General features: G+C 38.4%; 1 protein-coding gene and 1 pseudogene across 1 annotated transcript; both read left to right on the forward strand.

Moving 5' to 3' along the window:
- Positions 1–508: 508 nt before the first annotated feature.
- SLC5A7 (solute carrier family 5 member 7) lies at positions 509–23,734 on the forward strand. The gene is made up of 8 exons (XM_028091259.2): positions 509–778; positions 5,849–5,962; positions 6,721–6,876; positions 11,607–11,755; positions 14,553–14,696; positions 18,343–18,496; positions 21,840–22,057; positions 23,108–23,734. Exons 1-8 carry the CDS (start codon positions 601–603, stop codon positions 23,732–23,734), a joined length of 1,740 nt encoding a protein of 579 aa, XP_027947060.1. The 5' UTR covers positions 509–600.
- A 37,221-nt stretch (positions 23,735–60,955) lies between these two features.
- On the forward strand, positions 60,956–62,444 carry LOC114199392 (WD40 repeat-containing protein SMU1 pseudogene; annotated as a pseudogene).
- Positions 62,445–72,089: the final 9,645 nt, after the last annotated feature.

The raw sequence follows: 72,089 nt of genomic DNA on the forward strand, positions 1-72,089 counted from the left end.
CCACAGGCACTTGTTGAAAATTGGAATTGATGTGTTTTTGAAACTGATTTTCCTAAAGTATTTTTCCCCCAGATATTTGCATGTCACATTTCTTCTGGAACCATTCCCTGAAATTGTTTGAAAGGAGAGATAGAGGAATGAATGAATGAATGTAAGACTGTTAGAATTCTCAGAGTACCCTTTAGTCACTGAATAATGTAAGTTAGTTCCAAAAGCCAAGTACATAATCTTTGTAAATGATTTCTTGACCAAGTTACAAGGTTAATTTTAAATTGTAAGAATTTATTAAACACAAAAAATGACGGTGGTTACATTTGTTAAGCAGCATTTTCTATTTTTTTTCTTTTTCTTGAAAGCTCAAAACAATATTAAACTGTTAAATAGTAATTAGAATAAAATAGTGGGCATGTGTTCACAACTGGTAGTGTCATGTAATTTCAATGTGCTTTGTCTGTAAGCGACACAGGATCTCTCATGAGCCAGCTGGTTTATTCCCAGCTGCCTATGCATGCTTGGCTGGTTTATAATGTATTACTGTATTTTCTTCAGAAATCTTAATGAAGTAGCTAGCTGTGGAAGAATCTGGACCCCTAAATAAAAATGGCTTTCCAAGTGGAAGGACTGATAGCTATCATCGTGTTCTACCTTCTAATATTGCTGGTTGGAATATGGGCTGCCTGGAGAACCAAAAACAGTGGCAGCTCAGAAGAACGCAGCGAGGCCATCATAGTTGGTGGCCGAGACATTGGTCTGCTGGTGGGTGGATTTACCATGACAGGTAGGTTCTGATAACTCCGCTCTGTGCTGCCCACCCCTCCTTAGCTTCTCAGAGTGACAAAGCATACCTTAGTCTTTGTCCTTTGGGGATCCCTTATATTCACTGCTTATATATTCTAAAAATAATTTTACATTTATCTAAAACAAAAATAAAATGGTTTCAACTCAGTAGTACTTAAACAAAATGATTTTATAATAAATCGCTGGACAGAATATCAATGAAATGAATCTGGGCTATCTGGACAGTTCAGTGGGTGGGAACAGAGTAAAAACAAAGAGGTGGAGAAAAGTGTCTTAGTCTTACAAGTTATGTGATCAAGTCAGTGTCTCATGTTCACTAACACAGGCACAAAGTTGTGACTTTGGGTTGTCTTAAATGATGATGGTTTTCAACTAAATAAATCAGTTAGGGGCAACACAATTCCAAATTGATAGATGCCCTGTCTTGAAACCTAATTCTCCCATTTAATAAACTAATTAACTAATTCCCTCAGGGGAAGACAATCACATATTAGGAATCCACAGCACTGGAAACAAAACAAAACAAAACAAAACAATGATTTCCATGAACCTTGATATAAAAGGGGAAAAGCTAGGGCGTGTCCTAACAGGAATGCCTCAGCCAGCATCTGCAGCCCTCTCCCTCTCAAACCACCTTTGGACTCTGACGGTCTGATGCCCTGAGATGGCTCTGTTTAAGTGGTGACTTGTTTCTCTTTTATATTCTTCTTGGTTGTGGAAAATGTTTCTGAAAAACAACAATTTAAAATTATATCTTTAATATTCACTAACAACACACATTTCACTTCTGATTCTTACTAGGTTTTTAAACATTAGCAATATAATCCACACTAACTGGAACTCTGAGGGCCCACTGGAAAATATCCCATCAGAAATCATATCCAAATGATGCCCTATTTCATTCCTGACGTGCTATTCAAACAATTCATCTGTAAATGGAATAGTTTACCAAAGCAATCTGTGAAGACTACATCCCTGCTGGCCATCTGAAACCTACCATGTTCTAGAATAGTTTAGGGACTACAGGTTTTATTTTTCAGATATGCATATTTTATGTTCTTTAACTCTTTGTCAACTGTATATGGTTTCATATGATCTTCATGAAGCTCTTTATGTTTGTGCACCGTGAAAGGGCTCTGGGGTTAAGTAAGGACACAGAGTTATGTGGTTAACAAGGACAAGAATCAGCACCAAACCCATGTCTTCTGGCGGCAATGCCCTGAAGCCCCTGCAGGGTGCACTGCATGCAGACCTCCAGCTGAATTCACTTCCTTTCTTTATAAAGGCACTTCCTTTGTAAAGAGGTCCTTTCTTTTTTACCCTCTGTTGCTCAGTTTTTCCATAAACACATATATAGAGCAAATTGTATCATGCAAAATATTTTCTGTGATAGCTAATATACACAGTTAGATAAGTACAAAAACAGTAAGAATCATCCATAAGCCTACCACCTGCATGTATGTTTACTGAAATGTTGGTATACATTTTCAGATGTGGTTTCTCTTGTTATCCACCTATTGATGAACACCATACACAACTTTACATCTTCATTTTAATTGTTTATTATACCACAAACATTTCTTCTCTACCCTAAAGATCCAGATGCGATACTGGCATCTGAAGTGAATTAAAACATTGTGATTATATTCCCTTCAGGTTTTTCCTGTACAAAGAAAATGAGAAGAAAAACAAAAAACAGTGAAAGTTGATCTCCCTTAAGAAACTGTTGAAAAGAATAAATGAGCTGCTCTATATCAAAGTCTTTGTTCATTGTAAATATTGTTCATTATAATGTTCTATTACTCTAATGTTATATCTATTGTGTTCATAAAGATAATATTTCAGAATTTATTCTTTTATCATCTAGAATGATTTTTTCAATGTAATAGTCTATTAAAGTATATAGAAAAATTTGAATCATGATATTTCATATGAAGTGTCATGGTCTAGCTCATTTTTTAAAGATTTTTTTCAGTCTTTCAGAACTGAAAAGAATCTTGGTCAATATAATAATTCATTTAAAATCTGAACCATATTATCTAAACCTTGTCAGATTCATTAATTATATACATTTGACAAAGAATAAAGATTAAAAAATAAAAATGCATATAGTTTGAAAGAATTCTTGTTCTCACTGGTGAATCTGACATGAAATATACAGACATGAAGAGCAAATTCTGGCCTAAAAGGGATGAGACTGGTAAAAATAGGAGGACTTTAACATGATAAGTAACCAAGTCTTCACTTCTATATTATAATGTTGATATTCAGTCACCAAGTTTGTTTTGGACAAGGGAGAGGAGACCTGCACAGTGAAAAATGATCATTAATAAGCTTTGTGCTCATAAGACCATTTACTTTATGCAATGAAAACATTGCTTGCATGTTGTTCCAGTTGCCTAGCAGGAAAATCAGGTCTGCTTCTGCACCTGTGAGAATCATTTCTTCAAGTCCTAGTTAGACATCCAGTGGAGGGAGGAAACCCTATTTATTTTTTTATTTTTATTTTTATTTTTATTTATTTTTATTTTTTAAATTAACATATAATGTATTATTGGTTTCAGAGGTACAGGTCTGTGATTCATCAGTCTTCTATAATGCCCAGTTCTCATTACATCACATGCCCTCCTTAATGTCCATCACCCAGGTACCCCATCCCTCCAACCCTCTCCCCTCCAGCAACCCTCAGTTTGTTTCCTATGATTAAGAGTCTCTTATGGTTTGTCTCCCTCTCTAGTTTCATCTTGTTTTATTTTTTTCCTCTCTTCCCCTATGATCCTCTGTTTTGTTTCTTAAATTCCACATATGAATGAAATCATATGATACTTGTCTTTCTCTGATTGACTTATTTCGCTTAGCAGAATACCCTCTAGTTTCATCCACATCATTGCAAATGACAAGATTTCAATTTTTGATGGCTGTGTAATATTCCATTGTGTGTGTGTTTGTGTGTGTGTACCCTATCTTTTTATATTCATCTGTCGATGGACATCTGGGCTCTTTCCATAGTTTGGCTCTTGTGGACATTACTGCTATAAACATTGGGGTCCTTTGGATCACTACATTTGTATCTTTGGGGTAAATACCCAGTAGTGCAATTGCTGGGTCGTAGGGTAGCTCTATTTTCAACTTTTGGGGAACCTCATACTGTTTTCCATAGTGGCTGCACCAGCTTGCATTCCCACCAACAGGGTAAGAGGGTTCCCCTTTTTCTGCATCCTCGCCAACATCTATCATTTCCCAACCTGTTAATTTTAGCCATTCTGGCTGGTGTGAGGTGGTATCCCCATTGTAGTTTTAATTTGTATTTCCCTGATGCTGAGTGATGTTGAGTATTTTTTCATGTGTCTGTTGGCCATGTGGATGTCTTCTTTGGGGAATGTCTGTTCATGTCTTCTGCCCAGGGAAACCCTGTTTAAATTTTCTGGAAGGCTTAGAATGAGAGAAACAAGTAATAGCATTTGTTTTTTTGTTAACACCCATGTAAAAGCTCCCAAGCAGATTAGAGTGGCTGCTAAGTGTGTATTTGTCCACTTTAGGATTTTGTATATAAACTTTCCATTTAAATGTGTCTAAAATTCCTTTGCGGGGAAGTCTTTTCATGTTAACCTTTAAATAATAGTACTAACCCCACAACATTCTCTTCTTTGCTTTGTATTTGGATCAAAAGCCAGATAAATTTTGGCATGAATACAATAGGTGTCTACCTGTCTTTGATAGTTCCATGTACATATTTTTTATTTTACTTACATTCTGTGAGATTTCAAATAACTTTTCAGAGTCAAATTTCATTCCCAGCTGGATGATATAGCCTAGAATTCAGACTCATATCTGGTAAGCCAGGCTTTGTTCCTCATAATTTTATACAAATTCTACAAGAGATTTTAACATTTTGGCAATACTCTTGAAAGGATATAAACTATAAAGATTTAAGTGTTCCATTAACTTTAGCTTTTCAGGAATAATCAAATATGATATTGTCTTCTCACAGAAAATGGTAGAGTTTATAGATCCTTCTTGGCCCAGCCTTGTTTAACCAACATGTCTTTTCTTTTGTTCCTTGACCTCCTCCTTCAACTATTATGTTACAGATATTCTATTAAATAATACCTGAAGAAGATAATATTTCTTATTTTTCTCCATGAAATATCAAATATCTTACTAAAAGACCCAGATTAAAACAAAGAATACAAGTGGGTATGCAGTCAACATTTCAAATTTAAATTATTTCTTATGCCTAAGTGCATGTTGGGACTTGGGAAGAAGGAGGGAAAAGATAACTTATACTCACTTTAGGAAGTCTTGGAGCAAAAGTGTCATCTCTCCTTTAACATTTTAAGAAAGTAAGTAAGATGTTTAAGGTGTTTAAGAAGTGACCCTATTAATAAAAATAAAATTAAAAAAAAGCACATGCATCCACAACTGCACATGTGCATACTCCCCCTGCCACTCCCCTGCACCAGGAATATAATTGTGATCAATGTGAGAACATAAATACAGTTAAAACAGAAGGCCCTTAAAATAAAGAAACTTGACCTCATGTTATGGAGGCTGGAGCGTAAGTTATACTATTATTGAGAATAGAAATAGTCATACAATATTTTGTATATAATGTCAGACTTTGGGATATAACAATATTGTTTGAAAATATTGATGACTAAATAGACTCAGAAAAGACCCAGGGCAACACTGTCCAGAGAAATATGATGTGAACCATAAAGGGAATGTTAAATTTTCTACAAACCACTTTAAAGAACATTAAAAATTAAGGGAATAAATATAAATAATAGAATGTATTTAACTCAATACATTGAAAATGTTTTCATTTCACCAGGTAATTAATACAAAAAAAAATACTGAGACAGCTTACATTTACTTTTGCATACTCGGTCTTTGAAATCCAATGTGTATTTTACACTCAGAACATTTCAAACCAGAGTAGCCAAATTTCAAGTGCTCAATAGTCACAGGAGGCTAATGGCCACTGTGTTAAACTGAGCAGTATGCTAAGTATGGCCGTGTCTTTCCCTCACTGTTCATTCTATTTCAGCCACCTGGGTCGGAGGAGGTTACATCAATGGGACAGCTGAAGCAGTGTATGTACCAGACTATGGTCTAGCTTGGGCTCAGGCACCAATTGGATATTCTCTGAGTCTGATTTTAGGTAAGTGAAAGTTTAAACCTTAGTGACCCACTCAGTAAAGCATAAAGAACAGAAGTACAAACAACAAGTGCAATAACAAGTCAAACTGTGAATAACTATTGTAAAAAAAAAAAAAAAATGTTACCAGAAATCTCTCAAGTAGATGTTACCAGAAATCGGTAACACTAATGCTTAAGATTATTTGATCCCTTGATTATGGAGTATGATTTTTAAAAAATCCCTTGATCTATGGCAAGAGAATTATGAATTTCTTAACATATGTTTTTTTTTCTTTCAAAAATAGTATAGAGGTATCATTAACAATGAATCAACTTGAATTGTACCTGAATTTCTTTTTGTAAATCAAACTAAGAAAAGGTCAAGAATATTATATAACAGAGTTCCTTTTTTTTTTTTGCACTTAAAATACATTTATTGGATCTTGTGCTTAATCAGTATCTGAATGCTATGCTGGGTGATACAAAGTCATTTTAGTGAGTGCCACACTGGTCCATGTTTTTCAATCCACATGCCTTAGATACACCATTCAATGGCCCTTTGGCTGCATACAATGACAAATGTATTAAGAAGTTCATGTTTGGTTGCTAAATATGTCTTGGTTCTGTACTCACAGTATATTTCAGACTAGTTCTTCCACACATATCAGTGTCCTAAAAAAATTATTTCCCTTGAGAAATTATAGCATAGTAAAAAGTTGGCAAAACTATTATCTTATGAATTTTTTATTTTCTCATAAACACTTGTTTAATTTATTTTAGGTGGTTTGTTCTTTGCAAAGCCTATGCGTTCCAAGGGATATGTGACCATGTTAGACCCATTTCAGCAGATCTATGGAAAACGCATGGGTGGGCTCCTATTTATTCCTGCACTAATGGGAGAAATGTTTTGGGCTGCAGCCATTTTCTCTGCCTTAGGTAAGGACCTCTGCCTCTCTCTGGTTAACGGAACATCACATACCCAACTTTACTCCCTTAAGCCACAGGCCAGGCCGCCTGCAGCCTCCCTCACCTGGATGAATGCAACCATCTCCCCGCTTGTTGTTCAGCACTCCTCCTCTAGTCTACACATAGTACAGACTCATCCTTCTAAAATGCAAATCTGATCATGTCCCTTTACTGTTCCTTTCCAAACTTTTAAGTGCATAAAGCTTTTTATGACTTAAGCTCTGATTCCTCTCATCATCGCCCCTCCTCCTTCCTTTTTCCAGAACTCTAGACCTCACCTCCTCTCTTGCCTCCAACACTGTACAAGTCCAGATGCCCTCTACTTTGGACTCATTCCCCCCTGCCCTTTTGCACATCTGCCTAGCTAACCAGGAAATGTCCTTCAGTCTTCTCTTAGATGTCACTTACTCAGACCAGTAATCCTGACCTTTCTGGATGCCTTTCCTGTGGGCTTCCTTAGTCACCTGGAATTTTGTTTTCACTGGACTTGTCACTTTGTATGATATGTGCCTGTTTATCATGCCCAAATCCAACCTCACAAAAGGGATTATAAATTTCTTGAAGGCAGGACTTGTGCCTTGTAATCTTATCACGAATGAATGAATGAGTGAATGAGTGAATCCTCTCTACTTTCTTCAAAAGAAAAACAATATTACTTCTTTTCTCAATGTAATCCTAAAGTACTGGGTTCTACACATGTTTAAGGATCTAGAAAATGAACTGAGACTCCAGTAAATGCTAAGGACCACCTATCCTGGGCTCAATGATTCTCAGCCCACTTAATAAGGTTTAGAAAACGAGAGATTTCAGTGGGATGGTGGGAGATTTTCAGTCAGGTTTGATAACCTGCCTTTTGGTCAGGGGAAAATATAAACTATTTCACTGAGCGTTGAGTTCCTTCTTGAAGATCAACAGAGTTGGAAGTTCCACAACCTTCCTCAGTGAACTATGTCTGTTTGACATCAAGGTATCTATGTGTGTTTCTCTCCATCTGTTCTTAAAAATGAAGATAAAGGGCTTCAGTCTACAGCTAGACCCCAAGTAGTCAAAGCAAAAGTAAAATAAGATGAATGTCCTTCTGTGGTATTTATTCCAGACCACAAACTTGTCTTTTGGCTTCAGTATTATTATCATATCTAACCTCTGTAATATCAGATATTAGTTTATGTTACCTTTCACTCCTTTCCTTTTCAAACTCCCATATAATCTTTCCTTCTTGATCTCCATCTGTAAACTGAATGGATGATTTGATAGAGAGTTTGATAACTATAAAATGCTGTATAACTCAGTTGAAAATGTTGCACTTTTTTGGTGCAATATAATAATACTCCACAATTACCATTGCACTTATATCCTAATGAAATTATGTGTAAAAATACACCTCCCTTCCCACCTCGCTCTCATTAGCCAAGAAGCAAGCAATGGGTAGTTTATTTGTCATTGGTTTCAACACTAGAAAATGTTGATTTTAAGAACAAGCTGCCTGCTGAGATATTAAAAAAGGAGTGGGCTGAATAGCTAACAAAGTGTTCACTCTCATGGAATAAAGATCAATTTATATAACAGAGCCCTAAAGGGAGGATTGAATTAATAAACTAATATTTCTTTTTTTAAAAAAGATTTATTTATGTTAGAGACAGAGAGAGCATGAGCATGGGGAGGGGCAGAGGAAGAGAGAGAAAGAAGCAGACTCCCTGCTGAGTGCGGAGCCTGAAGTGGGACTCGAACTCAGGATCCTGAGATCATGATCTGAGCTGAAATCAAGACTCCGACGCTCAAACAACTGAGCCACACAGGTGTTCCAACTAATATTTCTAAAGTATTTTGGAAATATAAGCTTGAACTACACTCTGAACTTTGTTGCAATTAGTTGCTTTTGTATATGTGTGTGTCTATGTCTGTGTGTGTGACAATATATATGTAAAATATATGACAATATTTATGTAAAATATGTTGAGATATATATATATATATATATATCCCTCTCTACATAGATGCACACACATATCAAACAACGTGTATAGAATCATTGCTGCTATTGCTTGAAATATATGCTCTGGTAAACAGAATGTGTATTTTTAAATTAACACATATTTTCTTCAAAGATAATAGTTGGACATAATTCAAAATTAGAGTTTATTAGAAATGACTTGGAATGCTTAAGAATAGACAAATATAAGATCTATTACTACCTTCCTGTGAATGTGCTTAGTTCACCACTGAAACTGGGGAGAATTTTAAACTCTCTTCTTGGCATAAACAGACAACATCCTTCACATGCATTTTTTTAAGAAATACATATTTAGGGGTTCCTGGGTGGCTCAGTCAGTTAAGCATCCACCTCTTGATTTCAGCTCAGTTCATGGTCTCAGTGACATGGGATCAAGTCCTGCATCAGGCTCCACACTCAGCTCAGGGTCTGCTTAGGATTTCTCTCTTCCTGTCCTTCTGCCCCTCTCCCAACTCTAAATAAATAAATAAACTCCCATTCACTATAAATAAATAAATAAATAAATAAAATCTTAAAAAATGTATGTTTACACTTCTCACAACTCAAACTCAGTGAATTTTTATAACTTTATTTATAGTATATTTATTTTTATGGTTGCATGAATAAAGTAATATTTCATAGCAGATCTGGACGTATAACTTATTTTACTCACTACAAATGATGGAATTATTTAGAAAATATTTTAGGGGCACCTGGGTGGCTCAGTTGTTAAGCATCTGCCTTTGGCTCAGGTCATGATCCCAGGGTCCTGGGATCAAGCCCCACATCGGGCTCCCTGTTCCATGGGAAGCCCGCTTCTCCCTCTCCCACTCCCCCTGCTTGTATTCTCTTTCTCACTGTGTCTCTGTCTGTCAAATAAATAAATAAAATCTTTAAAAAAAAAGAAAATATTTTAGAGAAAAAATTGATCCTAATCTTAATAGTGATGGAAAAGTGGGTAACTTCTTTAAAACCACTGAGTTGCAACCAAGTGGTAGTATTTACCAGTATCCAAATCTTTAGAATCCTAGTTCAGTGATCTTTCTTCTATACAGTCTCCCTCCCTACCTTTTGGAGGTATAGAATTAATAAAATTTTAACTAATGGGTAGAAAATTAAACAGAAGTCCAAAGAGGCAGTACTTTTCATAATTCATGAGATATGACTTAGAAATGTTGTTATTAAAGAAGAAAACTAGGCCAAAAGAAGAATGGCAAAGAATTGTAACTAAAGTTTCAACATGAAGTAAATAATTGCAGGGAAAAAAAGCTTGTTAAATATCTATACAACAATAACTCAGTCAGTTATCCAAAGTCACTTATAAATAATTGAAATAATTGACCGCCTTCCCTTGCCTTCATCTTCCAATTCCATACCAGAATTTTCATCTTATTAGTTGGCTTTACTCAAGAAAATAATTTTGTTACCAAATCCAAAGCACTAAGAAAAAAAATCCTGAAAAAAATTTTATATTTTTATCTTAGATCTAAATATTTTATGCTGCTCTTTCAGAAAATGGATTTTCATCTGTGGTAGGTTGCATACACAGTTAGCATGCAACTGAGGAGCGGTGGCAGAACATAAGATTGCAATTAATGATATAAAAAAATCACAGATTTGTTCCATGTATGTTAAGATTCCTATAATTGCTGTGTTTAACAATATAAAATATATTACTTTTGAGAACAATGGGGAAAGGGTTTGTAAAGCAGCAAGTGAATTCTGAACTGGAAATCCAAGAACCATAATGGTCCAATTGTCCATTCCCTAACATTCTCATTGGAAATATAGACACCAACAAACAAAACAAACGAAGTCATAACATAAGAAAAACATAAATTTTATTTCTAAGGCAGGTTTAAAACTCTGATAAAGAAAATTACTTAAAAAGATGGTGTTGAAATCTAGGGCCCTTCAACACATTGGTGTCTTAGCAGTGGGACTGGAATAAAATTTACCAATTTTACTATTTTCTTCAACAAAATTATCTTAAACCTTGGTACTTTATACCATCTGTCATCTAAAAAAAGTTAACAAGGAGGCACCTGGGTGGCTCAGTTGGTTAAGTGTCTGACTCTTGGTTTCGGCTCAGGTCCTGATCTCATGAGTCATGAGATGGAAACTCAAGTTGCGCTCTGCACTCAGTGGGAGTCTGCTTGGATATTCTCTCCTTCTGCCCCTTCCCCTGCTTGCTCTCTATTTCTCTCTCTCAAAAATAAATAAATCAATCTTTAAAAGAATAAAAATAAATTTAAAAAGCTAGCAGAGGTCAAAGTTAATGCAAAATGGAAAATGGGTGATTGTGCTTATCTCAAGGATTTGAGTAAATATAATGCATATAGCTAGTAAAAATTATTGCAAGTTCTTATAGTAGTATTAAATTTAGTATATTTCATGGAATTCTGAAGTCATGTCATGAATTTTGGGCGTTGCACATAAACAAGTTACCAAAGCATCAATTTCATAAAGAAAGAATATTTTTAAACATATGTGTATTTATATGCATAAGTATATATATGTATATACATATGCAAATTATAGAGATTTTAAGATTTTAATATGAAAACTTACATTAACTGTTATCATCCAATATATTTCGCATGACACAGGGAAATACCTGCTGTCACTGATCATTCAATATATCCTTGCACAGAAAATGGAATCCATTTGAGTACCTTGACAACAGCATTCTCTTGTCCGCTTTCTTCAGGAGCCACCATCAGCGTGATCATTAACGTCAACGTGCAAGCTTCGGTCATCGTCTCTGCACTGATCGCCACTCTGTACACGCTGGTGGGTGGTCTCTATTCTGTGGCCTACACCGATGTAGTTCAGCTTTTCTGCATCTTCATAGGCCTGGTAAGTGGAGCCATTCACAGACTTTCTTTGTTCTTTTACTTTCCTCTCCTTCTTTCTAAAATGTAATGTGGTATTTTATATGAACTCAGCAAAAATTAATAGAAATGTTATTTTCCATCATGAGTAATACATAGTAAGTCATGTACCATTTGAAATTTTAGATTTCTCAGTGAATTAATTGGACAAAAAAATGTAATCATTTTGTTAGATTTTGACAGAAAATATGCCCTCAGTTTAATTCTTAGAAAGGTCTAGGGCTTCCTTTCCTTCATGCCTATGTTTGATGGAAACTTACGTGTGCTCTTCCTTGAGTTTGAAGGCAACACACTTTACTCAGAGTTAAAATGTAACTGAGCAGGGAGTCTGAGGTGGGGCTCGATTCAAGGACCCAAGGATTATGACTTGAGCCAAAGACAGATGCTTAACCTACTGAGCCACCCAGGTACCCGCTGCACTGGTCTCTTAACCTTCCCCTGTAATTATTTTAAGTGATCCATAAGACTTCTCATAAGACAGAAATTATCACATTTGAAAAACTGCAGGTTTCAATATCAATCATCACTATTCGGGGCCTAAAAACAAAGAAAAGGTTTAATTATATAAGATACTAGAGATATTTATTATATATTGCTTATAAATCCTAAACTAAATTAGGTAATATATGTGTGTTTTATTCAGTAAAAGGTACTGTATAATTATGAGACATATTATTTGTATTACATTAAAAGTGCTTTTGTGTATTATGAACACATTTTAGTCAACATTGAGCCTTTGCAAACTCAACATCTTAAAATGTGAAGACTGTATTATTATACATATAATAATATCCAACACCTAAGACATATCCAAGAAAATGGTGTGAGTACTCCGTGCTGGGCACTGTAGTGGGTTCATACACATGTATGTTATCTCAGCTGTGTAGCCTATAGGACCAGTGCCCTTGGAGAAGGGCCACAGAGAGAAGCAGCTAAGGCTGCACATCATGACTCCCTTCCCATGGATAATTAAAGCACCCTGAGCCTCCTCTTTTTTCCTTCTTTTTCTCAGAATGAAACGCTCTTCACTCTATTTTAATGCTTACACTAGACATTTAGGAATGAAAAATGAAGTCGAAGCTCATACTCATTTTTGTTTTGTTTTTTATTTTCTAGTATCTGTAATAATGGGAGGAGCATTTTAAAAGAACTGACTACAACTAAAATTACAGTTTAGCCATAAATTTACATATGCTAGCAATGATCACAACATTTCCTCTTTTTCCCTTAGCATCTATGTGCATTTCATGGAATCTCATTCACTAGTATCCTAGTTGAATTCGAGTCATTTTAATTTGCTTAATTACTCCTACTTTCTTATTTTTAAATTGTCAAAAGCAAGTGGGCAGTGCTGAAATTCAGAATTCTGCTTAGTATCACCATAAACTTCCAGAAATAAATCTCTGTTCAGAACTTGGAGGCAAGTTTGGTTTGGCAATGACAGATCTCTTAGCTGATGCACTTGGTATACCAAGAAAGACAATGCTAAGGGATGAAGTTATTTATTGATGATATATGTAATTTCTCATTGCTTTTCATGAGATCAGAACTTAAAATACACAGGAGCATAAATCAAGCATGCAAGTATAAAGATGATAGGACAAATATATGTGGGGATAGATGTTAGAGTGGTTTTCTACTAAAAATGTAACTAAACTAATGAGGAATCGAGTTGTCTTGGTTACTAGTTAAGAGCCTATTGACTTGACTGAGTAAAAGGCCAAGCTTGGTTTGTTTTCCAAGCTTCAAATGGCTATACATGCATACATAATTAATGAATCAATTCACACCTTAAATGATCTCCTCTCAAATTCTCCAATTCTGTTGATTTTATCACCATCCTTGGAGCTCCACAATTGTAAATTTGAGGTTCATCTGTTTATTTTCTTTCTCTAACCTCTTCCTACTGTTAATCTAAGGGCTGCTCAGTCTCCCTTCAGAACCCTTTTCGGTACCAATGTCTTTCCATTTCTAGTATCATGGCTCTATTTAAGGCCTTTATCTGGGTCATATCAGTGCACCTACTGCTTTTCCTAATTCCTCCTTCTCCTAAGCTCACTGTTCACATCTATAATATTAAAATGCAGAAGAAATCTACTAAAATCTTTTTACAACTCAGAAGAAATGCCTCTAGCTTCCAGTTGCCCACAAAACAAAATATAAACCCCTTAGCTTGCAATTCAAATTTCTTGCCATATATTTATGTTTATCTCTCCGATTTCCCTAAGCCACTCCCATGCCAGCACACCTTGTCATGCAAAAGATCTGTGTGCACACCCTGTATGTTTTTCTCCTGTTTGCCTTGTTCCACCTAGAAGGCCTCCCTATTCTCTTCCTTCTTTTATTAGCACTGGGCTTGCCCTTGAAGTTTTGTCTCACCCACCAAGTTCTCAGTCAGATCTTTCCTCGTCAGTTTAATAAATGGACATCTTTCTCTAATTCAAGGAAAACATTAAAAGTTTATATATCGATATAATGTTCTCAAATTCAATGTTTTCTTCCCAAAGTATGGCTGACTGCCCCTATAATTGATATGACATGGTATAATTAAGCACAGGCATGGATAATGTGTTCTTCTAACTTTTGTAAATCAGTATTTCATGGTGTCCCACAGAGAACGTGATTCCAGGTTCTTCTCTGTCTGAACAAGAAGAACAACCAACTATGTGGTCTATGAGAAAGTAAACACATGGTTAAAACTTGTGTATATGAGACAGGCAAAAGCCATAGCTTAACTCTGTCATGTCCCTCTCTGGTTGCAGTGGATCAGTGTCCCTTTCGCCCTGTCGCATTCTGCAGTTACTGACATTGGGTACACTGCTCTGCATGCCAGATACCAAAAGCCTTGGCTGGGGACCATTGAATCATTTGAAGTCTATACTTGGCTTGATAGTTTTCTGCTGTTGGTAAGTAATGCCCTTACCTGGGGAAGGCAATCTCATTTTTCCTAAAATCAAGTGCATTTTTCAGATTTAAGGTTTATATGTAAATATCACCTACTGGCTCATGTCTATTTCTGCACTGACTACTTCCTGTTGGAAGGATGGAGCCACTTACTATGGTAGCTGACTAGTGTCAAAGTGGAGAGAGAGTGAAGCCTTAAAGGGAGAATGTCTACAGGGTGATGTATGGTGTATCCACATTTCTATTGTGCTGTAAGTAAGGAATACCATGTCCTACCCCCAGGGACTTCCCCAGTCTGAGGCCAAGCCATCTAAAAGTTTTAATTTGTATTTTGGATTAAGGCATTAAAACCAGGTTCTTCTGAAATAAGTAACCCATTCAGTTTCTAATTACTGAGTAAGTAAATTATTGCCAAAAGCCCTTTAGTGCAGACAGAAGTTGGGAAAGGAGGTGTCATTCAGGAAAGATGCCAAGAAAAAAGAGCTGGGAAGACAGAGACAGCTTAGGAACTTGCAGACATCGGGGTGAAGGTGTCGGTAGTGAGACGTGGGGCACAGAAGAAATAAAGGTTTTCTTTTGGAAAACCAAAAGAACCTGCCAGATTTTGTGATTTTGCTAACTGGAGGGGTTACTTACAAAAGTAAAACACTGTATTTAATTTCAAAATAAGAAATAGATTAACGTTTATATAAAAATTAAGGGGAAATTATTTTTGTTTCCTTTTTTGAGGGTTCACAATATTTTATGATTTCACTTTGTATTTGTGGCACTTTGCTAAATTTCAGCACTAAAAGTAGATGTGTCTGTCCCAGTAGAGAAATTCCTGGTAAGAAGGCAGGAAAACATGCAAACAAGTTGTTTCCAGGGGTGGGGGGGAGGGCTTCTTTCCCAAGGATTGTTAAGAAATGTATTGGCTGACATTTTTCTAGAATGGCTTATAATTATGAATTGAATGGAGAAAGGGGTTAAATATTATAAGTATGTGAAATTATATCTGCATGGCAGTTACGTTTATGATTATAAGGAGGAGATTATGGCACTCAGAGAAGATAGGCAGTCTTTTGATAATCACACCATTGTGTGAATGAGGGATTGAAATAAAGCATCAAGACCCTAAAATCATTTCTCCTACACTACACTTTAGTCCTCAGATTTATTAATCTTCAAGATAAGGCATTATATCCAATGACTGCTAAAGTTTCTTCCATCCCCCCAAAATTATATGACTAAGTCATATTCATTCTTCAAAATGTAGCATAAGTGGTAGTGAAATGATAGATGTTGAATGAACGAATGAGTGAAATGTAGAAGTATGCCTCGAAATGTTTCACCAGGGGTCTCTGATCTTCCAACTGTCTCTCTCAACTTCTACTTGTCATAAGTGACTTGTGGAGTCCTGCTCTGGATACCTTCCACCTTCCACGGATCTCCCAGCCCCACCCTGAACCTGCTCGCTGACAGCATTCCTCAGCTGGCCTATTGTGGTGGCCCTTCACAGTCTCCATGTGGCAGCCCACCCGCATCTCACTTGTCCAAACCCTTCTTCCACCTTGCCATCAGGCCTTCTGTTTGTCCGCGGAGGTCAGATTTTACCTTACTTACAAAGCTCTGATGACTTAAATGTCCAGAGAGATTGGCATGTAAATTACGGTGTATCAATTCATACAGGCATTGAATATTAATGAATATTCATTAACATAGAAAATGTTAATGATATTCTGACAGTCCTGACTTATAATGGTTTGACTTAACAGGTTTTCAACTTTGCAGTGGGGAGAAGGCAATAGCAGTCAGTAGAAACCCTAGTTTGAATTTTGGTCTTTTCCCAGGTTAGCAATAGATGGTATGATCCTCTCTCATTGTGCTGGGCAGCGGCAGCAAGCCACAGCTCTTAGTCAGCCATGAGGGTGAACAACGGATACACTGACAAACATTCTGTACCCATACACCATGCTGCTTCTCATTTTCAGTATAGTGTTCAATAAATTATATAAGATATTCAACACTTCATTATAAAGTAGGCTTTATGTCAGATGATTTGCCCAACTATAGGCTAATGTCAGTGTTCTGACCATGTTTAAAGTAAGCTAGATTGAGCTATGATGTTCACTAGGTTAGGTGTATTAAATGCATTTTTGATTTTGACTTCAGATATTTTCAACTCATGATGGGTTTATTGGTATGTAACCTCATCGTAAGTCAAGGAAGATCTGTATTGATTAACAGGTTGCAAACCAAAGGAAAAGTTTTGGAAGAATACAGACTTGACACATGGATTATGAATTTTAGAATTTCTTCTTTTACTTTTTTTTTACTTTTGAACATGTATAGCTTTTATACAGAAGAGATTATCCTGGAATCAATATGTAAAAAGCACGCTGATTAACACAGAGGTGAGAGTGATAAACAAGACATCCCAGAATTTAGAGCTCAGTGAGAGACAGGAAATTAAAGAAATAACTTCAGTACATTGTAATATGGAAGATTCATTCACCAGTTCACTCATTCATATGATAAATATTTATTGAACACCGACTGTATGCAAGTCAGAGAACCATGGCAGTAATCATGGGTGGAAGGTATTCCCCAGACTCCTCTTTAGCCACTCCCACACACCCTAACCTTTAATTAAGCCAAAGACACAGTGGTCTCAGAGCTGTTTCATTGCTCTTTTTTCTTTCTTCCTTTTTCACACTGAATTCTCTGCCAGGGGCTCTCTTCTCTCTCCATCTCTATATAGTGACACCCTCTCAATGCTTTGGAACTGACTCCATGCAATTCTGTAGGTTTTCCTGATTACCATGCAGTTATCCTTTGTCCCACTTTCCCTCCTCCCTCTGTTACTCCTGAATAATTAATTTTCTCATTTTTCTTCCCATACATACCTCCTTATAGCAGGCTACAAATTACATTATAGTTCGCTGTCTCCAAAATGCTTATGAATGCATATCCTCAATAAGAATTTTAAGCACACTCCCAATGTAGATATATGTAGTCATGAATTACTTATACATAGTGTACTAATACATTACATAATCATTTAATAAAAAGAATGTAACATATAAGTATGAGGTAAAAAAGAGTATAAATAGAAATTCTAATGTTTTATTTGATGCTATTGTCTATATTGTCTTGAGCACTCTGCACACTCCACTTTGGAAAACAGTGTGTTGCACTGACTCTCCGATATGAACAGGTTGCTCCAGAGCAAGAAACCATTCCCCTCACTACCATCCTATTACCTGGTTCAGAAATATTTATTGGGTTTTATTGATTCAAATTAAAATTCCTCCTTTCAGAATCTTAATTTTTTGAGACAATTTTGTGATGGTTAAAACCTCCAGATGAAAACAGATTGAAGGCTTCTGGATAGTTGTAATGCAGTTTGAAGTAGGTAAATTAAAAAATAGAAAATGTTGGGCTACGTAATGATGAAGAAAAAAAACTTGAGAAAATTCTGCACAGTTGAAGACGTGACAATGACATGATTGCAGTTGAGATGTTTGTCATGTAGGACTCTTTATGGTACATCAGAACTATCCATATGACTATTGTGAATGTGACTGTAAAAAAAAAATCTTATTTAAAAATACCGAATAGATGTTGTTTGCCTCCAATTCATTCTGAGTCCCTGTTGTTCCCATGCAGATGCTGGGTGGAATCCCATGGCAAGCCTACTTCCAGCGGGTCCTCTCTTCATCCTCAGCCACCTATGCTCAAGTGTTGTCTTTCTTGGCAGCTTTTGGGTGCCTGGTGATGGCTCTACCAGCCATACTCATTGGGGCCATTGGAGCATCAACAGGTATATCTCTTGCCGCTTCACTGAGGCTTCACTGAAGTGACTAATTACCACCCACTGCCCTCCCTCCCCCACTTGCCCTCTTACCCCACTTAGTTAATTGTTTCTCATCGTATTCATATAGACTTTTATTATAGCATTCAAACAATTGTATTATAGCCCAGTGCCTCCAAACAGTTTTTGACTGCTCTCACCACTAATAAAATATATGTGAGCATACCCCCCATGGTGATATACTTAAGAATTGTGTATATGTAATCCTGTCAGCAGTGATTCTCAGTCAAGGTGCACATTGACATCATCTGGGGAGGAGAAGAGATGCTTTAAAAAAAACCTATTTCTATCCTACCCTACAGGGATTTTATTTTAATGATCTAAGATGGATCCAGAGACCAGTGTTTTTTAAAGCCCCTTGGTTGGTCAAAGTTGGCCTGAGTTGAAAGCGACTGGCTTAGAAATTTAACTGACACCTAAGGACCACTTTGAACTGGAGATTCCTGCTTTACATTTTTAATAGTTTGTTAATTAAAAATTTTCTTTCTTGGAGAAATAAATCAATAAGTGTGCAGGTAAAGGTAAACTTAAGGTACTGAGACTTAGAGAATAACTTACTCAAAATTGGTAAAAAGAGCGTAATGAGATGCTTGTCTCCTAGTTAGCCTCTATCTAAGACATTTTTAAAATCTCACCCTTAATTTAATTGAAATTGTTAATTTTCCTGAAATTTACATATCTATGCTATATAGCTTCCAAGAGCATTCATGAAAATACATCACACTAACCCAAATTCAAAGAATTCCTATAGGTAGAAATCATTAAAACAGACTAAAGAAGTTTACCTTTCACTCCACTGTGTTTTGTAAAGATGGTACAGGTGATACACCCATAGCTATTTTGATTTTCAATTAGTAGAGCTACTTTTTGGATTATGTAACTTTTACAAGAGCAGCCATGGTTCATATTCATATTCACATTCTCCATTCCAGTTGTTCATCCATAGCATAAACAAGCACTTAAAAAGATGACTGACAAAGGTGATTGTGTGCCTTTGAATAAAAGATAGCATTTCTGTCACAATCAAAAAACAGATCTGGCTGTGTACTCATGCTTGTGCATGTGTGTGGGTGTTCATGTGTGTGTGTTTGTGTGTGTGTGTGTGTGTGTGCGCGTGTGTGTTGTAGGACAGCAGACTGAAAAAGCCAATGTAAATTCTATTTTTTTCTCGGATTAGGTACACATTCTTGGTTGTTATTTCTGGTACCATAACATCTCAATGAATGCTATAAAATTGGCTTCAACAAAGCATATCTTTGAACAACTGTAGCGGAAAATGGGGGAAGAAAAAAGTGATAGGATCCAAGGGAAACCATTCCTATTTGGTCCTGGAATTATGCCATAGAAGTTGAGCAAATAAAAAAGGAGCTATACTAATGTACATTTAAAGATTCCATTGTATTCTTCAGTACATGATAGTATAACTAAACAGTAAAGAACTATATATTCAAAGATAAACTTATTTTTTCATTTGTTTTCACCATGATTTTCTCCATCTTGCATGGTGCACAAGGTATTTTTGTACCTTTTACAATAAAGCCTTATTAGACATTTTCTAAATAATAAGAAAAAAACAGATTAGTACAATGCAGAATTTCATCTGTAAAAAAATCAATTCAAAGATATAATTTCTTCTATTAATTCTAGAGTTCAGCAGACCAACTCATCATAAAATCTAAATAATCTTATAGCCTATTTTACTAGTGGCTTATCTCAGATTCTGTTGAAGAAGAATAATATTAATGTTGGTGAGTCTTAGACCACTAATGGACAGGTTTGTATAAATCAAAACATACAGATTTTTGGTTGCATTTAAAACATTAATGGAAAATTTTGGAAAATAATGCTGACAGTGTTTAATTGATCATGCAATTCCTTCAATTATGATAAAAAGACAAACTTTCTGAAATAAAAAAATACAGTGTCTTATTTTCTTCATAGTATCAATATCAGATATAATTTCTAAGTTTCAAATTTTAAAACTTCAAAGCACATTTGCCTATTTTTTTCAAAAAACCATTTATATATTTGAAGAAACTGCATGTTGCTTACTTGGCTTTGTGGTTTTAAAAAACATTTTCAGACACTTACATATATTACTTATTGTATGAAAATGTGTGGTTGTATAATTTATGAATGTAGTTTTTCTATCAGCTTCACAGTGTTATTTTGTGAGATAAAAAAATTGATAATACTCTGTAATGAAATTTTACTCCAAAGGTTAATCTATTGCACTAACTATAATTTGGTGAATTCCCAGATTTGTCTGAATATTATCATCATTCAGACTTATGCAATCAGAATCTTTCAGTATACTCTGCATTGTAAAGGCATGCCTGAGAGATCCCAGTGTTCATTAAGGTCTGCGAACCACTGAATTAATCCAATGATGATTCTTCTTTTTATTTCTTGCTTTAACAAAATCAAGCACTTGCCATTCTCTGCCCATTTCTTCCTTATCTTCACAACTGTCAAACTGGTTCATTGCTTTTAACAGCCTGGCCCACACACTTAGCCAGAGATGTGCTGCAGACAGTTGCCTGTGGATCTTTGGTGCCCGTGCCCTCCTGCTTCCTTGAGACTCTTTTTATCTTTTATGTTTTGAGTCCTTTTAACAACGTCCAAAATCCTCCTGAAGTGCAGGCTCATACCTGAACTTTCTATTCGATAAAGCAAGGACTTTCCTTTACGTATCATGCCTCCTGTTTCCAGGAGGTAGAATCCAATCCAAGAAGGAATTTAGTTGGGAAAAATAATGTTTGGAGCTCCAAAACCAAGTTTATATACAAGAAGAGGATGGGTGAGAATTTCTCCACTATTGTCTATACATTAATGCATGTATGACTGAGGACTGAGGACTGAAACAGTGTCCTCTCACATCTCCAACTGGTTGAAGACATACTCTTTTCTATGATTCTGTACAATTTGATGTCATAATTACAGAATAGAAATAGGTAATAGATAGGTAGGTAAGTAGATAGATGATTGATGATTGATAGGCAGATAGATGATAGAAGATAGATAGATAGATAATAGGTCTTATGAATAAGGCTAAGTGTAACCAAAACCCATTAGAAGCCAGAATTGTATATAAGACAATGGACTTCCCACCTACTCAGACCAACATACCTAGTTAGATTTCTAGACCGAATTATAGACTTCTCCCTTAATTAGACTTATTCATACATTCTGAATTTATTTCAAAAGCTCCTAGTAAATAGGATGAGCCCCAGATGGATAAAGAACATATGGTTCTTTGGTTGTGTTTATATGTGTCTTTTCTATTCAACAGACTGGAACCAGACTTCATATGGGCCTCTAGGTCCCAAGGACAAAAACGAAGCAGACATGATCTTACCCATTGTTCTGAAGTACCTCTGTCCTGTGTACATTTCTTTCTTTGGTCTTGGTGCAGTTTCTGCTGCTGTTATGTCATCAGCAGATTCTTCGATCTTGTCAGCAAGTTCCATGTTTGCCCGGAACATCTACCAGCTTTCATTCAGACAAAATGTAAGAGTGGTTTTTCCAAACGTAATGTTGTTGTTGTTGTTGTCGTCATTGTATTTACTGTGTCTGTAGTATTACATCTTTATTAATATCCTATATTAAAATTGGACTCTAGTTTGATTAAGCACACAGGGTTAAATAATGCTGAATTTTGTTTAAGCAGTACATAAACATTTTTAATGCATGTTATCATTTATGTTGGTATGGAAGGGACCAAATCAACACTAGCATTTTTCGAGAGGTACAGTCATATTGCTATAATTTACATTTCTTGTCTTTCTAATGAAAGAGTCATGAAACCTAAAACATCGAAAAACTTTGAGTTTAATCAAATATGGTAAGAAACTTGAAGCAGAGCATAGTGAGTAAGTTATTTCCTGGGCATTTGTGTAGCATCTGTCCCACTCTTCACTTGAACTCCCAAGTCTATATTGGTAAGAAAATTGCTTTTCAGTGTGATTGACCTTATTGAATCAAGTAGGTGCAGAACGGCACCTGTGTCGTTGTGTCATTGAGGAGCCAATAGCCCCTATTCACCTTCTTCCTTCACTAAGGTTTTGTCTTTCTCTAGTTTTTCTAGGTCATAGTGAACAAAGTGGTCCCACTTGTTTTTAAGGTGGATAGACTTAAAGATGGTAAGACTCCCAGGAGAAAGCAAGCAAGGGTGGACCATATCTCCTCACAGCCACATAGGAATTATTCCTTAATTGTCCTTAATTCCTTATGTAAATTATGTGAAATCCTTTCTTGCATTATTTTTCCCCTATGAAAGCATGTTAGTTCATCTCACCTCTCCTGTGCACGTTCAGGGAAAGGTGTAGCTGCCTGTGCTTCTGCACGTGGCACACAGAAACCTCCCCCAAAGGCCCACCAGGGTGGCCACCTAGATGGCTTGCTCCCTACGATGTGGTTTAGGCGATTTTGGCCACATTGAACTATATGAACCAGGGGAATTTTTTACACCAGCTTTAAAGCACAGAGATACATCTCATTCTTCACCTAAATGATCCAGTGCACTATGTGAAAAGCTGTTACTGTGGCAATTTCTTGCAGGCATCAGACAAGGAAATCATCTGGGTCATGCGAATCACTGTATTTGTGTTTGGAGCTTCTGCTACAGCCATGGCCTTACTAACGAAGACCGTGTATGGGCTCTGGTACCTCAGCTCAGACCTCGTTTACATCATCATCTTCCCCCAGCTGCTTTGTGTGCTCTTCGTCAAGGGAACCAACACATATGGGGCTGTGACAGGTTATGTGTCTGGCCTTTTCCTGAGAATAACCGGCGGGGAGCCATATCTGTACCTACAGCCCTTGATCTTTTACCCTGGTTATTACTCTGATAAGAATGGCATATATAATCAGAGATTCCCATTTAAAACCCTTGCCATGGTTACCTCATTCTTATCCAACATTTGCATCTCCTATCTAGCCAAATACCTATTTGAAAGTGGAACCTTGCCGCCCAAATTAGATGTGTTTGATGCTGTTGTCGCAAGGCACAGTGAAGAAAACATGGATAAGACAATTCTGGTCAAAAATGAAAACATTAAGTTGGATGAACTTGCACCTGTGAAGCCCCGACAGAGCATAACTCTCAGCACCACTTTCACCAATAAGGAGGCCTTCGTTGACATTGACTCTAGCCCAGAAGGCTCTGGGATTGAAGATAACTCATAATGACCCCATCCAAATAAAATATTGCTTTCACAAACAGAGCACTACAGCAGGCTAGTCTGGGTTGCAGCATATAAAAAATATACTTTAAAAACAAACAGCATTCAGGAAGACAAAAATCCATATAAAAGTGCAATTGCAAAAATGCAAGCCAAGCTAGAAGGAAGCATCTGTGAAAGCAACAGCTTGCTTTCTCATCGATATTTCTCATCCTCATTTGATCCTGACTCTAGTTAGTTTTGTTAAGTATTCAAAATTGAGTTAAGACCTGCTCAAAGAACAGAGGGCCAAACAGAGTATTTATTCTGAAAAAAAGAAGTAGATACAAAACGAAAGAGCCAAGGAAATTAGGTGGACTTGATCCAGACCTTGTCTGCTAATGCACTAGTGGGTCTAGTTTACTGTCACAGTGAAGTCACGAGAGGAACTTGCCATCACTCCAATGAATGGTGCAACAAACTAACCACTGATTGTCCTGATGTGATGATTAATCCCTTCTTTCATGTTCTTAACTAGAACATTTGCTGAATATGCAATTCGTTTCTCTTTTTGTAGTGGCACGTATTATTCTGAGCACAGACAAAGCAAACACACACAAAATATCATGTTGTGTCATTTCTTTAGGTACAAGGTAATAGGAAAGTAGAATCCATCTTTGTAGAGGAGCACTGGTTCCTTTGAGTGTGTCTAATAGCTACCATATGCATTGAGACTCATACCTGGACGATGGAAGTCTTGATTATTAGGCAACCTTAAAGCAATAAATCAAGAAGGCCATTAAGCAGAAAGTGACAGGAAGAAGAGTGGGTTTTCACTTTCATCTGAAGTTTATATAGTTTTGCTTCATGATAAAAGAAGTAATGTCTTGGCTTCCTATCTAAATTGGTATTGGAAGTGAAATTGAGCCATATATAAGGTGAGGTAGCAGCGTAGCACCAATTAAGGTTAATGAGAGATGAACAGCACCTCTTGATAAAACTAGAAAAACAAAACCCTCTCAGTTTTGAACATTCATTCATTCATGAGAATGATTTAGTGTCAAGAGAGTGATTCTGTGGCACTTTTTGCAAAAGCCAGTCTTAGGTACTAGACAAATCACCACTATAGAGAATTTTAAAATGCAGAAGAAATCAGAAAATAAAAATAAGTCCTAAAGGGAAAAAGCCATCAATTTTAGCATTTGGTGTCCACATAACTTTCATGAGGTTGGTCATTAAATATTATTTTACTCCTTTTCTGGAGTTAAAAAATACATATGTGTATATAAATATGCAATGGTTTGTATCCATTTTAGAATTTTAAATGCTTTCCCAGTAGTCACATTATAGAAATAACCATAGCTGTGTCTACAAAAACAGAGTGAATTGATGAGCTAAAAAATTATCTGAGCATTTGATCCAATAAGGAAAAGCAGCATGATTTATTTAAACTAAAGCACATTGTCCAAAAACATTTGTTTTGCAATTCATAGACAAAATGAAGTTAATTCAGTGTTCAACATTAAGTATAAAAGTTGTGTTCAGGAAGCTAGAATTCCTCTTTTTAAAAATTTTTAATTATCTAAAAGCATCAAATAATGCATCTGTTTATTATTAAACATGAATTAAATTCACAGGGTAATTTCTTAAATATTAATTAAATAATTTTACATGTTGTGATGTCCCATATTTTAATGCTTTATCAAAACTTGATGGAGAATATGATGTTGCATTCAAAATCTTTATAGAACATCATCTATACTTAAATGAAAAGAGAATTCTTTTCACTCAACTATTTGCTCAGAATCTTCTTTATGCCTAGTACCCAGTGGAGTACTTGGAAGGAGCACATTTTTGGAACCAGTGCTGTGGGAATCCCAAGATTCTCAGACATGGATGGAGAGAAGAACCCAGGGCAGGAAGCTCACGAAGGACAAAGTACAATGATGGAAACATTTGGCATGGAAAAGTGAATTGTTGGGGACCGCAGTTCCTGGTACATCTGCTCCTTCGGATGTTCCATGCTCTCCAGCACACTACCTGAATAATTGTTTTTATGCACCCCATCACCCTGAATTTTTGTTTCAACCTATTTAGGCACCAGCGTCCATAGACGATATCGCCCATATTGTAATAGAATATAACAGAGATTTAGTCTCTTTGAAGATGTTATAGTTTACTATTTTACTGGACAACAGTTGTCCAAATATGTTCAGATATGTGCAATAACCATATTTAAATCCAGTGAAATAGAATAAATATTAACAGTGAAAATTTCTTCCATTCCATTCATTTTGTAATAATAGAAAGATAAAAGGGGGGGAGGGTTTACTTTGTCCAAAATATTAAAAACTATGTATTAGGATAAAACACATATTTTATTTTCATACTTCTACAATAATTGTAACATGATAACATGGTTTCTTGGGTAATTTTAATGTGTTTTTTCCCCCACACATATTTTCCAAAACATTAAGCTTGTAGCTGGACTGAAAAGTCAACAAGCTTTCAAACACTCAGTGTAAAATTCAACTTTGTTGCTACTGTTAAAAGTAATGAATTTTATGTGAATGTCAAATGAATGTAAGCTTGAAATAAGTGAATCTAATGTAATGGCTATTAGCTTATTTATTTGGAAATAATGAATAGGCATTGTATTTTAAACATAAAGTGTGACATTTTCTTTTTAGTCTTTGAGAAAATTTACTCCAGCATAATGTATAATTTATTGTAAGTTTGCTACTGAACAGACAGATACATATAATGGTTCTAAACATCTATTTTTATCTGTCAAAATATTATATAAACTATGCTTAAAATAAGTAGATTTGCAACTGTACATGTAAATGTTTTCAATGTAATGGTATTGTATTAAATTGTGCTGGTGCAATTCAGGAGATCATTGTCTAGGTTTGGCTTTTTGGGGCCCTCCCTTAAAACAAATATAAGTGGTACTTGGAGACAACTATGCAATGGAATTGAAATAAACCATCTCACTGCTGGAACATATAAAAACATAAAATGGAAATGTTGCACCTTGCATAAATCTTAGGGCAATATATGATATCATATCTCAAAAAATATGAATTATTGTTCCTGGAAAAGAAGTTCTGCCACTGCACACAGGCCTTTCTTTGAGTCAAACAAATCAGTAGACAGAATATCTATTCCATTCATATCAAGATAGCTGCATCTTAAAAACCAAATAGGTGTCTGATAATTATTGATCTAGGACACACCAATCACTAAGTGAAGAACTGTCTGCATGATGCTCTAAGTATATACTTCACATCTCTTACTAACTCTCTTGAAAAGTGTAATTATATATATATCCTCAGAAGAACTTTGGCCTCTTACACTTTAATCATAAGCATTTGTGCCTTTGGATATATAGAGAGGAGGGGCCTAGAATGAGCTTAAGGATAAATGAAGGAAAGAATAAGTAGTTACAGGAAGAAATATACCAGTTTGTCTGCCATTATGGACACATTTCTGAAGAGCCTGTATTTTGCTTTATCAGAAATCTATACTACAGGGGAAATTATTAGGAACTAGAAAAGACAATGTGTATTGGAGCCTATGTATGCTTTCTTCATTTTAACCCTAGTATTAAGAGAGTTTAATTTGATCATTAGCATTCTCCTCTCAGGCACATATTCTGAGAGAGGTCCAAAGAGTTACAAGATCATGATAAATGATTACTTCTTTATATTTTTTATTTTAATTTTTTTATTGTTATGTTAATCACCATATATTACATCATTAGTTTTTGATGCAGTGTTCCATGATTCATTGTTTGTTCATAACACCCAGTGCTCCATGCAGAACGTGCCCTCCTCAATACCCATCACCAGGCTAACCCCTCTAGAACCCTCAGTTTGTTTTTCAGAGCCCATCATCTCTCATGGTTCATCTCCCCCTCTGACTTACTCCCCTTCATTCTTCCTCTCCTGGTATCTTCTTCTTTATCTTTTTTCTTAAAATATGTTGCATTCTTTGTTTCAGAAGTACACATCTGTGATTCAACAGTCTTGCACAATTCACAGCGTTCACCGTAGCACATACCCTCCCCAATGTCTATCATCCAGCCACCCCATCCCTCCCACCCCCAACCACTCCAGTAACCCTCAGTTTGTTTCCTGAGATTAAGAATTCCTCATATCAGTGAGGTCATATCATACATGTCTTTCTCTGATTGACTTATTTCACTAAGCATAACACCCTCCAGTTCCACCCACGTCGTTGCAAATGGCAAGATCTCATTCCTTTTGATGGCTGCATAATATTCCATTGTGTATATATACCACTTCTTCTTTATCCATTCATCTGTCGATGGACATCTTGGCTCTTTCCACAGTTTGGCTATTGTGGACATTGCTGCTATAAACATTGGGGTGCACATACCCCTTCGGGTCCCTACATTTGTATCTTTGGGGTAAATACCCAGTAGTGCAATTGCTGGATCGAATGGTAGCTCTAATTTCAACTGTTTGAGGAACCTCCATACTGTTTTCCAGAGGGGTTGCACCAGCTTGCATTCCCACCAACAGTGTAGGAGGGTTCCCCTTTCTCCACATCCCCGCCAACATCTGTCGTTCCCTGACTTGTTAATTTTAGCCATTCTGACTGGTGTGAGGTGGTATCTCATTGAGGTTTTGATTTGGATTTCCCTGATGCCGAGCGATGTTGAGCACTTTTTCATGTGCCTGTTGGCCATTTGGATGTCTTCTTTGGAAAAATGTCTGTTCATGTCTTCTGCCCATTTCTTGATTGGATTATTTGTTCTTTGGGTGTTGACTTTGATAAGTTCTTTCTAGATTTTGGATACTAGCCCTTTATCTGATATGTCATTTGCAAATATTTTCTCCCATTCTGTCGGTTGTCTTTTGGTTTTGTGGACTGTTTCTTTTACTGTGCAAAAGCTTTTTATCTTGATGAAATCCCAATAGTTCATTTTTGCCCTGGCTTCCATGCCTTTGGCGATGTTTCTAGGAAGAAGTTGCTGTGGCTGAGGTCGAAGGGTTGCTACCTGTGTTCTCCTTTAGGATTTTGATGGACTCCTGTCTCACGTTTAGGTCTTTCAACCATTTGGAGTCTCTTTTTGTGTGTGGTGTAAGGAAATGGTCCAGTTTCATTCTTCTGCATGTAGCTGTCCAATTTTCCAAACACCATTTGTTGAAGAGACTGTCTTTTTTCCATTGGATATTCTTTCTTGCTTTGTCAAAGATGAGTTGACCATAGAGTTGAGGGTCCATTTCTGGGCTCTCGATTCTGTTCCATTGATCTATGTGTCTGTTTTTGTGCCAGTACCATACTGTCTTGATGATGACAGCTTTGTAATAGAGCTGGAAGTCCGGAATTGTGATGCCGCCAGCTTTGCTTTTCCTTTTCAATATTCCTCTGGCTATTCGGGGTCTCTTCTGGTTCCATACAAATTTTAGGATGATTTGTTCCATTTCTTTGAAAAAAGTGGATGGTATTTTGATGGGGATTGCATTGAATGTGTAGATTGCTCTAGGTAGCATTGACATCTTCACAATGTTGGTTCTCCCAATCCATGAGCATGGAATGTTTTTCCATTTCTTTGTGTCTTCTTCAATTTCTTTCATGAATATTTTCTAGTTTTCTGAGTACAGATCCTTTGCCTCTTTGGTTAAATTTATTCCTAGATATGTAAGGGTTTTGGGTGCAATTGTAAATGGGATCAACTCCTTGATTTGTCTCTCTTCTGTCTTGTTGGTGATGTATAGGAATGCCACTGATTTCTGTGCATTGATTTTATAGCCTGCTACTTGACTGAATTCCTGTATGAGTTCTAGCAGTTTTGGGGTGGAGTCTTTTGGGTTTTCCACATACAGTATCATATCATCTGCAAAGACTGAGAGTTTGACTTCCTCTTTTCCGATTTGGATGCCTTTGATTTCTTTTTGTTGTCTGATTGCTGTGGCTAGGACTTCTAATACTATGTTGAATAGCAGTGGTGAGAGTGGACATCCCTGCCGCGTTCCTGACCTTAGGGGAAAAGCTCTCAGCCTTTCCCCACTGAGAATGATATTCGCTATAGGTTTTTCATAGATGGCTTTTATGATATTGAGATATGTACCCTCTAACCCTATACTCTGAAGAGTTTTGATCAAGAAAAGATGCTGTGCTTTCTCAAATGCTTTTTCTGCATCTATTGAGAGGATCATATGATTCTTGTTCTTTCTTTCGTTAATGTATTGTATCACGTTGATTGATTTGCGGATGTTGAACCAGGCTTGCAGCCCAGGGATAAATCCCACTTGGTCATGGTGAATAATCCTTTTAATGTACTGTTGGATCCTATTGGCTAGTATTTTGATGAGAATTTTTGCATCCATGTTCATCAAGGATATTGGTCTGTAATTCTCCTTTTTGATGGGGTCTTTGTCTGGTTTTGGGATCAAGGTAATGCTGGCCTCATAAAATGAGTTCGGAAGTTTTCCTTCCATTTCTATTTTTTGGAACAGTTTCAGAAGAATAGGTATTAATTCTTCTTTAAATGTCTGATAGAATTTCCCTGGGAAGCCATCTGGCCCTGGGCTTTTGTTTGTTGGGAGATTTTTGATGACTGCTTCAATTTCCTTAGTGGTTATAGGTCTGTTCAGGTTTTCTATTTCTTCCTGGTTCAATTTTGGTAGTTGATACATCTCTAGGAATGCACCCATTTCTTCCAGGTTATCTAATTTGCTGGCATAGAGTTGCTCATAATATGTTCTTATAATTGTTTGTATTTCTTTGGTGTTGGTTGTGATCTCTCCTCTTTCATTCATGATTTTGTTGATTTGGGTCATTTCTCTTTTCTTTTTGATCAGTCTGGCCAGGGGTTTATCAATCTTGTTAATTCTGGTTCTTTGAGAACCACCTCCTAGTTTCATTGATCTGTTCTACTGTTCTTTTGGTTTCTAGTTCATTGATTTCTGCTCTGATCTTTATGATTTCTCTTCTCCTGCTGGGTTTAGGCTTTATTTGCTGTTCTTTCTCCAGCTCATTTAGGTGTAGGCTTAGTTTGTGTATGTGAGACCTTTCTTGTTTCTTGAGAAAGGCTTGTATTGCTATATACTTTCCTCTCAGGACTGCCTATGCTGTATCCCGAAGATTTTGAACAGTTGTGTTTTCATTTTCATTGGTTTCCATGAATTTTTTTTAATTCTTCTTTAATTTCCTGGTTGACCCATTCATTCTTTGGTAGGATGCTCTTTAGCCTCCATGTATTTGAGTTCTTTCCGACTTTCCTCTTGTGATTGAGTTCTAGTTTCAAAGCATTGTGGTCTGAAAATATGCAGGGAATGATCCCAATCTTTTGGTACCGGTTGAGACCTGATTTGTGACCTAGGATGTGATCAATTCTGGAGAATGTTCCATGGGCAATAGAGAAGAATGTGTATTCTGTTACTTTGGGATGGAATGTTCTGAATATGTCTGTGAAGTCCATTTGGTCCAGGGTGTCATTTAAAGTCTTTATTTCCTTGTTGATCTTTTGCTTAGATGATCTGTCCATTTCAGTCAGGGGGGTGTTAAAGTCCCCCACTATTATTGTATTGTTGTCAATGTGTTTCTTTGCTTTTGTTATTAATTGCCTTATATAATTGGCTGCTCCCATGTTGGGGGCATAGATATTTACAATTGTTAGATCTTTTTGTTGGATAGACCCTTTAATAGGATATAGTGTCTTTCCTCATCTCTTATTACAGTCTTTGGTTTAAAATCTAGTTTGTCTGATAAAAGGATTGCCACTCCAGCTTTCTTTTGGTGTCCATTAGCATGGTAAATGATTTTCCACCCCCTCACTTTCAATCTGGGGGTGTCTTTGGGTCTAAAATGAGTCTCTTGCAGACAGCATATTGATGGGTCTTGTTTTTTAAACCAATCTGATAGCCTGTGTCTTTTGATTGGGGCATTTAGCCCATTTACATTCAGAGTAACTATTGAAAGGTATGAATTTAGTGCCATTGTATTGCCTGTAAGGTGACTGTTAACTGTATGTTCTCTGTGTTCCTTTCTGATCTTTGCTGCTTTTAGGCTCTCTCTTTGCTTAGAGGACCCCTTTCAATATTTCTTGGAGGGCTGGTTTCGTGTTTGCAAATTCCTTTAGTTTTTGTTTGTTCTGGAAGCTTTTGATCTCTCCTTCTATTTTCAAGAACAGCCTAGCTGGATATAGTATTCTTGGTGCATATTTTTCTCGTTTAGTGCTCTGAAGATATCTTGCCAGTCCTTTCTGGCCTGCCAGATCTCTGTGGATAGGTCGGTTGCCAATCTAATATTTCTACCATTGTAGGTTACATATCTCTTCTCCCGAGCTGCTTTCAGGATTTTCTCTTTGTCTCTGAGACTCGTAAGTTTTACTATTAGATGTTGGGGTGTTGACCTATTATTATTGATTTTGAGAGGGGTTCTCTGTGCCTCCTGTATTTTGATGCCTGTTTCCTTCCTCACCTTAGGGAAGTTCTCTGCTATTATTTGCTCCAATATACCTTCTGCCTCTCTCTCTCTCTCTTCTTCTTCTGGGATCCCAATTATTCTAATGTTGTTTCGTCTTATCATATAACTTATCTCTCATATTCTGCCCCTGTGACCCTGTAGTTGTTTCTCTCTCTTTTTCTCAGCCTCTTTATTTTCCATCATTTGGTCTTCTATATCACTGATTCTCTCTTCTGCCTCATTTATCCTAGCATTTAGTGCCCCCATTTTTGATTGCACTTCATCAATAGCCTTTTTGATTTCGACTTGGTTAGATTTTAGTTCTTTTATTTCTCCAGAAAGGGTTTCTCTAATAACTTCCACGCTTTTTTCAAGCCCAGCTAGTATCTTTAAAGTCATGATTCTGAACTCTAGGTCCAACATCGTACTAATGTCCGTATTGAGTAGGTCCCTGGCTGACGGTACTACCTCTTGTTCTTTTTGCTGAGGTGATTTTTTTCGTCTTGTCATTTTGTCCAGAGGAGACTAGATGAATGAGAGAACAAAATGCTAACAGGTTTACAACGTCCCCAGCAAATATACTGTATACAAATCAGAAAAGACCTGAAACCAGGGGAAAAGAAAGGGAAAGAAAGAAAAAAGAGAAAAAAAAAGATAAAAAAGATAAAAACAAAAACAGAACAATACAAAAAAAGCAGAATATGATCAAATATGATCAGGCTAGTGCATAGATCAGTGCCACACACTAGATTTTGGGCGTATTTTGGTCTGTGAAAAAAGTGCCTCCTAAAATTTTAAAGGAAGAAAGACATATATGTACAAAATAAGGGTTGATACAATGAAGGGATGGAAGATGACTGTAAAGATGAAAATTATAAAAGATTTTATAAAAGGACTTGACAAGATAAGAAGTTGTTTGAAAAAAGAAAGAAGATTTAAGGAAAAAAAAGAAGATTTAAGAAAAAAAAGGAAAAAGGGAGAGAATGTGATCAGGCAGGAGACTAGAACAAAGCCATACACTAGTGATTTAGGGTATATTTTGATCTGTTAGAAGAAACTGTATCTCAAAATTTTAAAGAGAGAACAACTTATATATATATGCCAAAAATAAAGGTAACTACTATGAAGGGATAAAATATGACTCTAAAAATGAAAAATAAAAAAAATTTTTTTTTTAAAAAGGGATTGATAAGATGTTGGTTGAAAAAGGGAAAAAGAAAAATAAAATAAAAAAAAACAGTCAACAAAAATTAACTTTGATGAACTAATGAATCATGGTAAAAAAAAGCCATGAATTCTATGTGCAGTATTCCCCTAGCGCTGGAGTTCTCCCGTTCTCCTTGATCGGTAAACTTGGTCTTGGCTTGCTGGCTGTTCATGCTGATCTTCTGGGGGAGGGGCCTGTTGCTGTGCTTTCCAAATGTCTTTGCAGGAGGCTGAATTGCCCCGCCCTTGTCGGTCCGGGCTAAGGAAGCTGCTCCGGTTTGCTCTCAGGAGCTTTTTTTCCCTGCAAGCTCTCGGTACAGGTTTGGAAGACCAGGGCAAAAATGGTGGCCTCCCAATCTCCCCCCGGAGGAGCTGAGAACTCGGGGCCCCACTCCTCAGTGCGCCCCAGAGAAAAGCAGACACTCCCGTCTCCCTGGTCTCCGGCCGCACGCTGTGCTCACCCGGCCTGTGACCGAGCGTTGCTATCTTTGGCACCCGACCCCGTGTGGAGTCTCCAAACCCAGCAGATCCCTGCAGTGCACTCCCGTGCCGCTCCTCCCCGGGAAGGAAGGGGAGTCTCCCTAGCTCTGCCGCTTGTTGGGTCCCTGCTGGAGGAGCAGTGCCCCGACTGGGCCGTGGATCACAGTTTATGGCAACCCCGAGCTGAGAGCCCGCACCTTGGCTCCGTCTCTGCAGCCGGCTTCCCCGCTCCGATACCTGGGAGCTCTGGCGCACTCAGGCACCCCCGGTCTTTCTGTGACCCCAAGGGTCCTGAGACCACACTGTCCCAGGAGGATTCCACCCCCTGCTTAGCCACTGCAGCAACGTCCCTCAGCCAAGCCAACTTCTAAAAGGTCCGATTTTGTGTTCCGCGGCTCTATCACTTGCCAGAAGCAGCCGGCGGAGGCCCCTCCCCCGCCATCTAGCCTCCCGAATATCGCCCTGGATTCACTTCTCCGTACGTCCTACCACCGTCCAGTAAGTGGTCGCTTCTCTGTTCAGAGAGTTGTTGCTATTCTCCTCTTCGATCTCCTGTTGAGTTCGTAGGTGTTCAGAATGGTTTGATTCCTATTCAGCTGAATTCCTGAGACCAGACGAAATCTAGGTCTCCTACTCCTCCGCCATCTTGCTCCGCCCCCTACTTCTTTATATTTTATACAATCATCCAAAGAAGAACCCCAAAACAGTAAAAGCCTAGTATTTAAGTTCTTTATAATCAAGAAGTATATGGTAACTTTGTTTTGGTTTTTGGTTGGAAAGCTTTGGTTATCTATTTAAAATAAGCACCATCTTATGTATTTTGAAGCCAAAATCTTGTGTTGGCTTATGAATTTTTTGAACTAGGAGTAGTTAAAAACATAAACCAGATAAAACCAAAAGGCTAATAATAATAGAGTAGTGGATATTAATGAAAAGAATAACTGAAAATGGCCTCCTGATGGTGCTGCAAAATGCATCTAGAGTAACTGAGCCACAGCAGAAGAATGGCTTGGACTCACTGGCCTCTGGCCTGGTTGTAGCATAACAGTAGGTAAGAAAGGAAATGCAGAGTAAGACACATATGGCTTCAAACAGCTGCTCTGCCTCAGATTGAGGATCTCAACAGTCATAATCTCAGTCAAGGCATTTAACCTCTAGGGCCTCAGTTTCACAAATGAGAATTGCATTTGTCTGTTACTAGGCTGAAATTATATGATACCTTAGAGGGTATGTGGTACATAGAACACACTTAACAAGTGTATATGGAACTATAAACATAGCTCTCCAACTGGGAGAATTGGACAAAACACGTCTAGCGATTTGGGAAGTTACTTTGCCTGTGAATCTTGTCATATTCTACTAGTTTTAAGCCTGGATTCTAAATTAGGGGTGAAGAAAGAAGAGACATGTTTTAAAGTACATTGACATATGGTTAAATTTGCTTTATTTGGTTTTTCAAGGACCTAATGTAACAGAATTTTAGTGCAGCTCTGCATGCACCCCAGTTGTGGTCCATGCATGAATATGAACTTAACAGGGAGTGATGAAGCCTATGGGAAAGTTTATCTCATTATTTGTGTGGGAATTTTCAGGCAATACCACCACCTAGAATACTTTGTGCTTGGAGTAAAAAATGGAAAGCCTATGGGCCATTTGTAGGTTTGGAAAAGTCAATCAAAAGTTTCTTTAGTTTGGCTGTTTTGTGTATTTTTGATCATCCCGTGTAAAAGCATCACATGACTCAATCAATTTTTTAAAGGTAAAAAAAAATGATAGGAGATTGAAAAAGCAAATTTTGTTTTTTGAAAACCACTCGAAGCTGGCCTTCAAAGCTCATAAATATTTATGTTGGGGGTGGGAGTGGAAATGTGCTGATGGACACCAATAGAAATTAACATGAAATTTAGAAGTATCAGGATCACCAAAGCATTGCAAACCATATTACTCTATATAGGTTAAGATGTCCTGAGCACAGATGGCCATGGGCATAAAATATAAATTATGACTTAAGTGCAGGAAGCACTCTGGATTGAACACATGCAAAGCAATTGCAGCCCCAACCATGTTTGTTTGTGTTCACAGAGCATGAATAGATAAAATGGATGCCACATGATCTATTTTCTGTTACTCAATGTTGAGCTGACATTTAGCCTTCAGAAAAAATCTAACCCACATAGGCTTCCATTTCATAACAACTTGCTTTTCACTTCATTTTGGTTTTTAGAATAAAATTTCTATTAAGTAACACTACGTTTAGTATTTTCCACATTTCACTTTTCAGAGAGAACTATAAATCTCCAGTAAACCAGTTCCTACTAAAGATTTTAAAACATAATATAAAATAAAAATCATCTAACTATTTAGCCTTATGCATATTTGATTCAGTCTTCTATTGTTTTTATGCCTATTATCTACAAAACAATTCTGAGATACTGGTTTTAGAAAGATGGTTAGGAAAAAACCTTAAAATTAATTTTAGTTCACTCTACCTTCTAATTTAAGAAAAGATGTAGAGAACTTTAAACAATAAACCCTGAAGTGAAACCAGTTTTCAAAATTCATGTTGCTGACCTATTATTTTCTTACCTTCATGTTACTGACCTATTACTTTCTTATCTTCATCCCCAATTGAACAAGGAGTTAGGAGACGTTACCTTTCATTCATGGTTTAATCTTAGATAAGCTAATTGACCTTTCTTGGTGCCAAGTAATTTTCTATAAACGATGATCTTTAGAGATCTCTCTGACTTGGAATTTAACAACTACATGAGTCTACATCTCTCCTCCACATCAGTCCAAACATACTTTCATTACTTATCCTGGAACTATTCAAATTATCAGATTTCCTGGATCTCAAATTCCTCATTTGCTGTGAACTGAAGCATTATGGAAATGGCAAGAGAAAATTGTGGTGATGGACCTGTTCTGTAACTTGATTGTGGCAGTTATGCAAATCTATACATCTGACACAACTGCATAGAACAATGGGAATAAGACTTCCCTTCTATCAGTGTTCCTGTGAGATCCCAAGCATTCTGCAACTCTAAATACCATGAGCATTAGCTCTGAGGCCATTTTTCTAGCTAATTGTTCTGACCCAAAATATAAGAAGACTTCTCCAATACCAAATGACCAAAACTTCTCCTATACCAAATGAATACCCACAGTAGGGCTCTGGATTACATCCAAGGATGTCAGGAAGATTGGAGTGTTTTCTTATTATGTATTTACATTTCAAGAGAAATGAAGCTCAGAACTTGGAAGAGTCTTAGGTCATAAAAGCCAAATTTTGAGATTTTAAATACTAAAAGGGTTGGAATTAGGACCCATGCCCATTATCCTTCCAAGGAGACAGCTGCATTCCTCACCTCTATAAGCAAAGAAAAATAATTTTCTTCATCTCTCATCTGTAGAGTATTCACTGTTCAGGAACACTGTGTGCCATATACCATTGTCATACTTTTTATGAGTGAGCTACCCTTAATGACCACCCAATCTTGTTGCCTATTACAATAATTGTGTCTCCTGCCTCCTGATAATTGAGTACCTCCATTTGGACTCTACTGTTTGTTTTGTTTTGTTTTGTTTTTAAGATTTTTATTTATTTATTTGAGAGAGAGTGAGAATGAGAAAGATCACAGAGGAAGGGAGGAGAAGCAGACTCACCACTGAGCAGGGAGCCCAATGCGGGGCTTGATCTCAGGACCCTGGGATCATGACCTGAGCCAAAGGCAAATGCTTAACTGACTGAACCACCCAGGCACCTCAAGGACTCTACTGTTTTGTGGTCTTATCTCTTATCATTCTGACTGCTATCAATGAACCCTGCTACCATCTGCTTTGGCCTACAAAGGAAAGCACCACTGAATTTCCAACACTACTGTGTATTACACTCCACTCCAGTAAGCCCATTTCCCAGAATGTTTTAATCCCTTCCTCTACTATTTAATATGGCAATTCTGCTCTTTCAATTTCACTGAGCCAGGCCAAAACATTTTCATGTTTCTTTTTTTAAAAAATTTTTATTTATTTATTTGAGAGAGAGAGAATGAGAGATAGAGAGCACGAGAGGGAAGAGGGTCAGAGGGAGAAGCAGACTCCCCGCTGAGCAGGGAGTCCGATGTGGGACTCAATCCCGGGACTCCAGGATCATGACCTGAGCCAAAGGCAGTCGTTTAACCAACTGAGCCACCCAGGCGCCCCATTTTCATGTTTCTAAGGCCTCCTAGTAATGAGTTCACACCCTCTCCAGGGGTCCTTGCCAGAGATCCTGTACCTCAGGCAAGTGCTCCCATCAAAAAGCTTCTCATCTGGAAGAGGCACCAATAACCAAGTATACAAGACAGTCCTTGTCATCAGCCACTTAAGTGCTGACATGGTGACCACATGAATGAAGTGGCTATGGTGGCATGGGATAGAGGCTATAGATGAGACTGGCAACACAGGCTCCTTTTTACCAAGCTGATCTGGATACTACTGCCCAGTGTCCAGTCTACCAGGAACAGAGACTAACAGAGTTGTGATGTGGCATCATTCCTTGAGGAAACCAACAGACCACATGATGGCAAGTTGATTTCATTGGGTTTCTTCACTCTGGAAGAGTAAGCAATTAATTCTGACAAGAATAGAATACATATATATATTTTTTTTTTCTGGGTATGGGCTGACTTTCTTGACAGTATCTCCATCTAAGTGTTGATAGACTGTTGTTCCTCCAACACAGGATCCGTTATAACCTCACATCAAACCAAGGGACCTACTTTATAGCAAGCAGGTATGCAAGTAGGCCTATGTCTATGGGATTCTTTGGTCATGTTCTACAACATATGACCTAGAAAAGCCTGCCTGTCAGAGTGTAACAACCTTCTGAAGGTACAACTGAAACACTGCCTCAGTGATAATACAATGCCATCTTCTAGGATGCAGTATGCACCTTGGATTAAAGAACTTTACCTGAGGCTGTGTGCCCAGTAGGAAAAATAAATATGTCTGGGAACCAAAGAATGGGGAAGCAGAATTGACCCTACTAACCAACACTCCTAGTAACCCAATGGGGAATTTGTGCTACCTATCCTTAGAGCTCTGAGCTCTGCATAGTTGGAAATCCTGACCCCAAAAGGGGAATCACTTCTGCCAATGAAATCAGCAAGAATCTCATTGCATTAAAAGCCACCGCTGTTGTATGGTGACTAACATAACATAATAAAATAAAACTTTTTTAAAAAAGCTACCACTGTCACCTGGGCACTTTGAGCTCATTTACCAAGGTTCTGGCAGGCAAGAAGAAAAGTTACCATCTTAATGGGGATTTTGATTTTGATCGTGAGAGAGAACTATAACTGCTTTTACCCAGTGAGAGCAGGGAGGAATACATTTAGCATCCAAGTGATTACTCTATGCCTTTTGGTATTCTCTTGCTTACTTGAGAGAAAAAAAATGGACAAGTTCAGCAAATATGCCTGAAAAGGGACATGGTGCCCCACTCTTAGACCCCTCAGGGATGAAGTTTGCATGAGTCACCACCAGCAGTCTTGCTAGGGAGGGAATTTAAGATGTCTAGCAGAAAGAGGAGACGAGTGTTAGTCATAGCCCTGAAAGCAGGTGCTCTGGTAGGTCTGTAGTTGGTTCCATTTGCTTTCCTTTTCCAGGTTTTACCAGGAAAAGAGATCCACTGGAATCTTGAAAGAGTCCGTTAAAATTTCTGGACCTCTAAGTAATGTTTGCTTACTTCCTCCTTCCAGGTGGTCTTTCAGTCCCCCTTGGAACATACTGGTGAAGGATACTCACCAACTCCTGAGTCAGCCGACCCAAATATTACAAAGTTCCTACTATTTAGCATATATTCATTTTATTGAACAAAGTCTGCATTTCCCTTAAACTTGAAACAAAAACTTTGTCTATACAACAAAGTGCAAATTAACCTCCCTACCCACAATTTTGATTGAAAACTGTAACAGAAGAGTCGCACTCTTGCCACTCAAATAGTTACAGATGATGCTATATGGACAGCAACAAATAATCTGACCAATATAGTAAACTCCTGTCACCTTTTGTCCTCATGGAAAAAAAATATAGTTAAGGTGGTAGAAAAGTGATGAACTGTAAGATAGCAATTCAGAAAGAGAAGTCTTTGTCATAGGTTCCATTCAAAGCAAATACAAATTCAAGTCTAATACACTTTCATATAATTTGCCATCTTGAAGAGGTGACAAAGGAAAATTCCACCACTCCACATGAAGTCAAAAGTTATCCACATAAGTCTTCAAAATTCCACTGTGCCTGGTCCTATCCTATGTCCCTTCTGTCTTTCTCTCCCAAAATTTCTGGCCATGTTCTCTGACTCTCTCTTGCCTTTTCTTCCTCATGGAGAAAGATTCAGCCCTTTTCCTTTTTTTTTTTTTTTTTTTTGTCTTCCTGAGGCCTGTATCTTTACTCTGTACTTGGACGAGCAGAACAAAGGAGGCAAGCCTACAAAAGCCCTTTTTAAACCATGAGAAAAGTAGAAGCTATACACACATCCATTTTTATAAAAAGGTATTCTACCAATATTTGGGCATGTCAACTCTGCTAATATTCTAAGAGCACAATTTTCTCATGGTTTCTAAAACCATATTTAGGCATGTCTACAAAATCTAGAGCTAAAATAAACTAAAATAACAGAAAAAATGAGAATGCTTTTAATTTTACAGGCAAAAGCCATTGCTTATCAAAGACCACTGTCATAATGCACATGGTTATAAGATACCATATTCTGTGTACTAATCTCTCCCTCTTCACTGAAGGAATAACTTCCATGAGAGCATGAACTCATCCATCATTTATGTGGAAGCTATCTTATCTGGCCTCTTGATTATAGAAAATGATTGTTGGTTACAGACATATCTTACAAGGGACTTCAGATAATTCCAGGGAAGTGTCCTAATTTATAAATCCTTATAAATATATCAAAAATTGAATTGAATAGAGAGGAAGCAAAGAGTAAGATTCCCTGCCTTTGCCCTTTGTAGTTCCCTTTCTAGAGATATTTCAGCTAATTAAGGGTACAGAGGAAACAAAACTTTACACATATTCCATTCTGGTTTTTATTATAGGAGAACAGTTGTGAACCAAAGCCAATCCAAGTCCCTAAAAACATGATTTTGTCCATATTATTCCAGTTGTTATACAAAGAAAACTTACAGATGCTTAGAGAATTATGGAACTCAGATATCTTTCCTCTGAGGATATTAATAAGATCACAGGTCAGAAGTATCATTCCAGATATTACCTAGTACAAAAATAGTATGCTTGGTTAGCCAACAAAAAGGCCCTGAGGCTCTTAAGACTATTTCTGGGGTAGAAATAGAATCATTTATTCAATTTTATGAGACCAAGCAACAATTTTGGGTACTAGTAGAAATCAAAGATCAAGCAATGATAATACTTCTAACTATAGTTATTAGGAAGCAGAGGGCTCATGTTTTTTAGAAACACTCTGATTTAATTTAATAAACCATATTACAAAAAGACTCTAGGACATCACCAGGGTGGCAAAGTAGGAGACCCCAGCCTCCATCCTCCCACGAAGATCAATAATTAGGCAGCTTTCTATGAACAAAAACATCCTTGGGAGAGCTCAGGAGTCCACTTAAGAAACTTCAGGAACACAGTGGGAAAACCTGAGAATAACTGCACAAAAAGGTTAGGAAGAACAATTTCATTTTGCCTGCATCATTCCATTGCCCAGGCCAGCACTACTGAGCACCATATGTGAACTCCCCAACTAGAAAGAGAACCCCTCAATAGAAAAGGCAGAGCAGGGTGAACAACCAGCTTCCCCAGCCTTTGGGGCACCACATGAAGGCCTCACTTCAAATTTACCCCAATCAGAGACTGGTAAAGCTAAGATGAACAGAGATCAAGGAATAAAACCTAGGATCAAGGAATAAAAGCAAGAGCTACTGGTCCCAGCCATGTTGAATGACTGAGGTTCCCATAACCTCCACAGAGGACCCCAGCAGCTTTCATCTCTGAAGAAACATATAGCCAGCACAGCATCAATGAACTCACTGCAGATTTTACCATGTGTTCACACCACACCTATTTGCATTCACACATGGCCGTCATTTGAGTCCTTCCCTGCCCCCTTCTGCTCCCACCATACCAGAGCCCAGGAAAAGCACCAATAGGCAGCCCAGGCCTCTGCAGCTGTGTGAGCACAAAACACCAGCCTAAACCTTTGCAGGTAACCCCCATTGCATGTATTTGCTTAAGGCCAACCCCTCTAGCTGTGCATTTACACATCACTAGACTCTACCACCGTGTATGTGCCCATGGCAAGGTCTTACAGACACAGAAGTACCTGAAAAGCCTAGATCCTAATAGATGTTTGTGGACCCAGATCTGGCCCTGTCTCCAGTACCTGACCTGAACCACTGGCTCATCTGCAGCTAGTTCACACAGTTGATTGTAGGCAATTCTGCCTCCAGCAAAGACATTTGGGAACCACGGTAAAGGCCCCTCCCCCAGAAGATCAGCAAGAACAGCCAGCCAAGACCAAGTTTACCAATCAATGAGAATGGAAGAAATCCAGCACTAGGGGAATACTGCACATAGAATTCATGGCATTTTTACCATGATTCTTTAGTCTTTCAAAGTTAATTTTTTTTTAATTTTTCTATTTCCCTTTTTCAACCAACATCTTATCAATCCCTTTTTTAAAAAACATTTTTATTTTTCATTTTTAGAGTCGTATTCTATCCCTTCATAGTATGTACCTTTATTTTTGGCATATATATATATATATATATATATATATATATATATATATATATATATAAGTTGTTCTCTCTTTAAAGTTTTGAGATACAGTTTCTTCTAACAGATCAAAATATACCCTAAATCTCTAGTGTATGGCTTTGTACTAGCCTCCTGCCTGATCACATTCTCTTGCTTTTTTTTTTCTTTCTTTCTTTTTCTTTCTATTTTTTTAATCTGCTACTTTCTTTTTTCAAACAACTTCTTATCTATTCCTTTTATAAAATCTTTTATAATTTTCATCTTTATAGTCATATTCCATCCCTTCATCATATTAACCCTTATTTTTGTACATATATAAGTTTTTCTTTCTTTAAAATTTTGGGAGGCACTTTCTTCTAACAGACAAAAATACACCCAAATCTCGGGTATGGCACTGATCTATGCACCGACCTGATCATATTTGATCATATTATACTTTTTTGTTTTGATCTGTTTTTGTTTGTTTTTATCTTTTTCTTTTTCTTTTTTTTTTTCTTTTTTCTTGTTCTTTTCTTTCGTTTTCTTTTCCCCCAGTTTCAGGTCTTTTCTGATTTGTTTAGAGTATATTTTCTGGGGACGTTGTTACCCTGTTAGCATTTTGTTCTCTCATTCATCTATTCTCCTCTGGACAAAATGACAAGATGGGAAAAATCACCTGAACAAAAAGAAAAAGAGGCAGTACCAACTGCCAGGGACCTACTCAATACAGACATTAGTATAATGTCGGATCTAGAGTTCAGAATCATGATTTTAAAGATACTAGCTGGGCTTGAGAAAAGTCCTTTCCAGAGAAATAAAAGAACTAAAATCTAACCAAGTCGAAATCAAAAAGGCTATTAATGAGGTGCAATCAAAAATGGGGGCAGCTTTAATGGAAAAAAGACAGTCTCTTCAACAAATGGTGTTGGGAAAATTGGACAGCCACATGCACAAGAATGAAACTGGACCATTTCTGTACACCACACACAAAAATAGACTCCAAATGGTTGAAAGACCTAAACGTGAGACAGGAGTCCATCAAAATCCTAAAGGAGAACACAGGTAGCAACCTCTTCGACCTCAGCTGCAGCAAATTCTTCCTAGAAACATCACCGAAGGCAAAGGAAGCAAGGGCAAAAATGAACTATTGGGACTTCATCAAGATAAAAAGCTTTTGCACAGCAAAAGAAACTGTCCACAAAACCAAAAAACATCCGACAGAATGGGAGAAAATATTTGCAAATGACACATCAGATAAAGGGCTAGTATCTAAAATCTATAAAGAACTTACCAAACTCAACACCCAAAGAACAAATGATCCAATCAAGAAATGGGCAGAAGACATGAACAGACATTTTTCCAAAGAAGACATCCAAATGGCCAACAGGCACATGAAAAAGAGCTCAACATCGCTCGGCATCAGGGAAATCCAAATCAAAACCTCAATGAGATACCACCTCACACCCGTCAGAATGGCTAAAATTAACAAGTCAGGAAATGACAGATGTTGACGGGGATGCGGGAGAAAGGGGAACCCTCCTACACTGTTGGTGGGAATGCAAGCTGGTGCAACCCTTCTGGAAAACAGTATGGAGGTTCCTCAAAGAGTTGAAATTAGAGCTACCATACGATCCAGCAATTGCACTACTGGGTATTTACCACAAAGATACAAATGTAGGGATCTGAAGGGGTACGTGCACCCCAATGTTTATAGCAGGAATGTTCACAATAGCCAAACTGTGGAAAGAGCCAAGATGTCCATCAACAGATGAATGGATAAAGAAGATGTGGTATATATACACAATGGAATGTTATGCAGCCATCAAAAGGAATGAGATTTTGCCATTTGCAATGACATGGATGGAACTGGAGGGTGTTACGCTGAGTGAAATAAGTCAATCAGAGAAAGACATGTATCATATGACCTCATGATATGAGGAATTCTTTTTTTAAGATTTATTTATTAATTTTGAGAGAGTGAGAATGAGAGAGAGAGAGAGTACATGAGAGGGGGGAGGGTCAGAGGGAGAAGCAGACTCCCTGCTGAGCAGAGAGCCCGATGCCGGACTCGATCCCGGGACTCCAGGATCATGACCTGAGCCGAAGGCAGTCGCTTAACCAACTGAGCCACCCAGGCACCCATGATATGAGGAATTCTTAATCTCAGAAACAAACTGAGGGTTGCTGGAGTGGTGGGGGGTGGGAGGGATGGGGTGGCTGGGGGATAGATATTGGGGAGGGTATGTGCTATGGTGAGTGCTGTGAATTGTTCTAGACTGTTGAATCACAGATCTGTACTTCTGAAATAAATAATACAATATATGTTAAGAAAAAAAGAAGAAGATAGCAGGAGGGGAAGAATGAAGGGGAGTAAGTCAGAGGGGGAGACAAACCATGAGAGTCGGTGGACAGTGAAAAACAAACTGAGGGTTCTAGAGGGGAGGGGGTGGGGAGATAGGTTAGCCTGGTGATGGGTATTAAAGAGGGCACTTTCTGCATGGAGCACTGGGTGTTATGTACAAACAATGAATCATGGAACACTACATCAAAAACTAATGATGTAATGTATGGTGATTAACCTAACAATTAAAAAATTTTTAAAAATGAGGGCAGCTCTAACTGCTACGATAAATAAGGCAGAAGAGAGAATTAGCAATATAGAAGACCAAATGATGGAAAATAAAGAAGCTGAGAAAAAGAGAGATAAACAACTACTGGATCACGAGGGCAGAATTCGAGAGATAAGTGATACCATAAGATGAAACAACATTAAAATAATTGGGATCCCAAAAGAAGAGGAAAGAGAGAGCGGGGCAGAAGGTATATTGGAGCAAATTATAGCAGAGAACTTCCCTAATTTGGGGAAAGAAACAGGCATCAAAATCCAGGAGTCACAGAGAACCCTCTCAAAATCAATAAAAATAGGTCAACACCCCAATATCTAATAGTAAAACTTACAAGTCTCAGAGACAAAGAGAAAATCCTGAACGCAACTTGGGAGAAGAGATCTGTAGCCTACAATGATAGAAACATTAGATTGGCAACAGACCTATCCACAGAGACTGGCAGACCAGAAAGGACTGGCAAGATATATTCAGAGCACTAAATGAGAAAACTATGCAGCCAAGAATACTATATCCAGCTAGGCTGTCATTGAAAATGGACAGAATCTACGGCCATACCACCCTGAACAGGGCGATCTCATCTGATCTCAGAAGCTAACCAGGGTCAGGCCTGGTTAGTACTTGGATAAGAAAATAGAAGGACAGATAAAAAGCTTCCAGGACAAACAAAAACTAAAGGAATTTGTTAACATACGTTGCATTATTTGTTTCAGAGGTACAGACCTGTGATTCAACAATCTTGCACAATTCACAGCACTCACCATAGCACATACCCTCCCCAATGTCTATCACCCAGCCACTCCATCCCTCCCACCACACCCCCACTCCAGCAACCCTCAGTTGTTTCCTGAGATAAAAAAAAAAAAGAAGAAGAAGATAGCAAGAGAGGAAAGTATGAAGGGGGGTAAATTGGAGGAGTACACGAACCATGAGAGACAATGGACTCTGAAAAACAAACTGAGGGTTCTAGAGGGGAGGGTGGTGGGGGGATGGGTTAGCCTGGTGATGGGTATTAAAGAGGGCACGTTCTGCATGGAGCATTGGGTGTTATGCACAAACAATGAATCATGGAACACTACATCACAAACAAATGATGTAATGTATGGTGATTAACATAACAATAAAAAACTAAAGGAATTTGCCGTATAAGAAATATTGAAAGGGGTCCTCCAAGCAAAGAGTCTAAAAGCAACATAGACCAGAAAGGAACATAGACAATATACAGTAACAGTCACCTTACAGGTAACGCAATGGCACTAAATTCATAACTTTCAATAGTTACCCTGAATGTAAATGGGATAAATGCCCCAATCAAAAGACACAGGCTATCAGATTGGATAAAAAAACAAGACCCATCGATATGCTTTCTGCAAGAGACTCATTTTAGACCCAAAGACACCCCCACATTGAAAGTGGAACACAATTTACCATGCTAATGGACACCAAAAGAAAGCTGGGGTGGCAATCCTTATATCAGACAAATTAGATTTTAAGCCAAAGGCTGTAATAACAGATGAGGAAAGACACTAGATCCTACTTAAAGGGTCTATCCAACAAGAAGATCTAACAATTGTAAATATCTATGCCCCTAACATGGGAGCAGCCAATTATATAAGGCAATTAATAAAAAAAGCAAAGAAACACATCAACAACAATACAATAATAGTGGGGGACTTTAACACCCTCCTCCCTGAAATGGACAGATCATCTAAGCAAAGATCAACAAGGAAATAAAGACTTTAAATGACACACTGGACCAAATGGACTTCACAGATATATTCAGAACATTCCATTCCAAAGCAAAAGAATACACATTCTTCTTTAGTGCCCATGGAACATTCTCCAGAATAGATCACATTCTAGGTCACAAATCAGGTCTCAACTGGTACCAACAGATTGGGATTATTCCCTGCATATTTTCAGACCACAGTGCTTTGAAACTAGAATTCAATCACAAGAGGAAAATTGGAAAGAACTCAAATACATGGAGGCTAAAGAGCATCCCTCTAAAGAATGAATGGGCCAACCAGGAAATTAAAGAGTTTAAAAAATTCATGGAAACAAAAGAAAATGAAAAAAATTGTTCAAAAACTTTGGGATGCAGCAAAGGCAGTCCTAAGAGGAAATTATATAGGAATACAAGCCTTTCTCAAGAAACAAGAAAGTCTCAAATACACAACCTAACCCTACACCTAAAGGAGCTGGAGAGAGAACAGCAAATACAGCCTAAACCCAGCAGGAGAAGAGAAATAATAAAGATCAGAGCAGAAATCAATGAAATAGAAACCAAAAGAAGAGTAGAACAGATCAACGAAACTAGGAGCTGGTTCTTTGAAAGAATTAACATGATTGGTTAAACCCCTGACCAGACTTATCAAAAAGAAAAGAGAAATGACCCAAATCAACAAAATCATGAATGAAAGAGGAGAGATCACAACCAACACCATAGAAATACAAACAATTATAAGAACATATTATGAGCAACTCTATGCCAGCAAATTAGATAACCTGGAAGAAATGGGTGCATTCCTAGAGATGTATCAACTACCAAAACTGAACCAGGAAGAAATAGAAAACCTGAACAGACATATAACCACTAAGGTAATTGGAGCAGTTATCAAAAATCTCCCAAAAACAAAAGCCTAGGGCCAGGTGGCTTCCCCAGGGGAATTCTACCAAATATTTAAAGAAGAATTAACCTATTCTTCTGAAATTGTTCCAAAAAATAGAAATGGAAGGAATACTTTCAAATTCATTTTATGAGGCCACCATTTCCTTGATCCCCAAATCAGACAAAGACCCCATCAAAAAGGAGAATTACAGACCAATATCCTTGATGAACACAGATGTAAAAATTCTCACCAAAATACTAGCCAATAGCATCCAACAGTAGATTTAAAAGGATTATTCACCATGACCAAGTGGGATTTATCCCTGGGCTGCCAGGGTTGTTCACCATCTGCAAATCAATCAATGTGATACAACAGATTAATAAAAGAAAGAGCAAGAACCATATGATCCTCTCAATAGATGCAGAAAAAGCATTTCACGAAGTACAGCATCCTTTCTTGATCAAAACTCTTCAGAGTATAGGCATAGAGGGTACATACCTCAATATCATAAAAGCCATCTATGAAAAACCCACAGCAAATATCATTCTCAATGGGGAAAAACTGAGAGCTTTCCCCCTAAGTTCAGAAACACGGCAGGGATGTCCACTATTCAACATAGTATTAGAAGTCCTAACCACAGCAATCATACAACAAAAAGAAATAAAAGGAATCCGAATCGGCAAAGAAGAATTCAAATTCTCACTATTGCAGATGATATGATACTTTATATTGAAAACCCAAAAGACCCCACCCCGTAACTGCTAAACTCATACAGGAATTCAGTAAAGTGGCAGGATATAAAATCAATATAAAATCAAATGCACATTGATATAAAATCAATGCACAGAAATCAGTGGCATTCCTATACACCAACAAAACAGAAGAATGAGAAATTAAGGAGTCGATCCCATTTACAATTGTACCCAAAACCATAGGAGACCTAGGAATAAATCGAACCAAAGAGGCAAAGAATCTATACTCAGAAAACTATAAAATACTCATGAAAGAAATTGAGGAAGACACAAAGAAATGGAAAAACGTTCCATGCTCATGGATTGGAAGAAAAAATATTGTGAAGATGTCAATCCTATCTAGAGCGATCAACACATTCAATGCAATCCCCATCAAAATACCATCCACTTTTTTCAAAGAAATGGAACAAATCATCCTAAAATTTGTATGGAACCAGAAGAGACCCCGAATAGCCAGAGAAATGTTGAAAAAGAAAAGCAAATCTGGTGGCATCACCATTCCAGACTTCAAGCTCTATTACAAAGCTGTCATCATCAAGACAGTATGGTTCTGGCACAAAAACAGACACATAGATCAATGGAACAGAATAGAGAGCCCAGAAATAGACCCTCAACTCTATGGTCAACTAATCTTTGACAAAGCAGGAAAGAATGTCCAATGGAAAAAAGACAGTCTCTTCAACAAAGGTGTTGGGAAAATTGGACAGCCACATGCAGAAGAATGAAACTGGACCATTTCCTTACACCACACACAAAAAGAGACTCCAAATGGTTGAAAGACCTAAATGTGAGGCAGGAGTCCATCAAAATCCTAAAGAAGAACACAGGTAGCAACCTCTTCGACCTCAGCCGCAGCAAATTCTTCCTAGAAACAAACCCAAAGGCAAGGGAAGCAAGGGCAAAAATGAACTATTGGAACCTCATCAAGATAAAAAGCTTTTGCACAACACAAGAAACAGTCAACAAAACCAAAAGACAACTGACAGAATGGGAGAAAATATTTGCAAATGACATATCAGATAAAGGGCTAGTATCCAAAATCTATAAAGAACTTCTTAAGCTCAACACCCAAAGAACAAATAATCCAATCAAGAAATGGGCAGAAGACATGAACAGACATTTTTCCAAAGAAGACATCCTAACAGCCAACAGACACATGAAAAAGTGCTCAACATAGCTCAGCATTAGGGAAATGCAAATCAAAACCTCAATGAGCTATCACATCACACCATTCAGAATGGCTAAAATTTAAAAAGTCAGGAAATGACAGATGTTGGCGGGGATGCAGAGAAAGGGGAACCCTCCTGTACTGTTGGTGGGAATACAAGCTGGTGCAGCCACTCCGGAAAACAGTATGGAAGTTCTTCAAAAAATTGAAAATAGAACTACCATATGATCCAGTAATTGCACTACTGGGTATTTATCCCAAAGAAAAAATGTAGCAATCCAAAGGGGTACATGCATCCCAATGTTTATAGCAGCAATGTCCACAATAGCCAAACTGTGGAAAGAGCCAAGATGTCCATCGACAGATGAATGGATAAAGAAGATGTGGTATATATATATATATATATATATATATATATACACAATGGAATATTATGCAGCCATCAAAATGAATGAAATCTTGCCATTTGCAATGACATGGATGGAACTGGAGTGTATTATGCTGAGCGTAATAAGTCAATCAGAGAAAGACATGTATCATATGACCTCACTGATATGAGGAATTCTTAATCTCAGGAAACAAACTGAGGTTTGCTGGAGTGGTGGGGGATGGGAGGGATGGGGTGGCTGGGTGATAGATATTGGGGAAGGTATGTGCTATGGTGAGTGCTGTGAAGTGTGCAAGACTGTTGAATCACAGATCTCTACCTCTGAAGCAAATAATACATTACATGTTGAAGAAGAAGAAGAAGAAGAAGAAGAAGAAGAAGAAGAAGAAGAAGAAGAAGAAGAAGAAGAAGAAGAAGAAGAAGGAGAAGAAGAAGAAGGAGAAGAAGAAGATAGCAGGAGGGGAAGAATGAAGGGGGGAAATTGGAGGTGGAGACGAACCATGAGAGATGGTGGACTCTGAAAAAGATACAGGGTTCTAGAGGAGAGGGGGTGGGAGGCTGGGTTAGCCTGGTGATGGGTATTAAAGAGGGCACATTCTGCATGGAGCACCGGGTGTTATATGCAAACAATGAATCATGAAACACTACATCAAAAACTAATGATATAATGTGTGGTGATTAACATTACATAAAAAAATAAAAGGACAATAAACAAGATCAATGAAACTAAGAATTTGGGGTTTTTCTTCTTTTTTTATGTTTTTCGTTTTTGTTTTTTGAAAAGATAACCAAAATTGACAAACCTTTAATATAGATTCACCAAGAAAAAAAAGAGATGATTCAAATAAAATTAGAAATGAAGGAGGAGATTTTAAAGCTGATAACACAGAAATGCAGAAGACCCCATGTGACAACTACGAACAATTATATAGCAACAAATTGGACAACCTGTAAGAAATGGATAATCCTAGGAACATAAAACCTACCACAACTGAATCATGAAAAAATAGAAATCTGAACAGACCAATTACTAGTAAGGAGATTAAATTAGTAATCAAAAACCTCCAAACATACAAAAGTGCAGGCCAGATGGCTTCACTAGTGAATTCCACTAATCATTCAAAAAATAATTCATACCAATCCTTCCCAACCTTTGCAAAAAATAAACGAGTAAACACTTCCAAACACATTTCATGAGGCCAGCATTACTGTGATACCAAAAGCAGACAAGGAGGCCTGAAAAAATAAAATCAAAATATTCATAAGCCTTCTTATGAGTTGAAAATTTTAATTTTTGTAAGATTTTTAAATTTTTATTTTTTCAATTCTGTTTCGGTAATACCTATTGGTGATTCATACACTATGTACAAACCAGCTCATAGCTTCTTAGTTTTACTGTCTGTAAAATGGGATGCCAGGAAGATTAATTAGGAAGATAGGATTAAATGGATGATATGTGTGAACTATAAAGAATCACAGATGACAAGACTCTTTTATTGGTTCTCTATTTCTTTTTCAAGAAAGATGTTTTTAAACTGGAAGATTGTAATAATATGGTTAAGAGCAAATTGGAAACTAGGAACTCTCTGTGTGTGGTGTATGTGTGTGTATGTGTGTGTGTGTGTGTGTGTGTGTGTGTTCTCTTTTGTCTAGAATTCTAGTTTCATAAAGGAATATTCTGCTTATTTAGTCTGAAGAGTTTCATACCATGATTCTTACCTTGGCTACACATTAAAATTTCCTGGGAACACTTTTAAGAACCCAGAGGCCCACTTACCTCTCCAGAAGGCATTAAATCAGAGTCTCCTACATGGGGGTCACACATTAGGATTTACTGGTCTCAAATATTTTCATTAACATTGTCACTTACCTTCGTAAAACTTGTAGAATAAATTACAACTTACATATCAATAGACTCATTTTATCTTCAAAGATTCCAAAAGACTTTTCTCTAAAGAGGAAATTCTTTAGAGAAAAAAGTCATCAATGAAGCATCCTTAGTATATATGTCTTCACTTGAAGCAGAGTGAATGACAGAAAGTGACTCTGGTTGAATCTTGAGTGGAAGTGTTTGCTCTTTAAATGTACAACCTTAGATGAACTATTCTGTAGGTCACTCACTCATTTCAAGTAGAGGTGGAGGGAAAAGAAGGTCGGGGCATATCCATCAATCTTGATGTTAAAGACAAGGTTATTGACAAAAGGGAGCTGATCCATGACACACAGAGCAGTCCCCTTCAAATAAAATGCTTTCTCTTTGTCATGTGCATGATGCATAGATATATCCACAGGGCTGATGCACTTATTAATGCACGTGATGGATATTTTCTATTTTATCCTTTCTTTTTCACTTGTTCTGGTCTACTTCTGATAATTTCTTAAAGGGCACAAAATGAACACAACTTTCAGTGCCAAACTTTATAAAATGATCAGCTTCAAAAATTAGTGCAGTTTATGTTTTTTAAATTTAAAAATGATGTGTTTTTATTCTTTTCCATAGAGCATAATGATTAAGATCAAGGATGATGGAGCATCATGATTCAAACGCTTGCTAGCTGTTGGCAAGTTTCTTCACCATTTGGAGCCCACTTTCTGTATTGATCATGAATGAAACACTTGGAATAGTGCCTGGCACACTGTAAGCTCCATTTTATGTTCTGTAATACTCATCACACACACTTGTATTTACAAGTGAGGAGATATTTCTGCAATAAGAAAACAAAACAAAGCACCAGTGATTATAAAGTATTTCAAAGAGAATCTGAAGTCTGTTGCTTAGACCCAGTGTGTAGTCTGGGACTGGAGTCTTAGCTTTGTTAGCTCTTTGATGAAGATAAATCCTATTAACTCCCACTGTTAGCCTAATCCAGAGTTAAAAGGACAGGTGGCTGGCATGACACTGTGAATCTGATTATTAAAATGTCCCTGCTTGTGGTATATCTATGATTGGGCTATGTGCCCAACAGAAAGCTCGAAGTTCAGAGAAGATAACTATTTTAGTTCAAGCCAGACATTGATGGCTTCTCTTGAATTGAGAATTTTCCTTATCAGAACAGAAATCTAAAGCTCGCTGCTTCTGCATTACTAAATGTACAATTGTTTCTGAGGCATCTCTGATCCTGTCATTGTTGAGACCAGAGGCTACTTCTCAGGTAAGTGCAGAATGCCACTAACTGGCCACTGCAGAGCGGGGCCAGGAATGACTCTTGCAGAAGACAGGTCATGGTTTGCAGAGGCTCTGGGAATTACTCATAGTGTCACAGTCCTTCCCAATTGTCCTCCAGTGTAGAAGTGCTTTGAAAGTACCTCCCAAGTGACCAGCTCCTTTTAGCATAAAACCCTAAATTCACTACTACTGAAAATAAATAGACCTGATTAAAACCATTGGAGAAATAGTCCTAAGATTAAAGACTTAAATAAATATACATATTATATAAAATATAATATTTATAATTATATACAAATATGTGTGATTAAATTTAGTTATAAATATTATATTTATATATAAGTGATTACTTAATTATAATGATGATTCAGTAATATGTGTATTACATATATACTTATATATATATAATATATATACTTATATATTATTGTCTCCTCTGCTTCCCCTAAACTCATGCTTCTGGTTCCATGTTCCATTTCCCAGCAGGAGTTTGTAAAACTCCCCAAACAAAACTATCAGGACTTGTTAACCTCCCATTAATGCAAGAAAGGCCTGCAACTCACAATTTGGTTGAAAAGAAAAAAAAAATTTTAACCTTGACTCTTCAGTTAAATCTTTAGAAAATACTATAGCCTACTAAAGGCCAACTCCTCACATTTTAAAATCTGCTCTATCCAAATAGAGCCCTGAGACAGATCTCACTACTTTGGGCTCACAAATGCCCTTACTTAGTTCAGATGTTATTTCTTCTTAGAACATTTTTATTTCATTTACAGAGAGGTTAAGTTCGCATGATCAATTGCCATTTGGCAAAAAGAAGTTGCAAGTTTCCTTTTAATTCTACTGGCCACATTGGCTGTAACTAATCTTAATTTTCAGTCTTCTACTAATTTTTTACTATATCAAAACTCACTCTTTTGTTACATATAATTTGCTATAAAAATTGCACATATAATCTCAACCAGAAACCAAAGAAATATATAATATGTAACAACAAATACATAAACATTTCAATATATATGTATATATACTTGCATTTCCTTATTTTGCAGCAATGCAAAAAGATAAAGTGAGATATGGCTGTCACTATTTGTAAGTCTTAGGCTGTCATCTTATTGACAATAAATCAAAATGTGGATGGTGATAATATGTTTTCTTCCACAAGGGTAATTTACTGAAAAAAAAATGGAACAGTCTAAAGGAGAAAATATTAAGGATGCAGCTGCTCCTGCAGCCAATTTTGCCATATGTTAATATTGGATGTGTTTTTTGACACTTGATATATTTCAAAAAAAAATGGAAATAACACTCCTGCTGAGTCATGTAGTATGGATTTCTGAGGTTCTAGTAACAATGTTCCTATTGCAACTTCTAGAAATCTACCACAGCATTAAGCAGTGACACTTTGAGAAGGCAGGGAATATTAACACCAAATTGAAACCCACAGATGGCCCCAAACTCTAACTTGAGTTGGTAGGGTCAATGTCTTCTACTTCCAAGTATTTACTGAACTGCATTAATTTATTTTGCAATTTCTTCAATTTGATTTTTTCTACTCACCTAGAAGTCAGCCAGACCAAGGAGGAAGGACCTCCATGAATTACACACTGGCCCAACAGCCTCCATTTCTAAGACTTCACTTATAGAAGGGCACCTTCACCGACCAGACCTGGTAGCAGGTTCAAACAAAGGACACAGCTGAATACAACCAGAAGCTTGGCCAAATAGGGACTGCTTGACTGCTACATACTGAGCACAGAATACCAAAGAGACAGAAAACTGTCCCTTGGGGGACTTTGAAGGAGCAGAGCCTTAATAAACTCATCACTTATAGAAGCTGAACACCTGCCTAGGGACAGACAAATAAATGGCAGAGCTGTCACATGAACCCATTTTTCTTCCTGTGGAGCTTCCCAGGACTGAAGCTGATATCTTTCTGTGAATGCTGCCCATGAGGAGGCAGGTGGCAGAGCAGGACTGAGTGAAACTAAACCTGCATTAGCCCAAAGCAACATCTTATATTAACAGAGTTGAGAATAGAGAATGCAGGCTTCTTTATTAAGATTCTTTATTGGAATTTGAACTCTGTTCTTTCAGGGCAGCAAAAGAATGATTCTTTTCAAAATGTGTTTGCCTCTAGTTCCATCACAAATGATGAATCCCTGAACTCTACCTCTGAAACCAATGATACTCTATATGTTAATTAATTGAAATTAAGTAAAATAAAATAAAATTTAAAAATGCGATTTCTTCTACAGAATGTGTTACATATATACATATAATGTTATATTATATTATATTACAGACACACACACTCCAGAGGAATTCTTTTAGTAGGTATGAATATCTATGTTATGGAAACATACTTCAAATTGCTTTCAAAATTTACAGGTGAAGGGGCACCTGAATGTCTCAGTCAGTTAAGTGTCCAACTGTTGATTTCAGCTCAGGTCATGATCTCAGGATCCTGAGATGGAGCCCCATGTCAGCTCTCTGCTCAGCAGGGAGTCTGCTTGAGATTCCTTCTCCCTCTTCCTCTGCCCCCCCACCCCTCACTCTCTCTTTCTCTAAAGTAAATAGATAAATATTTTTTTAAAAATTTGGAGGTGCAGGGCATCACCCTTCAGCATACATTAATTATCTTTGATATTTTCTTATCCCAGGTGAAATAAGCAAAATAAGAAAAAGACCATATTTGGTTCTGTTGTTGTTTTTTCTACTCTACAGACTATAAAACTAGGACATAAAACAAGAAGCAAAATTATGATACATAAAGGTTGGCAATAGGCCTTAAGGAATGAGTTTCTCTGGGGCTTAAAAATAAGCTTGTTTTGTTCCTGAAAGAAAAATATTATTTATATCTTCAAATATAATGTGGAAGTTAATTATTGTAGAGATGTTATTTTTGTTCAGTGTTTGCAATCTCTAAGTAGAATGATAGTTTGCAGACAGAAGGCAGGAAAGGTTGACATTTAGAAAAACAATTTTGCCATGCACTGTTTCAGTGTAGAGGCCTAAACTAAGAAGTTGTGTCAAAGGTCTGGGCCACTAAAAATCCAGAATGTAGCTGTGGGAGTGGGAAGCAACAATTGAATAATATGAAAGTTAAAATGAAGGCATAATTTGGAGCATTAAAGAAAGGTGGAGAGTCCCCTGCATAAGTCCTCAATGAGGGGCTCCTGGATGGCTCAGTCAGTTGAGTGTCTGTCTGCCATTAGCTCCGGTGGTAATCTGAGGGTCCTGGGATCAAGCCCTGCGTTGGGCTCCCTGCTCAGCAGGGAGTCTGCTTCTCCTTCTCTCTCTGCCCCTCCCCATTCTTGTGCTCTCTCTCATGCTTTCTCTCTTCCCCCCCCAAATAAATAAATAAAATCTTAAAAAAAGAAAGCCTTCAAAGAATAAAGAGGAGTTCCAGAAAGTTGTTCCAATTATGGAAACAAGAAAAGGGGATGATAAGAGGGAGGTTTTGAGGGTGTCTGCGTGGCTCAGTTGGTTAAGGACTGCCTTCCCTTCAAAGAGAAAGTTTCCAGGAGGAGAAACAATGTTTCAAAGTAGCACTGGATGGTGGGAGAATGCTAATGGATTCTCTATGTTCTATAGCCTGTGGTGTGTGGGTTAATAAGGAGGTTCCAATCTAGAAAATCAAAAAGGATGTAGGGTCTTTCAAGGAGAACTAGGAATCAAAATTTAAGTAGAAGAAGCACCTTCTGAACATATAAAGGATTCAACAGAACAATGGAAAATAAGATAACTTTAAGAGACATAGAAGAAGTAGAAGTAGGATCTTGGTGGAGGAATCCCAAAGCCTCAGGGCAATGGATTTCAGGTGTCAAAAGCCTGAAGAGCTCGAGGGTCACCCCAGTGGAGTTCTCAGAGGAGTGCATCTGTGAGGCTTCATTGCAGCACCCCAGAAGAGAGAAATGAAGATACATTCCATTTGTGGGAAGAGCAAATCCTCCAACTATTCCCAGGGAAGTTAGAAAGAAGGTGTATGCTTGCAGGAAGTCTGGAAAATATAGTTTAGATACAATATTATTACTATTATTACAGAAGGATCTGCCCAGGGTAGGTGTAGATTATCAAATGTGCAGGCAATATGCAAAAGATGTCAGCAGCCATAGATGACCCATGTCTCTCATATCTTCATTACTCATGTCCTTGCACAATGCCTGACACAAGTAGAAGTGCTACAGCTATTGAATTGAATATGAATGAGCATAACATAAACAAGTAGGACTTCAGATCTGTTTCAACAAGAAGTTCACCTGGTGACAAAGTCTGCCACCCAGGAAATCTGAGCTGTCTCCCACACAGCTGCATGCATCACAGCCAAGGGTGGCCAGGGCAAAAGTGGATCTGCACCATACCCTACAAGTGGATGGAAAAGGGGACATATTTTTGTAAGAATAAATTCATTTCTCATCACTAGGGTCTGAACTTGTAAATGTTGATGAAAAATATACATTATAATTGCTATTCTTGTGGCAAATAGTTTAGCAAATTATCTAAAGAAAGCCAGCCGGCTTATGTGAGAAAACAAGCTGGTTATTGCATATGTGTCACCCTGACTGTGTAACCACTGTGGCTTTGGTGCTGTGCTGTGATATGATGCAGGTTCTATGGCGCACGGTGGAATTGCGTGGTAGTATTGCAGTACCGGACACTTCCATAGAGAAATGGCTCAGAAGGAAAGAGAGAATATGCGGGGAAACCCTGGGTGGGTAGGAGAGGCATCTGGGAGGGGACTTTGGGGAGACATGTGTTAGAGAGGGGAGACAGGCCAGGAATAAGGTAGCAGGAGGACCTCTCTCTTTTCCTGATAGCTCACTCAGAATGGTGGGACTTAGGAGTTCCAGAGAGATTATACTTTTGAGATTTTATTTTTTTTTCTTTTTAAGATTTTATTTATTTGACAGAGAAACAGCGAGAGAGAGGGAACACAAGCAGGGCAATGGGGGAGAGAGAGGCAGGCTCCCCGCCGAGCAGGGAGCCCTATGCGGGGCTCGATCCCAGGACCCTGGGATCATGACCTGAGCCGAAGGCAGACGCCCAACCGACTGAGCCACTCAGGTGCCCTGAGATTTTATTTTTATTTCTTGATTTTTCTCCTAATTTCCCCTTTGTTATTCCTTTGGTGCAGCTTCCATAGGTTATTACTATTTCTACCAAGAGGAATCAGGGAAATTTTGGACTCCCTCTTGGCTCACATATTGAGAGTACAAACAATTTCCCTACTCAACTCCTACCAGGGGCCAAAGTGATGATGGAGGCGAGCTCAGGGGCAGGAAATGTAGGGGACAGAGTGGCACCTGTCATTCAGCTTTCCTTTCCTGATGGGAGAGTCTCCTTCCACTGGTAAGCTCGGAGGTTTAGGGTTTTATTTTGTGAAGTAAGATCACAATCCACTGACCATAATAACCAATAGTAGATAGTATTTATCCCTTGTAAAAAAAATAACCAAAAACAATCAAAATAACAACTAGTATTTATTAAGCAATTTATTAAACAATGCCAGACCCTGTGCCATGCCCTTTACACATTTTAACTTATTGAATATTCCCCTAACATCCCCTGCTTCATATGAGAATTTGCAGGTCAGAGAGGTTCAAGAAATGCCCCATGACCATTCAGCTAGGAGGTGAGGGAATCAGAATTAGCCTTAGGAGTAGTCACTGAATGTACCACAATGTTTGCTCTAAAGATGGGCAGTGGGTGTCAGCTCACACTGTTCTTGTCAGTTTTTAAACCGATGACCTTAACAGACCCCTGCACTCTAATAGGTCATCTTACCTCTCCCTCTCCTTGACCCCAAGGAACCGCCCAAGTTCCCCCAAGGAACCCCCCAAGTGTAGGGTCATGTCCTGCCTCACTTGCTTTGGGTCTGTCCTGGTTCTTGAATAAGCTCCCTTAGATGTCATACTTGACATCTGACAGCTACTGTTCAGAACTGCTTTTGACCAAATCTCAGACATCCTATTTCTTTTTCTCTTTGGTGAGCACACCCAAACCACCTTAGACTACTCCTACGCATGGCTCTAACTTGAAGGGCAACAATAGCCAGGTTGCTGAGTTCCTAGAGGCATTGTTTAGAGTCCTCTCCATTATTTTAGGTGCCTAGTCACTCCATTATTAGCACAGACAGGTAAGTACTGCCTACAGAAATTGCTCTGTAAATCTAAACCTCTCTACCCTAATAAATTTCAACGTGGCTAAAATCTATCTCAGGTAGTACACAGGTAATCAATAAGAATATAGTTTCTTTCCCTTACTCTCTATTAACATTTGCTAGCAAGAGCTGGAACCCTGGGAGTAAATGAGGTGGGTTATAATTGATTTTTACCTCCCACCTGGAGTCACTGACGCAGACTCAGGGTGCTGGTGGGACTGAGTTTACATCTTTTCTAGGGTGAAAACAGAGTAGAATTAAAACTGTGTGCTGCCAGAGTCTTTGCTTGTGGAATGCAGAAGCACAGGCTGGTAAGAGCCCACCTGATGGAAAGATTGAGAGCAGCTTCCCCTGTCCTGGGTGCAACACACTTCCAAGTTTAGGAGCAGATGCCCTCCAGTGATGACAAGAGTGTGAAAGAACTGCTGCTCTGAGCCTCACTTGAAGCAGGCCCTGGCCTGTGTGGGCCTGTGCCCTGATTTTAGCCATGAGCAGCTACAGTTAAGGGATTTTTTTTTAAGATTTTATTTATTTGACAGAGAGAGAGCACAAGAAGGCAGAGTGGCAGGCAGAAGCAGGCTTTCCAGTGAGAAGGCAGCCCGAAAGGGGCTCGATCCCAGGACCCTGGGATCATGACCTGAGCTGAAGGCAGACGCTTAACTGACTGAGCCACCCAGATGCCCCAATAGTTAAGGGATTTTTTAAAAGATAGGTCTATAGACAGAGGTGGGGACAGCCAGAGTGTGGGAAGGCTGTGATCCAGCTACTTTCTCTGAACAGCAAATCTCAACTCTACCCTTTGTCCAAAGCAGAAAGAGCTCACTTTGGATTAATGTCCACCACCAGAGAAAATAATAAAGTCCCTTTACCTGCACAAAAAAATTCTATGACGACCTTCATGGCTATAGCAACTAAGAGAAAAAGGCACTGATTTTCTGCAGCAACAATAATAAGGCATTCCAGCTCTGGTGCTTTTGTTGGCTTGTCAAGAATAAGCTTAACTCCTTGGGCAGTGTTTCTGAGTGCCAGAGAGGCCTGACATCTGAGCGGGAGACCACATGAGGACAAGATATGTGGGACATGACTATAGCTTGAGGGCCACATTGGGAGAAGCTAGGGCCTGATAACCAATCACAACCTCCTACTGGGGCAAGTACCAGGGAAGAAACTCTTTAAAGTGAATAAAACATGGCACCCTGAGGATACATAAGGTGGAAAACATTGCATGATTGCCTAGTAGACCCTGTTTTTCAAAGTGTGGGCCTTGGGCCAGTAGCAAAATCTGGGAGCTTGTCAGAATAGAGAATGTTGGGCCCCATCCCAGACCTAATGAAATGCAAGGTGGCCCTCATGTACACAAAAGTCTAAGCAACATCACTCTAGTCCACTGATTTTGAAACTGGACTGCATGTTAGAATTACCAGAGGAGTATTCAAAAATCCTGATCTTGAAGAGTGGAGTGAGTTCTGCGCCCATTAAGGTAACACTATGTCAATGAAAGCTAAGTCCTCAGATGTGATTCATCTTCTCCTGCAGTATCTGAAGAAGAACAGTTTACATCAGTCATTAGCTACCTTGCAGGAAGAGACTACTATGTTTCTGAATACCATGGACAGCACTGAGAGTGGCTGGCATTAATAGTAGCCATTGGGATACTGGTTTCAGGCTATATGGTCTCTGAAATTGCCAGACAAAATCCTCACTGAACTCTATGAATGGGTTGTTCTGGAATGGATAGAGTTGAATGAATTGGGAGCTGCCAAGTCACTCCTGAGACAGACTGACCCCATGACCATGTTAAAACAAACACAGCCAGAGCAGATGTTCATTTGGAGAACTTCTTGGCCAGATCTTATTGTGATTCTCATGGGGAATACCAGATAGAAGTAGTCAGGAGCTGGGGAAGTCAGTGTGGTGCCTCCATCTCATCTCTAAGCATTGATGGGACAGAGACTGAAGTGGCAGCAGCACCAGATGTTGTTTCCTCCTGGGATGACCATATGTTTGTTCCAAGGAAAAGCAACTGTCAAAGATGTGGAAAAAGAAGCTTCCTACACAACTGAACAGGTGTATTAAGTTTGGTCAGAAATCACATGTGGAGTGTGCTCAATTCTCCAAATGGTCAGAATTTGGTCACTGGGTCTATTGTTGGATTCACTGAAGTCTGGAACTTTATGACTGGAAAAATCAGGCAGGATCTTAAATAGCAGGCCCAGGATGACTTTATAATGATGGATGATGGTGTCCTCTGCATGTGCTTCAGCAGTGATGCAGAAGTGTTAGCAATGGGGCCCCAAGATGGACAGATAAAGGTATGGAAGACTCACAGTGAAAAGGATTTAAGGAGATTTGAAAGGGCACACAGTAAAGGTGTCCCTTGCTAAGCTTTTCTAAGGATAGCTGTCAGATCCTTAGTGCCTCTTGTGATCAGAAAATTAAAATTCATGGTTTAAAATTTGGGAAAACCATGAAGGAATTTCATGACCATTCCTCCTTCATTAATGAAGCAACTTTTATACAAGATGGATTATATTATTAGGGCATCCTCTGATGGCACTGTGAAGATCTGGAATATGAAGACCGCAGAATGGTCAAATACCTTTAAATCCCTGGGCAGCACTGCAGGAACAGATACCACTATCAACAGTATGATCCTGCTTCCTAAAAACCCAGAGCACTTTGTGGTGTGCAACAGATCAAATACAGTGGTCATCACAGGCAGGGCAGATTGTCAGAAGCTTCAGGTCTAGTAAGAGAGAAGGTGGGGATTTTTTTTGCTGTGCTCTCTCCCCATGGCAAATGGATCTACTGTGTAAAAGAAGACTCTGTGCTCTCCTGTCTTAGCACAGTCACTGGCAAACTGGAGAGACCTCTGACAGTTCACAGGAAAGATGTGATTGGTATCCCACATCACCCTCATCAGAACCTGATTGCTACCTACAGTGAAAGTGGACTCCTAAAGCTCTGGAAACTCTAATTCCTCTTTTCTTTTAAAACTTGCCTGAGAGCATGTACTTGTGGTGCCTGAGTGACTCAGTCAGTTGAGCGTCAGATTCAATTTCAGCTCAGGTCATGATCTCAGAGTCCTGGGATTGAGCCCTGCCTCGGGATCCATGCTCAACAGGGAGTCTGCTTAAGATTTTCTCTCTCTCCTGCCTCTGCCCCTCCTCCCCAGCCTTGCATGCTCTCTCTTTCTCTAAAATAAATAAATAAATCTTGAGAAGAAAACAAATAAAACTCGCTTGAGAGCATATACTTGAATGAAGACCAAATCATGTATTGCTTTTTGGGGGGGTTACCTTTCCTAAGCAATTGTCTGAATTAAGCACAAGAATAATTTTGGGACATCTCACGTTCAAGTAGCAGTTACCCTTTTTTAATTATTTGTTTAAGGTATTCATTTATCTGTTTCTAATTGGGGCAGTCACTCAATGTTTTCAGTAGACTTCTACCTAGAGAGTGAATACTGCTGTTTGTAGAAAGAAGTAGTACTCCTCTAATTATTTGAAATGGTGATTAAAACATACCTCATGGGATGCCTGGGTGGTTCAGTCAGTTGAGTGTCTGCTTTCTGCTCAGGTCATGATTCCAGGGTCCTGGGATCAAGCCCCACATCAAGCTCCTTGCTCAGCGGGGTGCCTGCTTTTCCTTCTTCCTGAAGCTCCCCCTGCTTGTTCTCACTCTCTCTCTTTCTCTCTGACAAATAAATAAATAAAATATTAAAAAAAACATACGTCCTGCAGTAAAACTTGTAAATAAGGTATTATTCCATATTCAGTAGCTCTTTGCTATTCCTTTGTTTTTAGATGTTAATAAATTTTACACGTTTAAAAAAAATCCTGATCTTGAACCTCCTCCCCAGAGATTCTAATTGTTCTGGGACACCAAATGAGCCCTGGGATGTTTCACAGTTCCCCAGTTGATTCTAATTTGAAACAAATATTGAGAGCCACGTTCTATCCAGGCAGATGGTCCTCTCTACAAGAAAAGCCAGCAAGAAAGAGCCCGCTGGAAAGGTGAAGGCGATATTTGCAGACTCAAGGAGATAGGCAGTTGGGCAATGAGAATCACAGACCCCAAAAGGAAGTGTTAGGGCCCCAGGCACAGAACAGAAGCTCAGAGACACACAGCAGTTTCAGGTAATGGATAGCTGATCAAGACAGTCACACAGTATATCAAAAATGTGTGAGTTGGAGGACATGTCAAGGAACAGGGCAGAATCTTAGTAACCAGGATGATAGCAGGAGTCAGGGAAAAATTACAGTCAGTTCTGCTGTAACTCAGGTTTTGAAAACACAAGTCTATTCCAATGTGATTGATACATTAGGGAACCGAGCACAAGGCAAGTTTTGTTTTTGCTTATACATGATGTAATCCATAGAAACACTAGGTGAAGAAGAAAACTGTCCCCCAGCTGAAAGGAGCTGCGTTGGAGCACACACAATGCATACATATGCACCCCTCAGATGCCCTCTGCTCAGCATGTTTCTGCATTGTGTTACAACTTTCCACCTGATCTCCCATCACCTTTCTTCTCCCCCATCACTCTCCCGCTCTAACTCACAAGCTACACTCCCATGCAGCTTGGCCTGGGACTTTTTCAAGGTACAATGCCATATTTATTGTGGTTTGTATGTTTTTCTTGATCATTGAACATGTGCAAAATGGTGTTATTATTTTTATTAGATTCTTACTTTTTTCCTCCTACCCTTTTGAGATGAAGGTTTTGAGTGTTGTGGCCTAATCCCGTTATTCCCATAAACCCTGTGGAATTTGTTGTGCAGTTTTGCATAGCACTGTTGTTTTTTGAAGTGCATACATTTCATTAGAGCAGACCCGACTATAAAATCAAGTGGATTTGATGTAGACTCATTTCACTTCAAATCAATGCTCTGGAAATTCCCCTTAAGGACAGGATCAAGTAATAGCTATGAATGGGGCCATTCTCAGCTCTGGAGAGAGGAAAGAGCAGGTAGTGTGGGACAGGTTGTCAGGAAGTTCTTTGAAATGCCCAGTGGAGGGAATGATATAATGTGGGTGCAGAGGGAAGAGAGTGCCAACTGATCAGATAATGGAAAGGGGACCTCCTTGCTGACCTCACATGCTTATAGAAGGGAGAAGGTAACAGAAATTTAGAGAAGTGGAGTGCAGCTAAACTCAGTGAGAAGCTGAAGAGTTTGGCTGTCTTCTCCCAGTAATGAATGTACTTTGTGAAGGTTTGGAGCAGGAAAATTACCTGCTTGTTTTAGAAATAATAATATGATGCTGTCATACAGGCTGGATTTGGGGGACAAGGGAGAGCAGAAGAGGGAGGTTAGTGCCATGGCCTTTGTGGAGGTAACTGGCTCTGAGTTTGGGGGTGCCCAGGGGAATAGGAGCCTGCTCTCTCCTTGCCTCCTCCTCGAAGCCTCCCAAAGAACTAGCTTACCCTGGCTCTGCTTCATTAACTCTTCATGCCTGAATCTGTCATGCAATGTCATGCCCTGAAAGGACCTCGTAGGAAGGCCACCAAAAACTCCTTTCAACCAGATCTCATCATACTTCCAATCTTTGCCTTCTTTGGTCTTTTTCAGGAATTTCATTTTGTTGCGCCCCAACCGAATTCTCACAGTGGCCTCCTCCTTTGCACTCCATGACAGCACTGTTTTCTGGCTCTCTTCCTAGTTTTGTGTCCATCCTATATTTGCAGGGTCCTATAAGCAGGATCCCTGCTTATCCCACTTTTAAACACAGGATTCTGTCATTGGCCTTTTCCCTTGTATATATATCTTCACTAGGTCATTGTATCCACTCTTTTGGTTTTAACAACCACCTACACTACAATATTCCTCAACTCCTTATTTTTTTTTAAGATTTTATTTATTTATTTGACAGAGAGAGATGTAGCAAGAAAGGGAACACAAGCAGAGGGAGTAGGAGACAGAGAAGCAGGCTTCCCGCAGAAGAGGGAGTCCGATGCGGGGCTCGATCCCAGGACCCTGGGATCATGACCTGAGCCGAAGGCAGAAGCTTAACGACTGAGCCACTCAGGCACCACTCAAAGCCTTATTTTTTAATCTAGATATCTCGTTGGTAGTTCCATTTCCACGGAAAACCCCCACAGACATCTCAAATACTTCCTATTCAAAGCAGAACCCATTGTGTACCTTCTCCTACTCAAACATACTCTTCCTGGGTATTTTTTCCTACTTTGTGGCACCAACATCCATGCAAATGCCCAAGTCAGAGCCTTGGGGTCATCATCCCACACCTGCAGCCACCAAGCCCTTCCTGTCCTAAGTTCCTCAGCTCTCCTTGCTTCTTTAGTCTCCCTGCCACTGATTTAATTCCACTTCTTACCATCACACACCTCGGTTATTTTCTCCAATTTCAACTTTCTCAGACCCATACCCTAGGCTCCTCAAGAGACAGCTTTCAAAAGTTCATATCTGATTATGTCACTCATCTGATCAATCTGTCAAAAACTCCAAATCTTGAGAATAAACACCCAAGTTTTTTACTTATTCCAGAAATTCTGCCATTTCATGCCCCCAGGCAGTACTTCTCATCATTTTCTTCCTCAAACTTTACTAAGCAGAAAACCTGAAGGATTGGTAGTTCCCCAAACAGCCTGCTCTTCTGTGCCTCTGTACCTTTCACATGCTATCCCCTTTTCCAGGGGTGTCTTGTCCTTCTCTGTTCTTTCCCAGAGAATGTATTTATACCTTAAACTTTACTAAAACATTACCTGAATCTCCCAGGTGTAATTAATTTCTCATTCATATTTATGATTTATTTTTAATGTAATTTTATTTGTGTATGAACACAGTTTACCTGTTTACCTGTCTGTATCCTATACTGGTCTGTAAGTTTCTCATGAACAATACCAGGACAAGGTACATTTACAGAAAAATCATACACTGAGCTTCTCAAAGTTGTAGATTATGTCTAGCACTAATAAGTTTTCTTCCTGTTGATTAATTAAAATGATTGCCTTTATAATTTTTACATCCCTCTGTTCAAAAAAATATACTTTGGGGGATTTTAAACCATTGCAGAAAATGTATGTGTAACATTCATATTCAATCAGGTGAGAAAAAAACTAATTAAAAGCATCAGAACAGGAAAAGAAGGAGTAAAATATCTCTATGAAATAATTTTATATGGGGAAAATCCTAAAAACTCAACCCAAAGACTGTTATATCTAATCAGTGAATTCAGTAAAGTCACAGATTGCAAAATTAACATACAAAAATCAATAGCATTTCTATACACTAACAGTGAAATTTCAAAAAAAAATAAAGAAATTGATCCCATTTACAATAGCATCAAAAACAATAAAATTTAATCAAGGATGTAAAAGATCTCCATGCTAAAAACTATAAGAGCTTGATGAAAATAAAAAAATGCAAATGAATGAAAAGTATACTGAGATCATGAATTGGAAGAATTAATATTGTTAAAATGTCAATACTACCTAAAGCCATCTACAGATTCAGGGTAATCCCTGTCAAGATCCTAATGGCATTTTTTACAGATGGAGAAAAAAAACACTCTTAAAATTCATAGGGAAGAGCCTAAATAGCCAAAGATTTCTTGGAGCCTGATAGTCAACTAAGGCTGCTGTAGAAAGGCCATAGACTCAGTGACTTCAACAACAAAACTTTATTTCTCATAGATCTGTAGGCGTCCATGATTGAGGTGCTGGCCAATTCAGTTCCTAGAGAGAGCTCTCTTCCTGGCTTGTCCGGGATCTTCTTGTCACTGTCCTCACATGGCAGAGACCAGAGACAGAAAACAAGCTCTCTCTTTCTCCTCCTATGAGGGCATTAACCCCGTCATGATGGCTCCACCCTCAGGATCGAATTAGCTCCCAAAGGCCCCACTTCCCAATGCCATCATTTGGGGATTATAATTTCAACATATGAATTTTGGGTGCAGGGGAGAACCAGTTAATCCCACCATTGGGAGCCCATGTTACACTTTCTTTGTCATAAAGTACATCCCTTGGTCAGAGGTAATGTAGTATGGCAATGAATAAGGATTCCTTTAAATGCAAGAATAGTGTTTCTAACAGGAGACCTATGGTAGGGAAGTCAAATCCATAACTGAAGTGTGTGTCCATCCACAAAAGGCAGTGAGTTGGGGTCTATATGCCCAGTGGCCACCCTGTGGCCGAGTGGTTCCTCTAAGGAATGGTGTTGGAGGGGATTTCCGTGTTGTCTGTGCTGTTGGTTTGCTGGTCATCCTTCTCCCTGCCTCGTATTTCCTGCTGCTATCCCCCATTGTCCAAACCCCACCAGAGATCAGTGTCAAGACATTCAGACTTCTTTATTTTCAGATGAGGAACTCCCACAGGGCACAGTCCAGTTACTTTCCTCTCTTTCACTCCCCCTGAGCCCCAACATCAGACCTTTTTCCTATTTTCATTTGATATCTTTTTTTCATAGATACCACAAAGTGTCATTGTGACCTTCACAATCATATGGGTGAAAATAAATGATTACTTTTATTTTATGACATTTAATTTATCTTGTATTTGATTACTTGGGTACTATCTTTTGATGGTTATATGCTTTTTATGCATTTCTACATGCCACAACCCACCTGCCTACCTCCAGCTGTCACAATCCATGGGAAGGTTGGAGACTGTCAATCACCAACTTTGGGAAGGTTAGTTATGGCTAAAAATCTAAACCCCTGCAATACTCCACATATAAACATCAGCCAATAAATAAAATGTATTTTCTCATTACCTGTGTCTATTTCTCTCACTTTATTATCAACAATAAAGCTGGCATGTAAATCACAAGGAGCTAGAATTCTACTGTCATTCCATTATTCAAGCCCTCCCATTGGAAATCAGGCCTCAGGCACACTAATAAAACAGAGCTAACAGGAGCAATGAAAGACAGAGCCAAGAATGTACAGGCTATCATGAGGAAAAGGAGCGACTGTTTCATTATTGTTGCTGGGTTATATTTTACTGTTTTATTTGTATGGAAACTATTTACATGATAGAGAACACTCAAGATGCAGCAACTTCCCTTTTGTTGCTTCAACAGGAGAAAAGATAAAATTCAAATGCACACATTAGATCATTACCTTCTTGATAGAGCTTCATCACAGGAGAAATGAATATCAAGCTTTTTAATGATTTGTAAGAAATGCAAAAAAATATGTCAACATCAGTGTCTTGAATTGCAATAAACCTGTGCTTAACCTTTCAAGACATGGAGCCTACAGCTCCAGATAGAAATTATGTTTCTCACCCAGCAGGGTGTTTTCCATTAAATTAAAATGTTCAATATTTCCGCAAGCATTAGCTTTACTAATTGAGACTAATCTAATGCTCTCAAAAGGCTGAAAAGTAAATATGCAGAAGCACAGATATTACAGGATTTTACTGACTGATTAGCAATGTGTTTCTATAAACAGGTGGCACAGTGGTTGGCCTGTTTGGTGGCACACTATTATACCTTGATGAAAAATGTTAATTTTCATTTGTGTTAATGGCCTTTGACATCAGTGCTTCACAAGCTTCTCGCTGGCCTTCTCAGTGGGTACGGATGCCAGGCTCTCTCAGAATGGCTTACCATTTACATTAAGTATTCATCACAGAGATAAATAGTCATGACCTGGCACAACACAAATTGTGGATTTAGAGAAATCTGAGCAAGCCCCTAGAGATGGAGAAGAAAGGAATGTGAGGGCTTTGCTTTCTTCAAATTCAATGGAGTCTTTTCAAAGCTGCTGGGTGATCATCATATACAGATGGCACAAATGCAGATAGACCACATCTGTTTACGTCAAGCTGTAAAACTCACCATGTCTATCTGCGTAGGCATTCAGTATCTATTCATTTATTCCACAAATATTCTTTCAGTGGCTATACATACTAGGGACAGTTCCAGAAACTGCTCTTATGTAGCTTGTAAGTTTGGTGGTAAGAATCAGAAAATAAACACATAACTCTATGTAAGCATAATCTCATGGAGAAAATTCCTGTCCCTTCATGGGAAGAGGATTTCTTTAGCAGGTGCATACTAAATGTAGAGCTGAGCATCCCGCTCTATGACTGAACTCTACATGGGTGATTTTGGAAGTGGGGAACAAAAGTTGCAGTATTCCAGAATAGACCTGAAATTAAAAGGGTAGGAAAATAGAATAGAAAAAAGAAGAAAGAAAAATTAAAATGAAGAGGGAAAGCATGAAAATGAAAGGAAAGGTGAGAAAAATAAATGAAAAGAAAGTAAAGGGGAAGCAATCTCCTGTGGATGAACAGTGACAGAGCCCCTGTGACTGGTGCCAGAGATTATTCCATTCATCCTAGAGCTTTGTTAGGTATATGACATGAGTTTCTTTCATTCCTCATACACACACACAAACAGAATGATGAATATAAGGTGCATATTTCATATACATGCTTTCAGCATGTGCCTGCAGGCATTATTGTACAAACACACCTTTTATGGAAAAGACAAATGTGACATAGGTTTTGATGTCTACTAGCTTCCTGAGGAAGTATAGCAATAGATCTGTTTATGTACAAAAGGGGAGAGTATTTCCCATTGGCTTCTTTTAGATCTCTCCAGAGGGGTACCTGGGTGGCTCAGATGGTTAAGCGTCTGCCTTCAGCTCAGGTCATGATCCCGGAGTCCTGGGATCGAGCCCCGCATCAGCTTCCCTGCTCAGCGGGGAGCCTGCTTCTCCCTCTCCCTCTGCTACTCCCTCTGCTTGTGCTCTCTCACTCTCCGTCAAATAAATACACAAAATCTTAAAAAAAAAAAAGAAGAATCTCTCCAGAGATAACGATCTTAAGCTATGCTTTCTTCTTGGGTCTACTACAAATGATAACCTTACACTGGTAAGGGAAGGAGTCAGTAAGTGTGGAAGGAAAGCCATTTTGGTAAAACTCAAGTAAGTAAGTCTATCTACACAGGTTCCTGTCAGCCTTTAGGAGAAAGAGATCATTCATTCAAAATGTAACCAAATACTCATAATGGGCCTCCCATGTGTCAGGATCTGGGTTTGGCTCTTGTGATAGAACAATTGAACAAGATTGGCAAGGTCTCTGCCCCATGCAACTCCAATCTTCTATATTTTTCACCCTGCCCTAATTCTCAGTAGGAATCCTACAGGAAGGAGGGAGAGTGACCCATTAGGGTCAGTTTTCAATCTCAGTGTTCTAGGGTTTAATGTTGAAAGCATAATTAGTGAATCCTCTTCTAGTTCTCTCTCTATTTCTTTTTTTTAAAAAAAGATTTATTTATTTGAGAGAAAGAATGAAAGAGAGAGAGCACGAGGGGGGGGGTCAGAGAGAGAAGCAGACTCCCTGCCGAGCCGGGAGCCTGATGCGGGACTCGATCCAGGGACTCCAGGACCATGACCTGAGCTGAAGGCAGTCGCTTAACCAACTGAGCCACCAAGGCGCCCTCTCTCTCTACTTCTTATGCTTTTTGTTCTTCCAGGATGGATGAAGCTCTTCCCTTGGGGCCACTCTAAATACTGGTGGAAAATAAGATCTGTCCTGCTGTCTGCCCTCTCACTTCTTTTTCTCTCATGCCAGGAAATGCTGCAGACAATCCTGCTCCCTTAATCCCTCATCCAGAGTAAGTTTTACAGTTGAAATGGCAATCAGAAGCAGTATGGTGATGACATTTTGATGAAGAGAGCCAGGAATGCCTGAATTCTAGTGTGATCTGACTGGGCCCTCCTTCCCATGAGATTTCTGAAAGCCATTATGCACCAGAGAAAGCAACCACAGCAAAGAATCATTTTATGTGCAGTTGTGATATTGTTCCCCAGATTCACTGCAAAACTCCTACAACATATAAAAGGACACACGATGGCTCCATTTTTCTAAGCTAAAGACACTGAAGGATGCAGACCACACCTGGTCATTTCCCCCTAGTTTGGGTAGAGGTTTAGATGACTTCCTTCTCTTGAAGGCATCACTACCAACCTCTCTGCCTAAAGCCCTCCTTAGTTAATTTTCATAAGGTGGAGTGAGCATTGTAAACATACTCAGATGCAGGTTGGGCAGTATCTAACTGTATTTAAACTGCATCTGTCTACCTCCCACACACTTCTATCAGTATCTCTCCAAGGCTTAGTTCTGATCTTTGTCCCAGACCTTAATGTTGAAGTAATGATCACTGGCTTCCCATATTAGTCCCTGAGGGGTCTTTTCTGCTGCATGTCCCACCTGTAACCACTTGGATCTGTGACATCACTTGGTTGTCATTTCTGTGATACTGTAATCTTGTGTCCACCCACCTCATGGTGTTTGAGGCCCAATCCTTAAGAAGCTATTTGGTGACAAATACCATTGATCTCCAAAAACAGACTTCCTGGATGATGATCTGAAGCCCACAGGACTCCCTAATTTCACATATCTTCATGCCTCTCTGCTTCTGTGTTAAATGTTATGGCCACATTGGAGCTCCAGAGCCAACCACTGCCTCAAACATTCATGTTTTGGCAATCAAGGTTCCTCTGTGTGGCTGAATTTCTGCCTTTATGTCCATCCACCATCCCTCACTTTCCTGTTCTGCTTGGTAGTGTTCACCTAAAAAATAGAAGAGCGAGTTATTTTACCAGCAAATATGTGTTTATTTGAGAACTGTAATTAAAATAAGCA

The sequence above is a fragment of the Eumetopias jubatus genome, unplaced genomic scaffold (genome assembly GCF_037043125.1).
Source record: "Eumetopias jubatus isolate StellerSeaLion01/CBP00866 unplaced genomic scaffold, mEumJub1_p1.0 scaffold_9, whole genome shotgun sequence".
NCBI lineage: Eukaryota > Metazoa > Chordata > Mammalia > Carnivora > Otariidae > Eumetopias > Eumetopias jubatus.

What these genes read in the sequence shown, in the direction of transcription:
- SLC5A7 (XM_028091259.2), top strand. Translation starts at nt 601, where the DNA reads ATGGCTTTCCAAGTGGAAGGACTGATAGCTATCATCGTGTTCTACCTT. An exon ending in TTCTCTGAGTCTGATTTTAG is followed by an intron (nt 5,963 to 6,720) that starts GTAAGTGAAAGT and finishes AATTTATTTTAG; the next exon opens with GTGGTTTGTTCTTTGCAAAG. An exon ending in GGCCATTGGAGCATCAACAG is followed by an intron (nt 18,497 to 21,839) that starts GTATATCTCTTG and finishes TCTATTCAACAG; the next exon opens with ACTGGAACCAGACTTCATAT.